The sequence below is a fragment of the Meleagris gallopavo genome, chromosome 2 (assembly GCF_905368555.1).
Source record: "Meleagris gallopavo chromosome 2, MGAL_WU_HG_1.1, whole genome shotgun sequence".
NCBI lineage: Eukaryota > Metazoa > Chordata > Aves > Galliformes > Phasianidae > Meleagris > Meleagris gallopavo.
This window is the reverse complement of record NC_139405.1, coordinates 40,645,916-40,718,004: the sequence shown is the minus strand read 5'-3', so window position 1 is coordinate 40,718,004 and position 72,089 is coordinate 40,645,916. Positions and strand designations below refer to the sequence as shown.

Below are 72,089 nucleotides of genomic sequence, written 5' to 3'. Positions count from 1 at the left end.
GTAAATTTGGAAAAGGATAAGCTGAAAGCACAGAGCATTGATGGAAAGTGAAATGATTTAACTTCATTTAATGTGAAAAACAGAGAAAGCACTTCGGTTTCTTAAAAAAAAAAAAAAAAAATTGAAACACTGATCACATTCAAAAAAATCTGCAAACAGTAGGTAAAGGACAAAGCCCACATGATTTTAGTTTTGTAAGTTATACAATACCTTGGTCAAATAGTGTTCATTAGTCTTATAACAGCTTCTGTTCCTCTTATGCTATCCCTTTGTGTTCTAGCCTTCCAAGAGCAAGTTGAGGTATTTTAAGCTATCCAAAACCATGAGCTCTTTAGAAAAATGAAAGCTATTGGCTTTCTTTATCCTCTATTTTTCAGAGCACTTATATTATTGTTTCAGGTTTTATATTTCAGACTCCTCTATCTGAAGCAGATACTTTTCGTGGTCTAAGTTAAATTGATGAAATGACCTGTTTTCTTCATGCTTTTTCCAGCTCTCATTTTTCATATGACATTACTTCCCAAAGCAAAGTCCCTTCTCTACTTGCTAAGTATATCTCAAATGGTAGTATGGCAGAGTACTGCTAACAAACAGAAGCATCACTTTCTTACCTTCAATTTCTAACCTCATTAACAGGAAAATGCATAGCCATGTTCCATTATGCATATTTCTGTGAGATCAACTGCTTGATCACTTTATTTCTGAGAGATGGAAAGGGAAATGAGATGTGATATTGTAATGAAACAATTCAAGAATGTAGATAATTGTTTAAGGTATTACTTGAAGGATATAGGATTTATTAAACTAGACCAGATATGCTTCCATTATGAACGGAACTAGGTCTCTGGCAGTAGCTGATGTTTGTTGCTTTGGGGGAAGTGAAAAATCCTCAAAGCCTCTATTTCCTTCTGACTCATTGATAGTTTCTATATTACACATAGCTAGAGACTTTAGGATTTTCGAAGCATCTTTACCAACAAAGTGTTGAACTTTCAATAACCAGGCAGAACTATTCAACTATTTTTGCAAAAAATAATTAATAGTTCTGCATTAGATTTGCAGTTTTCAATATCAGTCATCTCTCAAATATTTATCTCTGTTAGAAATTCCTAGCACACTTTCAACAATTACTCCAATAAACAGAGGAGATCAGCAGTTCATCTAACACCTGGATTTGAAAACAAATAGCCTGGTTTTTCCTCACAAAGAAACTTTCACCCTTTGTGTGCCCATTGCTCATTTTGCTAAGAAATCCTACAGAAAAGTTGTGGTTATGATGATTGTGACTATACTCATGAACTAAAGACATCTAGGGAGTAATTCTGGACAGTGAAACAGGCTTTTGATTTGTTAATCTTTTAACAACCCTCCGAATTCAGCCAGTTTGACCTGGGTGCATTCATATTCTCCTCCATTCTTACTCATAAAATGGGCATTAGCAGGAGCCAGTTTCCAGTTTGGATTCAGACACACAGTCTCAGATTTCAAGAGTTTTTCTGTAAGGATGCGAACAGAGTATATCACTAGCCACAAGACCAGGGAACATTTCCTGGTATCATTCAGCTTACTAGTATATACTTAACCAATGAGACAAAGTTCCAGAGATATAAGGGTTAGTAATGCAATTAGCTCAGCATTCCAAAGTTGTAGTGGTACTAATCTTCCCCTGAAAACAAAAGGTAAATGGCTAATTTGCTCAGTCACATCACATGTACAGCTTTAAGTACTTGCTCAAATCTCAGGACTGCAGATTAAACATGTCCATAGATGCATTTTTATTAGTAGAACAGAGATGCATAAAATATTTGACTACAGTTTTTACACCTATAGCTAACAGAATAAGAAACCAAACTATCGTCAGCTGGGTTTTGTTTTGCAGAAAAAAACCTAATCTCATAGAGAATGCTGTCTCACTGACATGCTGCATTCATGAAAATATTAGGAACTCTATTTACTTTGTTCTCAGTAAGACATAAGCAAGTTAATTCCAAAAGCGATGCAGGTGATCTAACTATCTCCTGTCAACAGGGTAAAGAAATATTTTGCTCACATGTCATACTTAGCTAGACATGTAATTATTCTTGTTTCTTGTCCATTTTCTTACAAGCCAGAAGATTTCTTTATTATCATTTTTTTCCCCCCTCAGGTCCTGCCTTAATGAAAGAGCGTACAGCTCATATAGTCAGTCAAGAATAACTCTTGACTAGAAGGGCTTCTCCCCCGCCCCCCCATTTGTTTTTATGATTCTTGAGTTTATAGACATGGGAAGAGGAAGAACTTTCAGAAGACAAAAAGATCTAGAGATTACTGAGACATTTTACACATAGAAAGCATTGCAATAAACCCACAAAAGTTAGTGTATTGTCACTATCTTATATTGGTTTACACTATGTACTTACTTTTCCAGCAGTGTGATTTAGACTTTCTTTAAAGAGCTCCAGTGAAACTGTTTATGTTTATGTGTACGGATTTAAGAAAAAAATAGTTTAGTTATGACCTTATGTTGCAGAAGGTCATTGTTTACTAGAATAACGAACAACAAAACATTTCTGTTGTGCAATTAAGATACTTTTTACTGGGTATGAATTATTCACTTGCATGCTTATTTATTTAATTAGTGTCATCAGCAAACTGACAATGAACTTTTTTCTGTTGAAAGAATTCTTGATCTGGAGACAAGGAGGCATTTAGTGAAACATCTTTAGAAAGAATCTTCTGGCCAAGAGTCTGATTGTGGATAATTTCTAAAATGTGTGTAGTACAGCTCTGCTGTGGAAGATATTACATGGAAATTTCAGTTCATCATATGCTTTTTTTTATTTTAAACTGACAACCTAATAAAAGAGACAATCCTGCTAGTAGTTAATGAAAAAGATATCCTTCTTCCAGTTCATGAGATGAAAATTTACAGTTTGAAAACTTACCTTTAAGATTAGAATTTTTGTAGTTGTCCAGAAGCAGGCACTACTTTTGATTAGAAAGATAGGCTTTTCATCTAAAGAAAACTACTGACATATCAAGACATTGGAGAGAGAGTTCCCATCTAAATTAGGACACAAAGTCTGCTGTGGATGAAAGCCATTAAACACAACCCCTCAGACTGCAAAACAAGGGGAGGGAGATATTGAGAGTAGTACACAGGCAGAAGATGACATAATATGAAAATTTATATGAACCAATTGTCTGAATTAAGTGAGCTATTTTATTTTCCTTGTCTAATTTTGAAAAATTTATACCTAAATCTCAACCCAAGTGTTTTCAGTGTACATTACTAAAACATTTTGAGCTGGAAATTTGGAACACTTTCCTCACAAAAGGTCAAAATACAGCATCTACAGTCATTACTTGGTTATAAAGCTGGCTTTCCCCATGCTGCACAGTATGCCTTTAGGAACAGCCAGCCCTGTGGACATAGGAACAGATAAGCATGCATGCTTTGAGTCACACAGCAGGGAAGTTTTTCCCTGCACTGTGTATCATATGCATCTATATAACGTACATAATTATATAGTTTCATACATATATAAAATACATAAAAATACCTAAGCTAGAAAAGAATGAAACTCCAGCAAAAACACTAGGGGTCCTTCTTAGCAGCAAAGCTTAGCAGCAGTGCTGAAAAGAATTGAGCCAATTTTTGAGACAAATTTAGCTTTTACTGGAAATGCCTTCTCTTGAGAAGGGGGAAGGAGTGGAAAAAAAGGGAAGAAAAGGATGATTTATGGCTTGCTGTTTAAAACCTTCCTGGACCAACTTCACTTTTGCACTTTTTGTCACCTTTCAGCTCTGAAATGGAGGCTGATCTAAACAGTGTTAAGGCTCATCTATCCTCTCTTGAACTTCCCTGCTAGATTGCAAACATCACCACAAAAGAACCCAAATATGGCTTAAACCTAGGCTTTGGAAGGGGGTGGGGACCTGCCAAGCCTGAACTCAGTGCTCAGGCTTCAAGAGCCCTGCAAGAATGTGGTCAAGAAAAGGAAAGGAGATTCATTCCTGGTGAACGCAGCTTGAAATATATACTTGAAAACTTAAATGAATAGGTTTTTAGTTACAGTGCGGTACAGAGAAGAGTAGATGTGGAACAACTGCTTACACAGACATAAAACAGTCTCTCATTCTCTCACTCCCTGGGTCCCTTAGGATGTGGTTGGACAGATGGATACACATATGTGCAGAAGAATCCTCGATAAAAAAAAAAATAAGACGACAGAAAAAGATCTTATGTAACACAAATGTAATGGGGTTCATTATTAATGAGGCTGAGACTATAACTGAACATTTGCTGGGCATGTCATTTACAACAATTAGACGTTTACTACTTAAGTATTTTTCAGGCACATCTTTCTGTCTATTTTCATATAGAGATTACTTGGCTCATCATTTTTATACATAACTAGCTGAGAGGAAAACACTAAAGACTTGAAATAAATTTTAAAGGCAGTAAGTCTCATTAAGCTTGCAGTAGATTGTTTTCAAAGAAAGCATTTGGCAGCAGCTACTGTGACAATTTTTTCCAGTACCCTTACCATTACACTGTGTATGCTTTATCTTATGTTTCCCATAAACACTTGTGACAAAGACAGCAAACAGCTCAGTAATACAATACTGGATAGAGGTTTACAATCTTTACATAATACCTATATCTATGCAGTGAAATAATACTGCATTTACGCCACAAAACATTGCCTACAAAGCTATAAAGATTGAAAATAACATTTTTAAGAGTTCTTGAGATAAGTTAAATGATTCTCAGTTTTTCACAGGTTTTAATGGGAATTGAGGACTTACTCCTTTCAGAATTTTAGGAAATCCCATCCAAGAAAATTTATGAATTCTGTTCCAGTTACTCTGCACCTGATTTCACTTCCTATTGAGCACAAGGTCTGAGCGCTACCATATTTTTTGCTGAAGGTTTCTGAAAGCTCAGTAGATCTCCAATAACAGCCCCAGAATTCCGAATTCTCTTACTTCTGTAGCTTTGACATAGGCATAGAGTAGGAGGGAAGCAAAGACACTTATTGTGTCAATAGCTTGCATTTATCACAGGTCTCTGTTTTGACCTAGAAATGTTGTTGACAGGGTAAAAGAAACCTGAAACTGATAAATTTGGACTTTTGCCTCAGGATAGAAGACATTTGGCTGCCTGGGACGCAGTACACATGCACATAATCTATGCTTACAGGATATCTCACACCAATCATACATGTGCTAGAGGCAGATATAACTTATTCTATCTATTCACTTTGTGTAACAGATCTGTATATGTGCATCTGCTCAGCAAATACACATGGCCCCTGAGCATCCTAGATAAATCAGATGCATACACACTAATGTTATATATAAATGCTGTGTAAGACTGTCATACCACTCTGCTCAGGTCACTCTGCTGCTCCAGCAGATGTGTTATATATCCACTGCACTGGACTGAGGCTACATCTATGATAATTCATTAAACAAACGATCCTCTACCACTGAAACAACTGCTGTAACTCACATCCATGTCACTAAATTATTTTTATCCTCCCAGATAGATCAGTAGTGTCCAAAGTACTCAGTGGGAACAGTCCATGGCCAAGTCATCACTAGTGGGAGACCATTAATTGCATTGAATTAACACCATTAAAAAATGGTTATAATAATTCACCAATACAAATTAATGAGTTCCCATGCCCACGTGCCCTGATCTTTTTAACTTATGGTACAGCATAAAGTTACTAAGTTGTGCATGTGCATAGATTTCTATACCGAAAATCCCCAGGATTAATCTGACAGTTAAAGATCAATTAACATAGAGATTATTGGGATTTGCTATTGCTAAGATCACATGGTGGGCAATTAAGCTAAGAACTAGCAGCTGCAGAAGTAATACCCAAGTCTCAGACCACACAACTCTTCAGCTTTCTCCATGTTCTTAGATTAATGTGGAAGTCACATTCTTTTCTACTTCATGTTGTCCAGTGGTACATGAATTAAGAGAGAGGCGAACCAATCCTAGACAACACCATGTCCAAACATAAAAGAACTTTCTGGGTAAAAAAAAACCAACAGCAACTCAGAAAAATAACCCTACATATCCTTGCACATGGTCTCAAAAAAGTTATAGTACATTAACTGCCTGTAATTCCCTTTGTTGTGATCACCTTAGTTTGGTAATAGAATAAGAAATCCAGAACTATAGGTGAATTAGTGTCATTGGGTCAGATTAAGGATAGATTTCAACTACATGTGGAAAATGTTGGAAGTATCTTGCAAGTGGATTTTGCCAACTTACATGTATGCAGACTGCTAGCAAATAGAGCAAACATTGTTAAGTACAAGGATATTTATAAACCCAATGTTATCTGTGGCCCAGCAGAATTGCTTACAAAGAGCCTTTAAAAAAAAATAAAAAATCAGTAACAGCTACACCAAAAACCTATTTGATTATTATTTTTAATCTGCTAATCGCTTGCAGGCTTGCCTGTGCACCTACCTGCAGAGTTTGAGTTTGTTGACCATCACCGAACATACTCGAAGGGATTTCAAAGGTAACTAAGTATTTCAAGTACTCGATGCTGGGAAATGGAAAGTACAATAGGCAGTTACTCATACCACAGTTGTTTAGCAGCAGTTGACAAGAAAATGGGCATGTACGTTTATGGCCAAAATGAAGGACCTGACCCCACAGCAGCAACATCATGTTCTACTACTCTCCTCTTGATGATTCTGCCCTAGGTAGCATGCTAGACAACACTGACCACCAGAGGCAGACACCTATACTGGGAACTCACGCAGTACAAGCCTGTAGATATGAAAAAGCCACTGTCTTAGTGAATGGATCGTAGCCTGGCAGAAAATAGCCACCATCTGCCTCATACAGGCAAAAAGCAGCACTTTTGCAGAGCAGCTCTGACCTCAGAGACTGTACACAGGCTTTTTAATTGGAGAATAGCATCAGGTCCAGATGGGAGGCACATGCACTTGTCCTTGTAACTGTACCGTTCTTGAAAGAGATACTGTAAAACATCCTTTACCTTGCCTGAGCAGAACCTTCTTAGATTTTCCTTTTGTCTATGCAGCACAAAGGAAGACGTAGCGAGACGGGATGTAACTTCAGGTGTTACTGAGGCTGCAGTCACTACCATGAGATATCATTCATCAAATGAGTCAACATCCAAAAGTTACCACTTAAGCCCTAAGGAGACTTCAGCATCAAGAAGATCTATGACAAGAAACTTATGATTTGGTTTACAGTACAGTGTCATCTGATAAAAATAAGTGCAAAGCAGTTGCCAAGAAAAAGGACAAGGAGTAAAAACAACGCAGTAACTTGGTTTCATTTAGTTCACCTTTCAGTCTGCTAGATATCTGGGAACAATTCCCACATAAGTTTATCCCAGATATGCAAAATCCTTTGTCACCATTACAGTTCTTTGACAGGGTTTCTCTCAAATTCCTTAGAATGCTTTTCCCTTCATGACGTGTCGAGAATTCAAGTACTTCTAAACAATTTCAAATTCCAACTAATTACCTGAATAACAAATCATTTTCTAATCTCATTTGTGAGTGTTGCAATTCAGCCAGAAAAAGTAGAATATAGTGAGATTTCTAAGACAAGGCTTTTGTAAGATATCACAAAGCAAAAGTATCAGAAGATTTGGGAACAAGGAGTTTAAAAACACTTTAACATTTACCTCATCTTTTAAGACAGGGCTTTCTAGACAAATATTACAACAAATAGAGAAGGGATTGCAACCTTCAAGCAATGAAAGGAAATAAGTTTTCTGCATGGATTTTGGCAAAATAAAAAAGAAAGCTATAGGAACTAATTTTTTCTCAGGAGCTGAGCAAATTGAGAAGATACTCTGGTTTCTGCAGGGGATTTTCCAGATCAGAACAGCTTAAGTGAGACTAGCTACTTGAACCACAAATACAATAATTAGTGATTAGTGCTAACTGTCAACAGCTAGCAGTAATAATGCTGTTTGAAGGCCTTTATTTCTTTATACTTGCAGCATCTGATATTGTCCAAGAGAAGTTTTGTATAGAGACACACCATAGATTACTGTTCTAGTTCAATGCATTGTTTTTCTTGCTTTCCTTCACTTCTAATCAATTTTCTACAGCATTATTTCACTTTCTCTTACAACATACAAGAAAATGCTACAGAATGAGAGAAATCTCACTCACTTGCCATTAATGACCTGCTTACAACTCATATAGACTAACATTAAAAATTAGTTTGACTTATACAGTCAAAGACTTAATGCATTTGCAAACGTGTGATCTGTCTGCTATCTCTAGACTGCCCTGCTCAATGTACACTATTTTTTTTTCACATTTGCATATCACACGGCATGCAAGACCAAAGCATAAGTTTGCTGCAGTCATAAGAAACTATAGTTCTGTAGAGCAAGAACTAAGCAGAATATGAACTATACTCACAAATAGATGTTGATTTGTAGTAGAATGTAGTAGAATTCCTGAGTATAAAACCTTATGATAGAATTGAGGACAAACATCTTACATTATAAAATGGGAAAACGCAAAGGGTCAGCTCTGATTTATCACACTATAAAGAGCCAACATATTTCAGACACACTCCGGGTCTGAACTACAGTAATTATTAAGTCTCCAAACCTAGATACCCACTTGAGGATCTGCATCATGATGGAAGGCACAACAACAGCAGAGCAGTAAAACATAGGCTACAGCAAGTGAGGATTTACTTAAACACAACAGCAGTAGCCAAAGAAATAAAGAAAAGAAGCTGCTTACCTTTAGAAGACCCCAAGTAGACAAGAATCTCCACCAAGATACCCTCACCTCCACTGCCAACACTTAAATGCGGTCTAGGATTCACCTGAGCTCCCCTGGGTTGACTCTGCCTTCCCACCAGGTGCTCAATCACTGGTTCAAGCCATGAGTTAGCACTTCCACTATACTGTCTCAATTTGGAATGTTATAAATTACTATCAGGTATGTTTACAGAGAACATTTATGTTATATTTTCTATGGGATTGGAACCCATAGGTAGTCATTAGGATGGATTGTTGCCATGAAAATTCATTTAGCTGTGTAACCAAATTACCTGTGTTCAAATGCAGGTAAAAGCAATATCAGAGAATGTCAGATAAGTATACAAGAAAATACTGTAATATGCATGTAAATTGAGACCAGAGATACATGAATGTATCTGCTAGAAAAATAAACAAAGCAGTAAGATTAAGCTAATATAGTCCAAAACTCCACAGAGAACCAATTCATGGGACCACTTTAATAAAAAAGTGCATTTGGGTGAAAACAGTACAGAACTTACTATAAATTTTGGAAAAGAGGACAGATGATAAAATTGTACACAATAGAAACCAGTACAGAAAATCTAACGTTTATGTAAAAGTTTGCTACATGAATGAGAAAATATGTTTTTATTTAGGTTTGCTTTGGTTTTGAGCTCATCACATACCATTTAAGTAGTAATGTTATCCTACCATCATGACAATCAGAAAAGGAATAGTTGAAGAAACTCCATTCCGCATAATTACATTTTCTTCGAAATAATATTAATAAGACTCCCCTCCAGTTTTTTGCTCCCTTTCCCAATTACTGTTGACCTTTTTCTCTGGGGTTAGCTGATTCATTCAGACATGCAATACATCATAAATGAGCATGTTAGCCTAGTGTGCATACTCCTCTCCACCGCTGGGGATCATGAACAATGTACACAGACTTTTGAAAACAATGTTCCTTTAATAACATTGTTCACACTCCTCCTATGACTCTGGCTGTTGTTTCTCTTCCCAAATTATATTGTCACTGAGCATTTTTTATCTCAACCCATGAGTTTCCTTGTTCTTCTTATTCCCATCCCAATCCCACTGGGGGAAGGAAGAGTATGAGCGGTCAGCTGAGTCTGCTGCCTAACAAAGATGCAGCAGATCTCTAAGAAGTTCATCACCTATCTAATTTCAGCTCTCAGTAAATACAGTTCAGATAGTGAGGCCAATCTAAGACTTTTTTCTCATCTCCCTCTAGAATAAATTGAAATGCAGAGATAACAGCTAAGCTCATCTTCTTCAGACTGCCCTAAGGGCTGACTAGCTGCCTTTGCCAATCCCTCCCCTTTCACTGTCTGCAAAGGAAACCTAGAAAATAGGAGAGGTGATAATGGTAGTTAAACCAACTGAAGAATTGGCATGAGAAAACTTTTCAGTATTTTCCTCACTACTTGAGTAGGATTTGGAGTCTTAGATTTGAATTGTGAAAACGAAAATAATATGCATGCACTGACACATAAGTATGTCAATAAAGGTGCGCTGTGCTTTCCAGATAATTGTTCAAGGCCCATCTCCCTGTAAGGTTAGCATACTAGTGCCACAAAAAGGGCTTTTAGTCTCTAGAACAAAAAAGGAAATCTTAAAAATAAAGCACTTAAATCTGCTGAGTGAAACAGATTAAAATCAAATGTTTGAAAACAAAGCCCTTCTCTAACCAGCATATTTTCACAGCATGAGTCCTTTCCTCCAGCTTTGCTCTCCAGTCCAGCAACTTTCCATAGCTTCTTCCATTGCCATGACTTTTGCAGAAGCTCCCCTGGAGCTCTGGGTGGGCTGCCTGATGCAAGCTGGCATGCAGCTGCCCTGAGGAGCCCTCTGGGCTTTGGCAGTGTTGCAGACTCGCTGCCTTTCTTGCCCTTGCTCTGGCAGCTTGGACTCTGGAAGTCTCCCTCAGCATTATGTTCATTGTCAGAAAAGAGGCAATTATCCCTTTTCCCAGTGAATTATGCATGAACCTCTGCAATATAAGAAGATAGTCTACTATGTCAGTCCAAAGTCATGTTATTTTATCAAAGTGTTACATGCTGTTCAAACTAAACTGTGAGCAGGCAAGTAAGACAACCCATCCATGACAATCAGACCTACTATGCACTTTTTCTGAGCTTGATGTGCGCAGGAGGCATTTAACTTCCATTGCAAGTGCAGGTGACATGAGCAGAGGATGTTCAAGGGATTCATCCATTGATTTCTGGAACCTGTACAGTTGTACAGTGCTGGGCTACCTGCGTTTGGCCTCCATTGTGCGTGCAGCTGCCTAGAATCTCAGACATGTGACTGAGAGCACATCTAGAGTCTCCAAATGAACAGCAGTCTGATAAAATCATCTGCCCTATGGAGGCTGCCAGTCAGCCCAAGCATGTATTACTTTTCCTCAGAGTCCACCTGCGAATAAATTCAAATGAAAAACATATGTGCCTGGGAAAACCTGGACGTAATCTGAATTCTCAGGTTGATTACAGCTGTCTTGTTAGCAGCATCCAGCTTAGCTCACTGAAGTCCTAGAACCATATCTACATGAAGTTCAAACACAGAAGTGACAGCAATATAGACAGACATTTTATATATATACCACTGGAAGGAAAAATAGAGAGTTGCATTCCTCAAACCAGTTCTCAGTTGCAAAAGGAAGCGTTGGAAACATGAGGTAAAATATTATTTATGGATACTGGTAATATACAATATGGATTTTTTTGTGCATTCGTTTGTATTTGATTGGCCACTTGTTTAAATAGAACAGATAGCATTTGGCTTTTGTTTTGTATATTTTCTACTTATCATATTATTTTAGCTTTTAAACACAAAGCAACAAGAAAATAAAATTAGTAGGGAAAGATCATTTTTGTATTCTGAGTACTGTTTTTTACCTCTTATGTCTCTACCTTTCATCCTAGGATATTGCGGCACACTAGTATTAAAAACCCAGCTCTATTTGTGGAAAACAGTCTACCTTCACAGGAGTACCTCTTGGGTATTATTGCTGCCTCTTTTTTGGAGAGAAATTTAACACATCGGGAGAAAATTATGTGCGTGCTGAACTACAAAAGAATATCTTGGACAAAAATGACTGAACAGAAGAAAAAGGAAAAAAAATATCAGTTTCTCTGCAGGTTGCTGCTGTGAGTCTGGTGCTCGTCAATAACCTTCCAGAGTGATAATCTGAGATTCAACCCCAAAAAGGCTCGATCAGGCTGGAAAATTGAGTGCTAAAAATTCACTGTGATAGCAGAATAAGGGATGCTAAACTTCAAATCCTGAAATGGATCATTGTGGCGTATATGTTCAAAGATCCCTTCTGCTGCAAAAACAGAAGTGAAGCTGTATCGGTAGCTGACATTATTTGAAAAAGTCGTGCTTTTTCTCTTCAATTTTCTGACTCACTTCCTCAAGAAAATGCTGCCATGAGCCGGTCTCTGCTTTGTATATGCTGTTGTTGAGCTTTACATACATTTTCTTGCTAAAAATAATGCTGACAAAACATGTGAAGGGAGAGTAAACTTTGTGCACTCAAAATTACTATGTCTGGTACTAGGGAAGAAGTAATTTGTTTTTCTCTTAGAATATAGATTGTGACCATATGCCATGCAGCTCTTCTAATTGTTCCTGTTTTTATTTCTGTTCTTTAGACAGTTCTCACACTGAAGAGCTCCTGGAAATCATTTTGGAATCAGAAATTCTTTCTGTGTAAAAAATTTGAGACTTCCTGCAGCTGTGGGATATAAGCCAGCAGACAGGAGATTTGGCCTTTCTTGCCAACTCCTGCACAGTGCGTGGTAGTAGAAAGAACCATAACATTGTCCAATCTTGATGTGGATCTTTTCCACTTAAGAAACATGGCAGCAATGAGTGTTAGCCACCAGAACAGAAAAAGTGCACCGCTGACTATAGTATTTAAATTCCAGGAAGGAGTGGAAGATATTGAGTAAATGTAGCAATCACTAGACAGTTATTAATTGTCTAGTATCTTTGTTCTGTGTCTTTGGATGCCGAATGGATTGGCTAGCACAAACTTGATTTCAGAAAGCAGTGCACTGTACAGCATACATTAGAAAAGTGTTCAGGTAACAGATAAATGTTGAGCACTACGACTCACAGTACTCCTGATGATCAGCAAGCCCAGTAGCTTGGCTTCTGTTATAAGGGAAAGAACTGTATTATTTCAGTGTATTATTTTTTTCTTCTGTGATGAAATGTGACATTTGTCCCTTATGAGTTACCTTAGACCACTGTATCTCCTCCCCTTCTGTAAATCAATCCAGACCAGCTACTGAAGGTCATCCAGCATACCTTAGAACAGGAAATGCTTGTGTATAACCAGCTGTATGGGTATTAATGGAGTCTACAGATATTAAGCTGACCACTGGTATTGGCTGAAGTAGTGGAGCCATGTAGGCTCCAATGACTCCTTTAACTAAAGTGTCAGTGAGTCCTCAGACACTAATTCATGTACAAAACCTGAATAAAGATGGAGCTGAGTCTCACACTCACGGAATGTAGTCCAGAATGATTTACTTGGATCTTTATTGATTTTTAGCCACACTATCATGCCAGGGGGGGAAATGTGTCCTCTCTTCTAATTAGAAAACAAAAACAATATTTCAGTTTTGCAGTCTTACGTTTTTGGTCACTTCAGTATTAAATATATGAGTTTACGCCTTAGAATGACTAGAACAGCGCTAGCCTTGATAACAAATTCCAGAACAAAACTCTTTCATTTAGCAGAAATAAAGTTTCCAAGTAGAACAGCAGCTCTGAGCACATGTCCACAGACTCCGTGTCCCCATGCCACAGGCTGGATTCCTTCAGCCAGAACATTTGCCCAGGCTCTGCCTGCAAGCTCAGCACATTGTAGTTGAGGGAATGCTGACTGCCACGACCAAACCTCTGGCCCCTTCTCCCTTTCTCTCTGAGACATATCCTGAAATCTCCTTGTATATAATTAACTTCCTCAGCTATAGTGTCAGACAGCTGCAGAATTTTTACCCAATGACATGTTTGCTCCCTGCCAAGAAAGGCATGCTTTTTCCTTTGTTTTGTTTTGTTTATGTGTAACAAAGACAGCCAAACTTGTTAGCTTTTCTTTAGGGATTCCCATACTATGGGCAACTCTACTGTGGGAATCAAATGTTGTTTCTGCATTAGAATTGGATAATATATATATTTTTATTTCATGATCTCCACTGTCATAGTTCTTTCTGGGAGTCTTTCTGCTTAACTTGGGGAAGATCTCTGATAGTTTACGTCACTTATCGTCTAGATAACCCTAGATATCGTCTAGATAACCCTTCTCAGGGACACACGCTCTGTATATAGGTGTATATAGGTGTATATATGTATATTTTGTCATACACACTGCAAGAATATCCTGCACCAGATCAAAACCATAGAACAAGTCATGGCATGCCCGAGGAAGCGCCTGAAGAGACATCGGAAGGCCTGGCATCATCCCCCGCCCCGCTGATCCTTGTTTAACGAAGACTTGGAAGCAAATCACCATATCAATACGACAAGAAGAGCACTGAGACATCTTGGAAACGACAGGATGGCGACTGACTGACACCAGATAACAAAACAAATTAACAAGTAAATAACAAATGTAAATCCTCTGATAAGATTGTGAACCTGGAATACCCAGCCAGTGGGGAAACAGGGGAGAAGGGGGAGGCAAGGGGGAGAAAACAGGGTATAAAGGCTGTCATGTTGTGTCCATAGGTGCGCTCCTGCTTGCGGGACGCCCACCATTGCAATCGCGAATAAAATCTGCTTTTATCAGAGATACCGTCCTGGCAAAATTATTTGGATATTTCCAACATCTACCATCTGCAGATCTTTCTCAGAAAGAATTCTCAAGACCAAGCAATCTCAGTTATACAAGTTTTTTACTTTCTAGCTGTGCAAGACAAGCTTCCCGGCTTTTGGCATTCCTGGCCCATGGCCATGGTCCATTTTTCCTCTTCTAAACTGTGGGTCACATAGCTAGCTTAGATGGGCTCACACTTTCCCTGCCACAGGCAATTTCCTCAGTATTGTTTAAAAATCTCCCTAGCATAGACATTGATAATGAAAACAGTTGGGAATCAAATGCATAGTTTTACAGAGAAACATCAAGTCATGCAATTCCATTGGCAGAGCTGTGCAGCACTGTAAGATATTATTCTGCTAACATCAGTGTCTCAAAGCTTGCTGGGGACACAGATGGATTTATAGAAGTCCAGGCAAGTCCTGGGCAAAGGTTGTGAAATCCTTTGTCTGAAGGACATAGATGTACAAGTCCAGGCAAGACCTGGGCAAAGATTGTGAAATCCTTTGTCTGGAGAACTTTGATGGACAAGGCCAGGGGCAAAGAGAGGAAGATAAGCTGCAGCTAAATAGCTGTGAAGCGGTCTTTTGTGTGGACTTATCTCAGGATGATGGCCATCTAGGGGGATACCACATGACTCTTGCTCAAGCGCCCAGGGATGTCATGTAGGCAGGAGAAAAAGGAGGATAAAAGGAGGAACCGAAAACCATGAGGGTAGGTGTCTGCCATCAGATCCCTCACCACGGAATTCCTGCGTGCTGGCGGACTCCCCTGGGCCTGCTACCCGAGTCCTGCCGCTTCCTCCTGGATCGGCTCCGCGACTTCCTTCTGCCACCTGCTTGCTACCCAAGGCCGGCCACACTGCTTCTCTCTCCCCCCCTGCTGCTTCTACCTCGGACCATCGAAATGTCGTGCAACGGGATCGCTGCTGGATCCTGGTGGTGACTATCCCCGCTTTACGCAATTCTTGCTTCTTTCCTCTCTTTTCTATCGCCCTCCTTCCCTTCCCCGTCTCCCTGATTAGGATTATAATAAACTGGTTGGACCAACATTTGAACCGTTGTTTCTTAATCTCACGCCGGGTATATAATATTAAAAGAACCTCATCTCCCTCCTATAAATCGGAGCGAGACAAGCACTCTCTTTTTATTTATATTTCGGGCTCCAGTTGCCTCAGATGAACTGATACTAAATTCCCCAAAGTGACATAAATATATGTATGAATAAAGCAGTCTAAGTTGCTTCAGTGTATTACAGTTCTTTGAGAGATGTTGATGAACACACAGGTAGGCAGGCAGAGAGACTGGGAACTGTGACAAAACCAGATCTGAAGTACCAGGGGCTGTACTCATTATCCCCCATGGCATCTTTCATGTGGAACAAAACCGACAGATAAAATTTGTTGAAAGGCTCCGACTCCAAACGTGGAAAGTACTTGATTACAAATTCTTGGTATAAATACCATTTTCTAAAGATTTTAAAAATAAAGATTAGAGATTATATATATCCACTTGTATTCTTGTTCTTGCTTCTTGCAAGATGAACCTATACAATATGAGCAGCGTTTAAAATTATCAGTTGTACTTGAGCCATTTCTGGTAGCTTGCATATATATTGCCATCCAAGACAACTTGGAAGCTCAGAGAAAAAGATACAGTGAATGTGACAGAAGTTTCGCGGTGTTGGGAGGACCAAACTTCCATGACGAAGCAATTAGTTTAACTCATAACAACAAACATTTCAAAAGAAACATGTTGTGTCCTTGAATGTTACTTGCACAGGAATTAGAAACAGCAAAAGAAGATGCACAGCAGAAATGTGGTACAGATTTGAATGTAGAAAATCTTTCAGTGTATCAGAAGGGTGGTAGATCCAGATCTTTTTATATTGAAAGGTCTCTGTGGGGGAAAGCATCAAAAGTTTTTAGCAGTTCTAAGCATTTCACACATACTAGAACAGAACATTTTCAAGACAGGTAGGTTTTTTAAATAGTTTTCAAGGGCTGGTGCTGAGATTCTGAAATGACAGCTACATTTCACAGGATTAAGCCTAATTCATTCCTCAAGGTCAGATCATTTTTCCCTACAACACAGAAACTAACATCACGGCCTGGGCAGCCCATAGAGTTGGTATTCTTTAATGATGTCCCCTAGATAATTTAGCACAACACATAGTTGACTATACTGCTGGGCACTATAACACCCTTTCTGTTCTATCAGACTTGGCAGGAAAAATCCATTAGATCTGTCTCTGCATTCATCTATTACTCTGAAGTTCTGCTACGTAATGATAACAGAATGATATGTAATGCTCTGTATGTTCTCCTGGCTTGTATCAGAAACAGTGTTGCCAGCAGGAACAGGGAAGTGATTGTCCCCCTGTACTCAGCTCTGGTGAGAACACACCTTGAGTACTGTGGGCCCTTCACTGCAAGAAAGACATGGAGGCCCTGGAGCGGGTTCAAAGAAGGGCAACAAAGCTGGTGAGGGGCCTGGAGTACAGGTCTTATGAGGAGCTGGGGAAGAGGAGGGTCAGGGGAGACCATATTGTTCTCTATAACTACCTGAAGGGAGGTTGTAGTGAGCTGGGAGTTGGCCTCTTCTCTTGTGTAACTGGTGATAGTACTAGAGGGAATGGCTTCAAGATGTGCCAGGGGAGATTCAGGCTGGACGTTAGGAAATACTACTTCTCTGAAAGAGTGGTCAGGCATTGGAATGGGCTGCCTAGGGTATTGGTGGACCTCCACTTTCCCTGGAGGCGTTCAACAAACGTTGGGATGTTGTTTTGAGGGACATGGCTTAGCGAGAACTATTGGTGATAGGTGGATGGTTGGACTGGATGATCTTGTAGATCTTTTCCAACCTTGGTGATTCTGTGATTTAAAAAAAATATATATAGATATTTTTTTTATGTACACAAGAGACCTACTCTTTCTCTCTAAGCAGCATCTGATATCCTAACCATAGTCTTTAAAAAATTGTTTCTCTTCCCTATTCCTGTCCATGCTATACAATCTCTTACCTAAATTTTGACTCCACAGTTCTTATTGCAAAGCCTGGAACCAGAAAGATCATAGCCAGTATTTTAGATTTTGTGATGAGTTTTATAAGATTCTTAGTGAGTTATAAAAGGAAAACCTTTTACTTGTGATCTGAACAGATTTCACCTGGAACTTATCATAGACAATAAATACATTCCCAATTCAAAGAGACACTCCGACAGAATATTCTGAAGTCCTCCTGTCATGAAATTCTTAGCCTTTCTAAAAGGACACTTCTGGTCATTTATCTTTAATGTCAATGCAGAACTTTTGTCAGGACTTAACAGTATCTTTTGCCAGTTGAAGACAAATAGGCCAAAATCTGTAATTCAATTATCCTTTTCCTTTAGGTTAGAGGAGGCTTATAATATTCATGTAATTAGCTCCATGATGTTAGCAACAGTCTGGGACAAAACACAGAAGACATAAATTTTCTCTTCTTTAGAATATCTATGTAGTGTCTGTGTAAGTCTGATCCCCCAGTTTATAGTCCAATGGAGTTGATACAATTTATTCAAATTATACCAAAGTTCCTATTAAGTCTTTATTAAGATCTCCCCTGGTTTGTCTCTCTTCCAGCCTTTTAGTCCCAACTTTCAAGCCCAAGCTATTTTTAGAAGACTCAATAAAATGTGGTTTTCTCTTCGTTATTTGGAAGGCTTCACTTATATGGCTTCTTTGAGACAGAATTGATAATTCTGCATCTTAATGAAGTGCGGAAGTACTTCTTATTGAAAAGATAATATTCTGAAGACAAATTTACAGTAATTGAAGAAAACTTTATGTTGTACACTGCAAAGCCACCCACTCTACTCCAGACTTAACCCTTTCTTTAGAATAACAAAGGAAAGCCAGGTGACCTGATATTTTTCTTGAACAGTTCATCTACTTAATTTCTCTAAAGGGAAAGTCACCCTGGTAGAATGGCTTATGTACCTGTACACAACTAGGTCCTTTCTAAGTCTTACTAATGGATGGAAACATAAGTAAATCTTAGTTGTTGTCCTTGTGCAGCTCATGTGCACACAGAGTATAATTCATTCTCAGTGGATAAATTCCTTTTAAACCACTCTCCTTTTTCACAAACATGACTCAGTCCATAAGACCAAGTAGGAGAATTCTGACTATTATAGACATTGCCCAAAGCCAAGTCATAGAATCATGGAATCATACAAACACAGAATGGCTTTCATTGGAAGGTATCTCACAGCCCACCCAGTCCCAACCCCCTGTCATGGGCAGGCTGTCACCCACCAGCTCAGGCTGCCGAGGGCCCCATCCAATCTGGCCTTGAATGCCTCCACATTATTTCAGGCTTCAGCCAAGCTCTTCCCTCATCACTTTCATCTAGTTTCAAGGTTGGGTCTGTCCTATATAAATATAGGGGTCCAATCACTCTTAGTAAAATCACCTTGGGCCCTAATAATCACTGCATTTGAAAGAATATTTCAATTCCATCAACAAGCAAAACAATGAATGGAAATGGAAGGACAAGTCTATCAGACAGAAGAAACTAGCTTTTTATCTCTATCACATAATCAGACATGAACTTTTTTTTTCATTTGAATTTTCATTGCCAAGAAAACTTTGGTAGATCATTTTGACCCAGACAAAACAATTCCAGAATTATCTGAGCTATAAATATTCCTGTTTCTTTCTTCAATCTTGGCTTGCATTTCTTTTTCTTTTACTTAAGCAATACTATTTCATTCTTAAAGGTTCAAAGGGATTGAATTAAAAAAATGGTAAATAAAACAAATACAAGATAGATCAATAACAGAGCTCCACTATGGTTTATCTAACCCTCACTAATCATGAGAAAGGAGTTCTCAAGTCTTACAAAGGTTATAGGCCCTTGGTAGATTTCCAAAGATGATGTAAACTGGGACTATGACCTTGACATGAATTAATGGATAGGGTTGTGCAGTCCTCTTGCAGCATAATATGTTTGTATGCTTTTGAAGCATCTTGGGTGGTAAAAGTGATTCTCTACATAATTTTAATCCCTTTGAGACAATTCAAAGACGATTCAAAAAAGCTCTCACCGTGCTCTGATAATGATAGCTGAGAATTTTAATAGAGGATAACGTAATGTTTCAGAACTCCCCCAGAAATCCAGACATGCCATTCTTGTCTACCCAGTGCTGAAATCTGGTTTAGTAACAAGAAGTATCTGCAGAGATAAGCCATTTTCCCCCATTTCCAGAAAGTACTTCTGCATTGCTTGCTCTTGCTGACAGATCCTCAAGGGCATCTTTTTATAAAAACTCTCAATCTAAATGGATACTTAAATCTTACCATTCTTAGAAGCAAGCCTGGTTTCATGGTCAAGATAAGAGCCACTTTCTACTCTAGTATAGAAGAGAATACCTCAGGATAAACACTGTGAAATAAGCAAGGTAATCTTCTCTTTGGTAAGATAATGAGACCTAGGCTAATCAGTATATCAGATCATGGAACTCTGGAAAACAGCCATTTTCCTGTCTGCATAGCAGAGAATACAGCTGAAACTGGATCTGTAAACTCAAAAGCATATTCTGTTAATACTATGTCTGTTGCTGATGTGTTTTCATATGCCTTCTCAGAAACTTCATTAACTTGTGGAGAATGTTGAGCAAACTATGCGCACTGATTCCAGTAATATCTCAGATACAGACTAAACTGAAAAAAAAAAAAAAAAAAAAAAAAAAACTAAATAAAATTCATCAGGACAAGCTACAGGCAAATTCTTAAATAAGTAATTAGTCCAACATTGATGAAGAGCAACAAGGATATGATATACAACTAATAGTTGTTAACCAGCTAAATCACAGAATCATAGAATCATCTAGGTTGAAAAAGATGTTCAGAATGTCTTCCAAGTTCAACCATCAATCTGACCTATCAAGTCCCATCTCTAAATTATGTCCCTCTGTTCAACAAAACCCTGTCCTTAGTGCAATTATGATTGCTTCCCATATGCAAAATTTACTGAAAGAAATCATCTATCTTAAAGAGCTAAATGAAATCTTCAGCATTTTTTGTTCCAGCACTTTCATTCTGTTTAAAACAACCAATCAACCAAAGGAAAAAAACATGATTGCATAATTCAAACAATAACAGTTCTATCTTCAAGATAAATAGTTTTGATTTCTCCTGCACTGTTTAGGCATTGCTCAATAGCATGCCATATAATATAGCTAGGTTAGATTTCAAGAAAGATTTGAACTAACTGGAGATAGTCAAATGATCAATTGCCTAGGAAATCAATGTTAGAAGAAAAGATTAAAAGAAGAACTGAGATTGGCAAAAAACAAAAAACAAAAAACAAAAAAAAAAAAACAGGGAAAGAAATAACAATTCTATGTGATTTTTACAAAGACTTAATAAAAATCTTTTCCCAGTACCCACAATAAATTAAAGAAACAAAAAAGTTGGTATTTTGTGTAGCAAATTATTAGGTTCAGTAGTTTGAAGGGAGAGATTAGAGAATCAACATCGTCGAACATTTATAAGAAGACATAAACAAACATTGACAAGAAATGTTTGTTGAATTCTTCTCCATTCAGTTGATCATGATTAATGTGCCTGTACAATAACTAACACATCTGTATAGCGTTTTTTTCTTTTTAATTGCAAATTCTTCTATGCCTTTTTTCTTTTACAATATTCTAAATTTAATCCAAATTCTCGTCATCCAAATTATACAAAATCGCATTAATTGTTTATGCTATAGAATAACGAGTGCATCTATATGTACAACATGTACAGTTCATGATTGTGTGAAATACCTGAAAATTCATCTCTTGCTGTAAAAATGAAAAGCATGTGTGGCTGTGCATCTACAATTTTACAAGCATGTGTAGCAGGCTCCACTCTCCATTTACACCTAAATTTATTTGAAAAAATAAAAATCAGTGTATTTTTTCCACAATTGTGACTGGGCATCTAGTAAAAGATTTTAAATGTTTCCTGATTATTTTTTTACTTCCATCCTCGGAGGAGGACCATGAGAATGACAAAAAAGATGGTGCATCACACCTATGAAAACAAGCTGATAGAGTTGGAGTTGTTCAGCCTGGAGAAGAGAAGGCTCTGAGGAGACGTGATAGCAGCCTTCCAATACCTAAACAGTAAATAAAGTTGGAGAGGAAGTGTAGTGATAGAACAAGCTGTAATGGATTTAAACTAAATGAGGGTAAATTCAGATTAGATAGAAGTAAGAATTCCTTCAGTATGAGAGTAGTGAGGTGCTGGAGCAGGCTGATCAGAGAAGCTGTGGATGTCCCTTCCTTAGAAGTATTTAAGGTCAGATTGACAGGGACTTTGATCACCTTCTCTATGGAAGGTATTCCTGCTCACGGCAGAGGGGTTGGTACTAGATAATCTTTACGGTTCCTTTCAACTCAAACCATTCTATGCTCCTATGATTTTTAAATGCTATCAGAAAAATACACATAGCAGTTAACTGATGACCTTTGCTCCTATAAAGCTTCTCCTGTTACCCTGTCAGGCTTATTCCCTGACTTTTCTGTCTCTACAACCTCATCACTACCCCAGCCTACAAAACTCTTTGGTTACGAGCTTATCATCTGGGGATATACTATTTACCTGCTAGCATTCATGCTTAACATGTATCTTGTCATATCAAAAGTAAACTATATATGCTGTATTTTAAAAACTTTGTTAAGCCACAAATATGGTCACTGACTAACAGAGATTATACAACAAACTCACCCATGCCACATGTTAGAAGATCATTTGTTTTATGTATTAACAATGTAAACATATATCACTTCAAAATTAACCATATTTTGCACTCAGACACTTATTACACTCAAGACACAGTGGGACCACTGTTCTAAAATGATGCCCATTTGCTGGGCAGTCCTTGTTTCACACTCAAGCCTCTGACAGAGTAGGCAGGGATGCATACTGGTTCTTCCATACATGCAAACATAGCAGAAAGACTGAGGTTTTGTTTCCAAGCACACGTGAGTAAGCACAGAAATTATTAACATGAAAATGAAAACATACAAGTGACTTACCAAACAAAAAAAAACAATGTTTCTTCTTGACAGAACTGATTAAAAAGAAAGGATAAGTCTCTACAGGAGCAGCCTGAAAAAACTAATAAAGTTCATTTATAGCGGGATGCTAGCAAAACTGAAGCTTCATTTATACACAGCCTGTCCCATCTAACTCTCCATAAAAGAAGTAGCTGAAACTCATGCAGTGGGACAACTGCTGTCCTGATCACAGGCAAAGTGTGGTATTGGATCAGCACAGGGAAAAAGATAGTTTAAGTGAACAGATACAGCTTCTGGCTCTAATTCATGTGTGAGATTACGCATCTGATTCTGGTTTCTGATAAAACAAGTATGAATAGATTTGTTAATACATCACTATGGTTTACAGCATTCACAAAGGCCTTCCACATAGCCTTTGCAGCTCTGAACAAACTGGACTGGCACACAGTATTTTTATGTGTTACACTGGAAGACCACCAAACTTCATGACCTGGTATGAACCACAGAGAATCTAAAATCTTACGAGGGATTGAGTTCTGTCAAGACATCTAGATCAGAGAAGCTCAGGCCAGCTCAGCGGAAGCAGGAGTTACTTCCAGGAAAGAGAAGGAAAGCTCCTGACCAGGGGTGGATAGTCCTTGGGGCTTCTGCAGCCACAGCTCTTGCCTTCTACCTTAACGAGCCTTCACTGAGGCCATGCCTGACTCCATACCCCCTCACCAGGACTTATCCTGAGCCCCACTGGAAGGTCTCATTCCCAGACCAACCTCATCCCAGCCTGGTTCTCAGGGATTTGCTTGGTGCTGGGGCTGCCCAGTGCGCCCAGTGCCCCCAGTGCCCTGCTCCTGTTTGTAGGTCCTGCCCGAAGGTGAATCCCTGCTGCTCCCAGCACCTGGGAGCCCCCCATCTGTTAACGCAGTACCCATTCTGCAGCTCTCTAGCATGGTGGATACTGGTAAAAGACCAGTAGGTGTTACCTAGAAGATTTTATTACCAGGAGTAAAGACACAATAAATACCAGTGATCACAGAGCAACTGGAAGCTGAACATCTAAATCCACTTATGCTAAAATACAGTGCTTCTCCTGTCTAAATGCAGAGTTTTTTTCAGTTCAGCATATACATACACAAACCACCACCACCAAAACAACATCTTTCTCCCTGACACACTGATTTTAATAAAGACACTGGACAATGGCAGATAATTAGATAATCTGTAGGACTGCTGTGATTAAAGGGAGAACCATGCAGTACTTTTCTGCTCCTTTCTGCTAATGTGTCTTCCAATCATCTTCAAACATTCTTTAGCATAGGTAAATTTGCCTCATAATTTGTTTTTCAGATTTCTGGGCCAGGATTTCTGGAGCTTTTTTTTTTCCTGCATTTTAAAGTGAGGTTTAAGAATATTGCCCACACTTCCTGCTGGGATTCCCTGCTCACCTTACATTTGTACATAGTGCAGCTGTTTAACTGTGGCAGTAGGTGGCCTAGTGAAATATTACCACATTATTTCTTCAAGGACTTCTTCAGCTTCTAGTGTCATTTACCCCTCTCAGAATCACGGTGCTTACTTTGGACTGTTTTGCTGGAATTGCTCCTCGGCGTCTGACTGATTTGATGAGAAGGACAGACCGCCAGTGCCCCTTGGCCCTCTTCAACAAGATAAATACTTCTCAGATTGCTGGCAGCCTCCACGAACTCCAGGCGCTGCTCCAGGTTTCCTCCAAGGAGCAGCTCTTTGATGACACGTAGTCTGCTTAAAGGAGCCCTGCTGACATCACCAGATCTGGCTTCCCCTGTGTGTTTGCAGTAGCAGATTCAATTCAAGGAGACATGAAAGGTGTGGGAGTATGGGGAAAGGAGTGGTCTTCCACAAGTCAAGATCAAATGCCTTGTTTCTTCTCCAGAGTCAGAAACAGATTTCATTGATGCCAAGCTTGGAAATTGAAGCTGTCAGCCCAAACACAGCTGGAACTCCAGATGAACTGCTATTGTTTGTTTAATGACAACTGTTGGTTGCAATGAGGACCTCCAAAAAACAGTATGGGTCTGGAAAGGAAGGATGTTGCTGTTGCTGCAAAGTACCGAGTATCAGCATCTCTTTGATCTGGCTGCAGCGGTTTCTGAGAGCTTTCAGCACTTTGTAGGCAGTGATCATCACCTCATGGTTAAGCCAGTAGACAATTAAGGCTTTCAAATATTCCTACACAGAAGTGATGAAGAGTTACAAACACAAGGTTCTGATTCTCACTACTCCTATGATGTGTGACTGCTGAAATATTTATTTCCATCTTATTTGTTCATGCATACTCCACTGTTGGTATGCGTGCACAGTATGGGGTTAAAATCTAAACATTTTGGCCAGTAGTATCCATGGGAGACATTCCTGCTTCCTTTCACTTTCACCTGCTCTGATGCTAGGACTGTAAAGGGAAATTCAGGTGTAATAGTAGTTTCTTCTCAACATTTTATCAGTGCCATCATTTGTCATATAGTCAGTATATGCAGTAGTGTCAGCTCAGCAATGTTGATTAGGTAACTGTTTCCTTGTATATCTTTAAACAGTTTTATTCTGAAGTTAAACTGTGAGTTCTTGTGCTAAACGGTCCCACAATGGATTGAAAATGGATTACTGGATTGAAACGATGCCCATCTTTTAAGACAGCATTATTACTTCCTTAAAGAAAGTATTTATTTAGAAGACCTCAGAGACTAGAACAACTATCTTAAGATGCTATTTTCCATTTATTTTTCCTAGACTCTATTCGGTACTATTTTAAACATCATTTGAAAATTCAGAAATAAAGTTCTTCTGAGTTCTGGATTCCCAGGCTTCAGCCCCAGTACTCATCCTTCAGTAAGCTCTGGTCATCGTTTTTATCCTGAAAGAATTGTTGCTCTTGAAGAGTGTGTTTTTACAACAGCAGTAACTACACATGCAATTTAGATTAATCATCTCTTCTGGCAATTTTTGTTAAAAAGATCTAATTTTTTAATTCACTCTTGTAGCAAAAGAACTCTGTAAACAGAAGCGTGGACTTCAGAAGTAAGAGAGACCCAGTTGGCATCTGTAGCCATGTCCTAATTGTTCCCATGGAGACTAGAATAACTTCTATTATTGTTTAGAGAGCCCAGTGGCTTTGTTTAGTTCTGTAATACAGAGGGTGTCAAAACTGTGCACGCTTCCATCATTAACTAAACTCCATCCTAGTCCAAAATGGAATTTACAGCACTGAGTAAATGGAAAGGATGTAGAAAGAGTTAGACCAGGTGTAATCTATATCTCAGATGGGTAAATCCCATTTCTGCTCCCCCCCTTCACTCCCTGCATATATTTACCAGAGTATCATCTGTCCCATACATCTGGAAACGCAGGACTTCTTACAGCCACAGCTGCAAGTGTGACATCGTGATGTACAGACCAAATGGTCAATGCTTTATGAGTAGTATTCCTTTGGAAAATATGATTTAACCATTGTCCTCAGCTCCACATTAACAATATCAAATCATTTCTGTTTCCATCTTTAAGATGGAAGATCTTTAACGGGCCTTGATATTTCTTAGGTAAGAACATAGATCAATTGCCTTGTTTTGTTCTGATAGGATGAAGAAAACAGAAAAAAGAAAAATCCTTCAAAATAAAAAGTAAACAACTGAAAAATGCCACCTCTGTAAGCTCATTTTAAGGAGCATTCTAACTTTTGTATTTTATTAATACATCTAATTCTTTAGACTGCCTTGCACAACTGAAGCAGAAATTTGGCTCTCTGCTTTTATAATCTATTTTAGAACAAATATACTGCAAAATAGAAAATCAAGCAGCTGGCTTCTGATGCACACTGCACTGCAACCCCCAGGGTAGGTTCAGATACTGATGATCTCTACAGACCAAACCCTACAGTTCTGCAAGTGCTGATTGTAACTGAGCAGAGTATTTTCTCCTGTTGCCCACCTCTTTTGTGTGGTTTGACAGTCCCTATAAAATTCTGTACAATTTTATTGCTGTTGTACTCCCCCTATTCATTCCTCTAGGCCACATCTGGTATGTAACATGTCTCTGTCTGTGAGATTTCTGCTGGCTTTCCAATAGCTTCATCAAAGTGATATTGGCATTGGCTGTTTAAAGAAGTGGAGGCCCCTTTGGAACACAAATCACCATAATATTTTTCCATCTGCCACTGAGCTGTAAGTTTGGCAATTATATTTTTTTCTATGACTGTTTTGAATCAACATGTTTTTATTAACAAGAATTGTGTGTTTTTCTTTGTGTGTGGATTCTTTTTCTCCATTTTGATTTGCATGCAAACACCTGTGAGTAGGAGCACTTGCCTTGAAACTATCTATATATGGTCTTTTGTATATGCAAGTGTATCTGAAATAGGTAGTTGGTCACAAATACTTTTTATCTGACCCAGAGTGAGAAAAGTCAATATCCTTGACTAAGTAATCAGAGAAAGCCTACATTAATAGACTTTATTAATAAAGTTCTCCATGGCTTCATGACTCACAGTTGAGCAACAAACTGAGGCACATCCCCACCTCTACAATATCCCATCAGAAACATCTAATCTCTCCTTTCTCCCACCTGATACCTCCACACCTGTGGGGCTCCCAGCTGCTCCAGGGAAGCTGACAAGGCGGCAGTACATGGAGCAGCTGGGCCAGGGGCACACATGGCCACCAGCCCATTGGTAGCGGCTGAGTGCTGCCAGCTGCTCCAGAGCTGCCTGCTGAGACAGAAGAGAAGGTAAACAAATAAGCCTTAGATAGATTAGCTGGCAAATACTTCTGTTGTTTCTTATTAGATGAGTTTTTTTTTTTTTAAATCCCTTTGGCTTAATGCACTTCAGAAAGATAATGTCTAGTTTAAGGAAAATTTAGACAACCTTAAGAGCCCCCTTCAATGGCTGCCATTTGGGGTTGTGAAATCCAGCAAATAGTTGTACAGATTCCTCTGGTTTGCTTTTTTTGTTCTACTCCAGTTTCCTTCTCAGTGTGTGCTTTTCTGTGATGCTGGAAGACTCTGTCTCACCTCGCTTGCAGCTCAGAGCTGTGAGAGGTAAAAATGGGAGGATTTTCTACCCTCCCTATAGGTGATACCTGGAAGAAATTGAACAACTTTTCACATAATATGGACATCAGAGCACAGAGCATAAACAAGTCAAAGCCCCAGCTGATGAGAAACAAAATTATGGGTATAGGAGGAAATTAAAATGTTTTGACATTGTTTCCTATTGAATAAATTACTCTTTCCACAGCTTCGGTTTTGTTTTACATTCCTAATGCAAAACACTTGCAGTATAACAAGTATCAGGTTTTTTGCTAAAAGAATGTATATCCCTCAAAATTATGAACATGTGCATGAAAAATTGGTAGTCCTAATAAGGCAAGCTGACTACATTAGCTCATCTCACATGGACACGTCTATACAGAGTAATAATTGAGCAATAGAAGAGGAAGAGATATCCCAGATACTTGCCATTTCTTATTCTACTTATTAATCACTTTGCAGTGAAAGGTTTATAGTTTCTTACAAAATAATCTTTCTTCTTGAAAAACACCAGTTCTGTCTTACACATCACAGCTCAAAGGTTTCCTAAGCTGCATTTCACTGCTAAAACTTACACAGAATGTTGCAGGAAAGGGCACAAAAAAGTATACTGATTAAATCCTTTCCATTGCCTCTGGAAGTGTTAATATTTTAAAATTAATATTGAAACTCGGGTCAAAACTAGGCAGAAAAGCAAACCATGTTTATAAGAAATCTGTATGTGTAAATGGAACATTAATTTCTTTTGAAGGTAAAAAAATTTATGTAGTAGTTTTACAAGCAATCCTTTAGTTTTGAAAATAAAGTTCTGCAAAAACCACGTTGTCTCAACTCTGTTTTGGGAATCGGGCAGAACGAAAATAGATGGTATGAAGTAAAAGCTGATAGCTGTGCTGGCATGGGAGTAGGCTGCAATTTATCAGTGCTATTGGTAAATCACAATATCTCATGCTTTATTGGGAGAAACAATACAGAGAAGAAAAAATGCACATAGTACATCGAGGTAAAATGTTCATCATATTTGAAAAATAGTCGCCACCACCACACTGTGAACATGTTCTGAATAGGAATAAAGAGGTAGAAACAACAAAAAAAATGGACATGGAAATAGAAGAAAACAGACAAACAAAAATCCAAACAAAAAGTTTGAAAGTTAAAAACTTTTTCCAAAGAAGACCTTTAAAACAGTGTACAAAAAGTGGAAATTTTCTACCTATTTTAAGTGTAATGTAGTAAATATTTTCCCTCTTTTGAAAATATTCAGAAATATTTTTTCAACTCCAATAATATGTCAAATATGTGAGTCCTTCATAAAATAACCATTAGTTTTGAAATATTTTTCTGTACTCAAAACTGGAGGTATGTTTAAAAGTCTGGACCTTTCAGTGGTCAAATCTAAAGAGTTAGTGAAAGTGCTCTTTTCAGTGGCCTCTCCAGTGTGAGGCCCTTTGAATAAACAGATTTCTCAGATGAAAATAAGGGAACTCAGAAGCATTCAAATAAGGTCAGCTTTTTGATTGTCTGTCATCGATTCGCTTAAAGGGAATTCATTCACTGTTACAAGAAATCCTGAATTGGAAATAAGAGGAGCAGAAGTCCTAATGTTGCTGTCATGACTTGTGCCTGATTATTTTGAACTTGATGTCTTTGTGATACAGACACTGATGTAGAACTCAGAAGCCCTCTGCTCAATTTCTTTTCAGCTACAGGTTCTTACCTTCTCTCCTCACAAAGAGGGCTTATACTAAGCATGAAGAACCAAGTCTCTGCAGTGATGGAAGAAGTTCCTACTCAGGTAGATTACCTTCCTACTATAACCATAAATGACTTAATTTCTTTCCATTTAATGATCAATACTGATTTGAGATCTATTTCAAGCTGTGGACAACACACTTCCATGGAAACATCATGTAAGATGATCAGAGTGATGAATGTATTGTTTAACTCTATCAATATTGTTGAATAAACCAACTATAAGGACTTCTGTTGAAAACAAAGATATAGCTTCTAAGGAAAGACTTGGTAATATATAAGTAATAGTCCCCTCAGTCTCCTCAAATAAGTGGAAACTTTTTATTGAAATATTAATTAAAAAAATATTAATGCATAGTCACCTTTCCCTTTATTACTATCTTTTTTCTGCACTTCATTGAAACCACGATTTTTCCTTTTATTTTTATGTGGTCTCAGCCACTTTGCTGCCTCTGGATGTCCTATTTCTTTGAAAATTATGCAAATCTTAATTAACTTAAACAATTAACGAAGTTCTGCTTTCTTCTCAGCTTCTTGTCTCCTTTACAAGCATAAGAACTTCTGTCTTAAATGGGTAAGTGGTTTTGTCTCAAAGAGAAATTGCCAGTCTCTTTGCAACTGAATTGCAGTTGAGAAAACATGATTTGCTGCACAACAGTGGGGTCAACTCTAGACATTGTCTTCACTTCTTCAGTATCAAAGTTGAACTGTTGAGTATAGTTAAAGCCTCTGAATTAGCTCCACAGTCATCTGGGTGGTCCTTTATTTCTGACTGCAAACTCCCGGAGCAGACAGCGCAGCTGAGTCTTCAGTACTCAGGAAAGATTAATTTATTTGGGGTCCATGCTTCACCTCCCAGTATATAAGACTTACCAGTAAGGAATGTCTTCACAATTGGTTTCCACTGCTCCTGAATGTCGTTCTTCTGAATACTGTGATAGTTCTCTATAACTTGAATCACTGTTTATCATAGGTTGATCCTGTTCTAATTTTTTTCTGTTGGTTGTTGTTGCTACTTTCAAGTGAGTAGCAGCAGAAATTCCAGAAAGAGAACTGGAATGAATGATTAGAGGACATTATCTGAGGAAATTCTACCTGGAATAAAACTGATAATTCTGTATTTCATTTTTTTTCACATACATAAAAGGATGTTGGTCAAAATATCCAGTGAAGCAGTTGACAGTGCTTGTGGCTTTCCACCTTCTCCCTTTGTGTAAACATTATATAAGGAAAGGAAATCAGTTGACAAATGAAATGTCAAGTCTGTATCTCCTAAAAGTTACTGAATGACTATGTAATCTTGATGTCTAAAACCCATTTCCAAGTTACAAGTTACCTTACTACAGATGTTGCTGAGATTTTAAGTGTGATTTGCAATGCATGCCTCCAGCATCTAGAGGCTGGTGCATTCTGCGGTGCTGAAAGGAGTCCAGAAATGCTCAGCAGATGTCTGAAAAGGAATTCACTTCCTTCTAAAAGAAGAGCACTAAACATGTTCCTGTCTAGCTCTACAAATATCAGGGTATTGATCAACAGTCATTGACAGGATAAAAGACTGTAAAACATCCAGTGTCCAACTCACTTGCCAGATTCCAACAATGGCCAATAGCAGGTGGGGAGGAAAAACACTAAAAATAAGACAAGCATAGAATGAAAATTACTTTTTGCAAAACGTATATATTATATATGTGTATGTACATGTTATAATGAGACTCCACAAAGATGGACAGAGAGACATGGAAAAAAGTGACATGAAGAGAACTACAACACTGGAGCTTATGGCAGCAAGCAGTGGACATTCTTCTACTTTTGATGTATTCCATGATCCCATTACCAAGGTAAATACACAGAGAAAAAGAGCAGAGTAAAATATCATAGGTTTTTTGGTTGTTTTTTTTTTTTTTTTTGACACAAAGTTTTATGATGAAATGTATGCATTTCTCTCCTTCCCAAAGCTTGTGAGAAACAGACTGAAAAAAAAACAACAACAAAAAAAACAACAGTAACATCTGAAATTAGTAAAAGGAAAATTATACTGTATATCATGTATAATCAACTTCAGGAACTCAAAAGTAGATTTTACTAAAGTCAAGAAGTGGGATTAAAAAAAAAAAATTATATGAATAGTAAGAACATTTGCAGTTATATTGCTGTAATATAAGCCATAGAGGCAAGAAGGCATAAAACACCTCATATTACCTGCCTGGGGGTAAGAACATTGTTTTCCCTCTAGGCATATGGATGTATAATTTTTTAATGATAAGAATTTTACACTCTCCTTTGGCACATTTGTGACTGGCAGCTTTCAAGAAGTAGGGTAATGGATTAGATGGACCTTTGGCTTAATCAGTCCCAGGTTTCTTTTGCTTCAAAGTCCCCCTTCCTGATCTACAAGGGTGGTCTTCTCCACACTGGGAACAAGACTGTGCCAAATTATTACATATTATTTTTTAAATCACTTTAGAGAGCAGATGTTCCCATATGAGTATTAGAGCTCTTCCTCTATGGAGGTTTGCAGCACAAGCAGAACCCTGAATCTCATCCAGATAACATTCACGTCGGTAGGAAAACATCCATATCCCAAGCTGAGGATTTGGCTCGTTGACTCTGATAGTCTACTCTGCTTCTGACTCCACTGCACATCTAGCAAGTAGTAGACACAGATGTAAGCATTCATTATGCTAATATTTCAGCTGCCTGACATGAGAAATAACAGGTACAGTGGTTAGGTGTACTTTTTCCTTCCTTTCTGGGAAAAGTCAATGTAAACATATTATTGAGATTGACAAATTCTGAAGTGAGCTTATCATTATTTTTCAGAATTCAGAGTTTTATCCAAAGCTTATCTGAAAAACACTTGTTTTAAAAATGGGCAAGAGTTTCTCTCAGGAGTTTCAGGATTTCAGTGTTTCCTACTCTTTTATCTGACTCAGAAACAGTAAAATACATAAAACTTACCAGAAAGATCTTAAAAAGGGAGGAAATTTGATCACTGATTGTTAGGAGATGGGAGCCTGAAGCTCACAGAAATGAAAAGAAAAAAAATATATCTGTATAGTGTCATACAAGTCAGTAGCAGAATTGGCGCCCATGTCACAGAATCACAGAATGGCCAGGGTTGGAAGGGATCTCAAGGATCATGAATCTCCAGCCCCCCTGCCACATGCAGGGCCACCAACCTCCCCAATTAATACTAGGCCAGGCTGACCAAGGCCCCATCCAATCTGGCCTTGAACACCTCCAGGGATGGGGCATCCACCACCTCTCTGGGCAGCCTATTCCAGCACCTCACCACTCTCTCTGTAAACAATTTCCCCCCTGACATCCAAAGGATTCCAGGTCCCACACCATCTCCCCTTAATAAAAAAATCAGCTTCTCTCCAGGGATTTCAGACCTTTCTTTCATAACCCTATGTCTCAGTAAACAAGAATTGCAGAGGCTGCCAAAATTTAAAATTCGTTTTTCCAAAATTATCCAAATATTCATGAACATTTTCAAAAATCTGTATGGAGATCTAAGTAGAGAGTTCAGGTGGTGTTACTGCTTTTTTTGGTCCTCTATTCGCTGCTTCTTTCTCAGAGACACTGTTAGTAGTGCAGTGTTGCTATGGTTTCAGTTGTTTATTGGTTTTATTTCCCTGGGTCTGATTTTGGTTTGGTTGCCATGAAGAGTTTTTTTCCTCTTCATTCTTTTCAAGTCATTATAAAGAATTCATTCCCAAAACTAGCAACAACCTTGTTCTCATAGATGCCTGTAAGAGACTCTTGAGAACATAGGTAACAAAGATCTTGATCACTATATTCCCGAACAATGCCAATCACTTTAATCTTTGCAACATAAACAGGAAAGAGCCACTCTCAACAGGCCTGGATATTTGTATTAGCTTAAAGGCTTCATCACAAGATGGTACTGGAGAGTATACAGTTTTTTTGTGTAATGGTCTGAATACTCCAGCTCTGGAAGCACAAGCAAAGGAAAGCAAACAGTGACACACTATTGGTCAGGTTGAGGAAAATTAATAACTAGTATTATTTGTAAGAGGAGATGACTACAGTTCACACCTAAAAACTGGCATTTTGGCATGCTGGACATTCTGACTTTTCCTAATCCAATTCAAATACCCCTCCCTGGGTGGGGTTCATAGTGATGGTGAAGACCTCTCATGCTAAGAATTTCTTGTATCTTACTCTGAATTATCACTAAGCACTCATTCCTGGAAGTCTCCAGCAGGAAGGCAATCCTTGCTCATGCAAACATATCCCAGTGACTTAAATGGGACATGCAGCAGAAGCAGTTGCAGACCAGGATCACATATTTGTTGAAATGCATCAGCCAAGATCCAAAACCAAAAATGTGTATACAAATGTAACAAACAAACAAACAAATAAATAAGTAGGACCAAAATTTCTCACTCACAATAAGTAAAACTTGAGATAGTTTGCCAGACAAAGTATTATGTGGAACTGTCTCTTGTCAATGAGAGAAGGAAACCTGTCATTTATAATCTGAGAAGACAATTGTCAAGCTGTAGCCAAGCAGCAGATTTATTGGTCAGTTTAAAATGAGCTGGTTTATAGCAAGGCAAGAAGTTATCTAACAAAGGGCCTTGTGGAATGGAATATTCCTTTAAAGAAACATTTAAACTATAAAAAAGGTAAAGAGAATTTTTTTTTTTATAAAACCTTTTTACAGTTTATTTCCTATCATTAATTTCTTAAAAAATATATAGATAGATAGATATAGATGAGGATCTGACTAAATGAATCAGGACGTTAAATGATAAATTTCCGTCCATGTAAACAAATAAATAATTATTTACAATCTTCGGCAAAACAAAATGAAATTTCATTAATCTCTTTCTCTCTCACTCCCCCCCCACACACACACACACTTGCAAAGAAAAAAATGAAAAAGAAATAAAAGAAAAACATCATAAATAATTTACATAGAATAGGAAACATGATACAATCCAAATATTAACATCTTCATCCCTATACTGATGTCTCTCTTCAACAAAACAAAAAACCCTACACAGCCATTACAATCATTACATTTAATGAAGTCACCCTCCCTTCTGCTTGGGACTCAGGGATACAATTTGAAACACCAAAAAAAAGCTGAAACACACTTCAAAACCTCATGAAGAGGATTTGGAAAAAAACAACAACAACAAACAAAAACAAAACCAGCCAACCAAAGTAGATTTGATAATATGACCACTATAAAATGTGCAACAAAGTCAGCAACTGTGGATTTCTTTCTAATTGAACATAGTAATAAAATCTATTTCAAGGGAGAAAAAGTTGATTCGGTATTTAGCTCATTGTACCCAATAAGAAGGCAGAGGTAACATCTTATTCCATTAGTAAATTCATCAATGAATAAAATTACACCAGCAAGTGTTCTTTTTGTGAATAAAGCTCATACAACTTAAAACAAAATGTTAAACATGTTTATACTATTGTATATCTGAGTAACTGTTGTATCTGTTTAGAATAAACACTGGTAGCCCTTCAGCATTATTTTAAGAAGTTCTATATACAGCAGACAGGTAACAATGTAAGATAATAAACTTAAGGTAACAGGATATATATTAAGGTTCCATTTATAAATTCCTCATTATTATTCATTTAACTTTAAAGAATACTTGAATATAACCCACGAAACTATACTTAGGTGTATATCATGCTTCGACCATATCTACATGTTGTGATACACTTTTAGAAACAGCTTTAGAATATCATTATTCATAAATGTATTACTGATGCATCATATGACATGCTTTAAAATAAATTATCAGAGAAGGTAGCTCAGTGTGATAATCATAATAAATATTAACAAAATACTTATAAGTGGAACCTTAATCTCTTATACTACCAAATTAAGTAACAGATGGAAAAGGTGTTGCCACCTTTTCAAAATCCCAGATCTGGATACTGGATGTCAAAGTGCTTTTTGTAACAGTGGTGGGAAAGTTGTTTGGGCTTGTTTCACTCCACATGGCCATGTGATTATTATTATTATTATTTTTAACTATTATGAAAGAACACAAGACATAATGGAAATGAAAAAACTGGAAATCATTTCATAAAAGTCAGGCAATGGTGACAGCTTTGGACTCTTAAATGAATCACTCTTCCCTTTCACATGGGAGTTTCCAGTTCAGTTCTCTTTGGCCTGAATGTACTCTCCGATACTAGGCAATGCTTTCGGTTGGCAATTTGACGTTTCTAACAACTATAATTTTAATGGGAGTTATTAAGAGCATCCTCATCAACTAAAGGACATCTCAGATCAAGAAATCTTCATAATTAACCTTCACTTTATACTCCAAAAGCTTTTTCATTGTTAATACAGACACTATTGGCGTGGTCATCTGTTACTTTACTACCCAGTATTAGTGAAGTCCAGCCCCAAACAAAAGAAGAAAGCATCAACCATACACCTATAAAGTTATTCAAACACTGCTTTTCCTCATTTAAAGAGGATGACTGATAATCATCATCTCCCCTTTTTCTTTTCCATATATATATCCATATACACATTTTCATATCTTACTCCCTTAGATAATACAAGCAAACATGTTCTGCTAAGTTGTCACTCTAGAAAAGCGTTCTGAAGTATCAATTTGCTTTTGCTTCTGTGCTGGGTCAGACGCTCACATTTAGATTTAATTAGTCCTGGCTGTGAGAAGGCACTTGGGTGGAGGGATGGCTGAGGCATTCCTGGCAGCAGGGAGCATTCCTGGTCACTAGAGCATGTGGACAGAGGACGAGGAAGGAGGTACACAAAAATAAAAAAAAATGGGAATACCAGGATGTACTGAGGTGTCTAGGTTGCATAGCATTTACAGTACTTTGCTGGTAATGCAGCAACCATTGCTCAAGCATCTGAAAGAAACAGAGAAAAAGGTATTAATTGTTGTTGTATTACTGGTTTAGAATTCAGTCAGAAAGGAGGAGAGACGCATCATGGTACAGTATAAGGATGCAGCACAAAGTTTCCCATTTTGCATTATCCTACAAACATAAGATTTACATAAAAATAGGTACTCATCTACATACGTAGATAGAGATGCACTTGTTTGTGTACATGCATCTACCTATCTATGTGAATTAAAAAAAAAAAAAAAAAAAATCACATAAGAAAGCCTGGGAAAGCATTTTTCATATTTCAAAACATTTTTGAACTGGCAAGATACAGAGGCATGCTCATTAATGTCTACTCTCTCTTCCAGGCCTCTTGCAAAGAGGGGTGATCCAGAAGCAGCACTCTGCCCGCAGGACACACTGAAATAGCCTACAAAGGAAAGTGGATATGCAAAGAAAATTCTAAGCGCATATCCCACTCAGAGATTTCTCTTATTTTTTTCCAGGTGGGCAATATTAAACATCTGGGTTTTATTATTCAAATTGAGATTACTACAGAGGCAAAGGGCATCCATGGTATTTCAACAAACTAAGGTTCATGACAGGCTATAAGATTACAGATTGTTTTCAGTTAAAGGAGGATATTCTTCATTTCCATATTATGTGCTTGTTCCATAGGATATCAACAGCATCAGCATTTTCCAGACATTTTCTATAACTAACCTCTGCATTCATATTTGAGGTCAGAGAAATAGACCATTTCTTGAGAGAAGACAAAAAGACCTAATCGTCCACCAGCAAAGGTTGTATCATAGATTGGTCCAGAATCCACCATGACTTGCTTCCCTTCATACACTAGAACTCTGTAAAAAAAGGTAATAAATTTAACTAAGAAAATGGAGTGTACATTGCTAAAAGATGGAAATAGCTTCCAAGAATTAAATCAGAATTAATTTTAGCTAGTCACCAGATAACTGCTTCACTGTAAGGATCACTTCTCATCTCTATCTCATGACCACATGGCTGGCAGCCACAATACATTAATCAGAAGTATTGGAGCTGTTCTGTAAGTAATTTTATACACACCATCTGCAAGAGATTTCCCAGTTCATACTAGGAGACATGAGTATGTCATGTATTCATTGATAAGCCTCTATCCCTGTGAACTCAGAGGTTAAAACAAAGTTGTCTTTACAGCTATGTGAATGACTGATTTATTTATCTCTTGGTGCAAAGGCCAAAGTCCCAATATGGAAGAACCATCCCTTTAGAGTCAAAGAAACATTAACTGGAGCCATGCTTAATTTTTATTTCAGACATCTTAAGCCCTTAATGAAAGCTGGAAGGATTTGGACAGAAACAGCTGAATTCATGAACTGTAAAAGGAGGATTTATTTTTTTCTTGAGCGTCTCAGACACCCACCCAGGAGCTAAAAGAACTCTTCATTATCTTTTTCTACCATATAGGTTGTAGTTCCTCAATCTTAGATTCTCCACTTCTCACCTTGAGACAGTCAAGGTTGTTAGGTTTTCAGTATCTTAAAATAGCCAAACGTGAAGTGAGCTTATGGTCTATTGATTACAGCAGAGCCAGAAATACTACACAGATCTAAATATGTTAATATTAAATTGCTATGTCTGTACAAACAATATAGTTCCATAATGAGGTGGGATAAAGAAGGTTGTTGTATTGCTAATGAGTGGTAAAGCTCAACAATAACTTGAGCCAGACATACACATCTACAAGGTGCCTAACCCTTACATATAACCAGTTTTGGTTGCATGGGAAAACTGTTGAGTTGCATGGGTATAAAAGGTGGTAAGCACCTAGAATAAATGCCTTTTGTTCTGCACCCGCAAACGAGTCTGGACCTCATTTGCCTCTTCAGCAAGAGAACCCGGGGAAGCCCTGCAGCAGAATGATACCACTGAACCACTTTTATATATTTCCTATTAAAAAATGCCCTAAATAATGAAGGAATCTAATGCTCCAGATCACAGAATTTGTCATGCTAGACTAATCTAGTGGGATACCATTTGAAATATGTTTTCTCTGACTCTAAGTAGATTCTACAAAAAAAGGACACAGGCAACAGCAACATGAATGGAAAAAAAAATATATCAAATTTCTTTTTTTTTTTTTTTTACCTGTATCAGTATATATGCTACAGCATGAAGATTTAGATGAAGAAACATTTTTCCTGAAAACTGGATAAAATACACTAACTAAATTTGTCTACATTTCAATATCCCTACTCATATTAAACACAAAGTAACAAGATCAAGAGATCTGACTACCTCAATGAAAAACACACTTTATAGTTACAGTACTTAGTTCAAGATAAAATTGACACACAATGTTCATTCCTTGAATGTTCATAATATCAAATATTAGTAAACTAATATGCCATAGCTCCTTGTTATGTGCATTGCAGATGTGCTTATGGCTACTTCTGCACTACTGGAGACAGGATGCTGAAATAGACAGAAGGTTGGCCTACTTCCCTGTGGCAATTCTGATGTTTCTAATTAATTTCATTCTTTCAAATTCCAGAAGCTGGGAAGGAATCTTATATTCTAACCTTGCTTTGAGTTTTTCTTAGGAAGTTTTCATTCTTTTGCAAGAGAGCCATTGAGAGAGATTTTTATTTTTTATTTTTTTTTTTAATTTAAGAATATTTAGCTGCTGTAAATACATACTAATTGAACATATCTGAAAGGGAAAATAAGTTAACAAAATGGTCCCCTAAATATTGAAACAAACTGTCATGCAAGCATCAGAACTAGCACAGAACTTGAAAAAACAGCTGTTACATCAGAGACTAAAGTTATGCTATTAAAAAAATATAGAGGCACAGAAATATTTCTTACTTTATTAGTCCTGTTTTAGGCCTATGAATCAAATGCCACCTGTATGCAGTATAATCTTTCCAGCCAATGTTCTTAGGATCGTGCCATAAAGTGCGCACCTACAGTAGGAACACAAATGCTGTATTAGAAACACTGTGCTTCAGCAACTACGCACCCACTACAGTGACAATATACAGCCACAGATTATTTGCTGCAGAGCACGAAACCAAAAACAATGTTTAACATCTGAAGGTATGACCAGCAAGAGTAATGAAAATTCACTTCTGTAACTATGTAGTCTTGTCAATGTTTGCATATAGACATCCACACTGTAAGATCTGATGTTGCTTTTCCTATCCGAATGACTCCTCTGATTAAAAGGGGCCACAACTTCGCAGTTACTGCCTTTGGATTATTCCTTGAAAACTTTCACACTTGGCCAAGGCCTCATTCCTCCAAGAACTCCAAACTGTGAAATTTCTATTTATGTGCAAAGCTCCATTAGCTTCATTTCCAAAAGGCATAAGATTCTTCTGAGGCTAGGCCCTCCTTGGAACAGCAGTAATTTTTCTCTCGTTTTTTTTTTGTTTTGTTTTGTTTTTTTGTTTTTTTGTTTTTTTTTGTTCTCACTGGTTGCTGAAGCATAAACCCAACTTAATTTAAACAAGCTGGAATGCTGAAGGATCAAGTGCCAATACCAAGGTCACAAAGGATTTGTGGAGAACTGAGATCTTTTACTCACTTTAGGATCACACCACACCCTCCCTTTTACACATGTAATTTTTTCCATTCATAATTTTTATATGTGTAATGTTCTCTTTGTAACAAGGCAAATGCTATTACGTGTGAACTGAAAAAAAAAATCTGTTTTTTTTTGTTTTGTTTTGGTTTTTTTGCAACAACTGAGGTGTTAAATGATTCATCATGCACCACAGTGCTGAAGTTTTAAATCTCTCACCTGTCCGGGGGTGTTTCCTGTATGCCAAAGAGCATTTCTCAAGTGTTCACCAGTACCAGTTGTTGAATTCACTACCTTGAGCGACACACCAGAATAGCCATAAGCCCTGGTGGGTTTGTCCTCCCAGTACGTCTGAGTGACCTGCTTCCACATTAGAACATAAAACCGACTGCTGGACTGGTAGCCAAAAACAAAGCCAGCATAGTCATCATCACGGTCTGTGTTAACATAGAATGTGCCACTGAAGTCAACAGAGCTGAACTCATCGTAACCTGGGAGAAGACACAAGACAAGAACCATTGAGTTTCAACGCTGGGTCTGGTCATCAACTCAGGAGTCCTAGCTTTGATTCTGACTTTTGCTTTTTCTGTTTCTAGTCTCTAAGAAAGGAGGTAATTTCTCTTGCTTATCTACCCTATGGAGACTTCTAGAGAAAAATAAGTAATTTACAAGAAGTGTTAAAGGCAGCAGGTACTAAGCTTATGTCAAGTTCTTCAACTGGATATTACATCTATGTTACAGTCAGTGACAAGCTGAATGGTCAACAAAAGCAAACAGCACTGAGCTGTTTTTAATTTGGATGTACAAACCTCAAGTTTCAGTCCCAACCTTGGAACACTAAAACATATGATCATTATTATGATTTTTTTTTTCTTCTTGATCAATAGATCACTGCTTTCTTCTCCAAAGATGCTGGCTTACAATCTGATACTCACCTACAGCTATTCCAGGATCAGAGTTGGCAGTCTGTACCAGTTCCTTGCCTTGGTGGCGAATAACCCAGTTGGGATCAATCTGAGCTGTTCCCTTGGGGTCCAGAGGGACCATCTGGAACTTTCTGAAATCAGTTTCACTGATGGCATTATTTTCAGGACATACATCAAAAATATCCGGAACATTGTCATTGTCAAAGTCATCTTTGCAAATATCACCTCTGCCATCCCCTGTAAGTAAAAGCAATAAGTAAATGCAATTGTTAGCAATTTAACCACACTACTTAACTGCCCTGGTACTAATGGAAGAAATTTATGATGCATATCAGTGTATCATTTTCTCATTCTTCAAAGAATGCTTTACGTAGAGCTTCATTCTCTAGAAGTTCATTTCAAATGAACATTTGATAATGATATTTTGGTAATGACTGGAATAAGTTATCAGCCTGGATCCAGGCCAAAATTCCTCCAAATAAACACATCCTATCAGTGTTTTATGACAGTGATCAGTCTGGACGCTAGTCTATACACAGTGCTTCAGAATCAGCAATGGGGAACTTGGAAGTTTCTTATGCTGATATAATTCACTAATACTTGTATTATATTTTCAGAATGATTCAGTCCCAGATCATGCCCCATCTCTGGAGGCATTCAAGGACAGGTTGGATGGGGGCCAAGGCAGCCTAATCTGATGGGTGATGTCCTTGCCCATGGTAGGGAGGTTGCATAGGTTTTAAATCCCTTCCAACCCAAGCCATTCTGATTTTATGATTTGATGCAAGACCGCATTTTAATATTGTTTGAATTCACTTTTGCTGCACATGCTAAAACATTTGTCCTCCTGCAAATTACTGAATCCCTATATAGTATTGAAGACTTTTTAAGACTTTTTAAATCGTCTAAAGATTTGCACAGCAACAATCCACCCAGTGCATTTACAGTAATCTATGTAAACATGCTTGGTTACTCTTTCACTTCGGAGTAGAACAATCTGTTTTAGATAAAAGATAGCACTTCAGGAAAATGCAAGAAAACAAGGAATTACTATGTACAGCAAGACTAGCCTTGGAGAAATAGAGATATTAAATTGTCATATGAAATAGAAGAAGCTTTTTAGACAATCTATAAATGCACCCATGTAACTCAGCTACAGTTACTACACTCAATACTAAAATAAATAAATACCTTCTTCCTTAAATTACACATACTATTGGTAGAAAAATCAGTAGATGCATTTTGCCAGAAATAGCAAGTGATGAAGGAAGGCATAAAAAAAAAAATTCTCAGTGACAAAGCCACTGTCAACAAATGACAAACATATTACTTAAATAAAACAAGCACTTAAAGAATGACTTATCTAGGAAAGTACAAAAACAAATTCAAAAATATCTGACTCTTACAGGAGAAAAAACTGGATTTATACTGGATACTATTCTAAGCTGGAACTGCCAGCTAATTTATTTCTATCTTCACAAGTCTGTGCATCTGCTTTTTGAAAGGTATTTGTCACTCCTTTAAGAAATTGGGAATTAACACAATGGAAAATAGCAATGATCCAACCAATTCATTGTGGAGATATTAATAGATGCTACACAGTCAAATGAGAAGCTGCATTACTATGCCTAATGAGCACAGCATTTTTCAAGTACAAAGCTTTCAAAAAAAAAAAAAAAAAAAAAAAAGTAGAACAAGAGTTAGGCTACAGCCAAAAAGGGTAGTTAGGCAAAGCTAGAAGTTTAATAATTCAAAGATTTTCAGTAGTTCAGCTACATTGTAAAATAGTCCCATTTTTCACTCTGGCAATTGGCCCTGGAGAACACAGAATCCTGACCAGCTGTGTGTCCCTGCACCTGTTTATCTTAGCACTTAAAGAGAAAAAAAGTGAATTTCCAATTGTATTCCCCTTGCCAGTATCAAAGAGGTAATTCTTGAGTCATAGGATTACTTAATTATTCGCTGAATGTCCTGCTGACAGCAATTTGGTACTGAGCTGTTGATGACAACATTCACTATGTCAAGAAAAGTTAGAAAGCATTTGTTTACCCAGCCACATCCAACAGTTCTCTCAGAGGCCTCATCTTTAAATGATGTAGTTCAAATAATCAAGAGCGTGGGAGCATATTTTGGCTTTATTTATCATTTTTCCAATATTTCTCTTGGGATTACCACTGATGACAGTGCCACTGGCTAAACTGTTTAAAATTTACTCTTTTTGTAAATACTTATGCAAAACATAATGCGCACTCACTCAAAAGACCCAGGTGACAGCTAAAACAAATTACACAAATTTGGAGGTACCCTTATTTTGGAATATTTCTATAATTAAGAGGCTTTTCCAGAAATTAGCAAGCACAAAGATGTTTCTGTTACCTGATTTGACTACAGGGTAAAGTGCTACTACTGGTACCAAACAAACTGGTTGTTTCAGAGAACAGCAGTTGTCTTACCAGAGAATCACTCAGGGCACAGGATTTTGTCTTTGTAAATGTACATAGAACCGTACTGTGTTGGTACCAAATTCTGTTTCATTTTCACCAACATAAGTACAAGTGACTCCAGTAAATTGTGTAATTCAGAACAGAAATTGCTCAAGTATTTATTTAAAGGCCAATTATTGGAGACCTATAACATTCAAGGTTCTCAAAGGATCAGATGTTTCATAAATGACATTTGTGACTGTAAAATGTCACTATTTCATTACTGAAATATCACCAAACACCAAAGGAGGATTGTTGGAAAGTGCCGAGCAACATTTTAAGGCAAGACCTGGAGAAGGGAAGAATTATGTATCTATTTCTTACATAGTGACACATGTATTACCAAAAACATTTTTAAAGCTACTTACCTATAAACTGACTTTGAGAAAAGCACCTAAGAAATACTTACTAGAAAAATAACTTAAAATCAATATTAATTTTTCACTTAAGCTGCAGTAATAGACAGCTTTTGAGAAAAAAACAACAACAAAACAAAACAGCATTAGGCTCTATTTTTTATATTAATTTTCAGAAAACAGCTTGTTTTGAAAACAAAGGATATCATTCTTTCATTTCAGTTTTAATTTCAAATGTCTTAAATTTCCGGGTTTTCCTCTTATATCTCATTTCGAGACTAAAATAAATATGAAAACGCTCAAAAAAATTCTGACAGGTATTTACCTATAAATACACAAGTGTGTTTAAGACCCTTTCAAAGAGAGGTTGTCTATTGCTCTAGCTCTGGGCCAAATTAGCTAAAGCAGTTCCATTCAAGTCTCAACTGAACTGCAGTAAGACAGTTTGATCTCAAGAGACTTAATTTTCATCAAAAATTACTACCCCAAAAACAGAACTGGATACTTAGGACTAAATTAAATTGATGTAACATTGTTTTTACCATCAGAGTCCTCCTGCTCAGGGTTATATCTGAGGCGACAATTGTCCCTGTCATCCGGAATCCCATCATTGTCATCATCAGGATCACAGGCATCCCCTTTACCATCTTTATCATGGTCAGCCTGGTTAGCATTGGGGATGTAAGGGCAGTTATCTTGGTTGTTCTGGTGGCCATCTTCATCAATGTCCTCATTGTTGTCACACTGGTCACCAACAAGGTCATTATCTGCATCAGTCTACCAAAAGAAGTAAGCAAGTTTGTGACTTTTATTAAGCACATAGAATACCAATACCAGTAGCCTGGTACTTAATTTTTCAAAATTTCTCTTCAAGCCTTCTCTGCAGACAAATGATATTGTGATGATAACCATGCTTAAAGTAGAAATGTTATTTTGAAAGAGTATAGCTACTTATGCTACTGTCAAAGCATCAGACCTGGTCTCTAATCTATTTCCAGGGCAGGTCTTTGGCCATGACTGTCATTGTTTTCATTCTAGAGATCATGTGGGAGTTGCAGTCCAGGCAGGGCATTTATCTGTCTGCTTCTGAAACATTTGATGCTACTTTCCTGCATGTGGACCAACAAATCTGAGCATACCAAATATAGCCCTGAAGCCGTTCTGACTTGTCATGGAGGAATGTGCACGATAGTATGCAGGTCAAAAAGCTAAATATTCCCTCATGTCAATTTGTTATTCCAAGATAATTCAGTTCTGTGTAATCTGTGCATCTCACACATAATCCAGATTGATACATTTGTTTTTTTTTTAAGTTTGAAAGATTGCAGTTGACCTCAGTTACATTATAAATCCTACAATCAAGCAAATTCCATTATCTCTGCATTGTTCTAAATTCCAGAACATTAGCTTTTTTTTTTTTTTTTAAAAAAAAAAAAGGAATAAATTGAAGTAGTGGAAACTATTAAAGAAATAGTTTACTTCCCTTGCTCTTACCTTTCACCCTTCTGAACTGTTCTGTATCCTTAGACAAACAGCTGGGGTTTCTGCCAATTTCCTTTCCTGGCCCTTTTGTTTTGGGCAGAGAATCCACAGGAATAAGAACCATTTTATATCACTCTATTTTCAAATTTCCGAATTTCCAAATCTATAGCCACGCACTAATGACTTAAAATTGTACCATACAAGAGCCCTGTGGTTTATAGGTGTGAGTAAAACAAGGCGTGTTTTATCCCAGAGCCCCTCCAGCCCCAATAGCTTTGTCTTGGATTTCTATATCTGAAAGTGCATCTTTAAACACTTTAAATTGATGTTTACTGTGGTAAGAGCAGACGTGAAGATATTGGGTGCATGTATGCAGCACACTTCCTTCAGTCTATCTGTACTATGGAATAGCAAGAGAAATAGCTTCAGCTATTTCCTCAGATATTTTTCTTCTTTTCTTTGTCCTTATTCTGATCTTATCATTAATTAAGCAATACCTAACATTTACCTGGTCTGGATTATGCATTAGCGGACAGTTATCACACTGATCACCAACTCCATCACCATCTGTATCACTCTGGTCTGTATTATAAACGTAAGGACAATTATCTCTTTCATTAAAGATGTCTGTGGGGAAAAAAAAAAAGAAAAGAATAAAGAAAACAAAATGGTATGACATCCAGCACAAATAAGCCATAGACTCTACAGTCACCAGTAAAAAATATGCTCTTACAGAATTCATAGACTCTCTCATTCTACAATGTAATTCCTGCATCATGAAATGGTGAAGAGACTAATATTAAAAAGCAAAGATAGCATCAATATAACTTTTCTTTTTATGGCATTTTTCCAGCATATTTCGCTAAAGGAAGGGCTAAAACTTATGACTCTCGCCCTTTCTCATAGATCCTACATTCGTTGAAAAAATAGCTGAAGAGGTGGGGTACTTTTTAATTAATTTGATTTGTATTTCCTTTGCGAACACTATAAGGAATGGCAAAGAATGCATAGTTATATCATGGTGGAATGTCTGAATAGTTTTGTACAGAAACAACTGCACTAACATTCAGCTGCCTCAGCACTAAATTATTTTGTTTTACCAGAACACATGCATCATTTATTGTACTGCACGCCAAATTTTCAATAGAAAATGTTCCCTCAGGAGACCGAATTAGGACAAAATCAAGATATGTAGGCCTATCTGTCCAGAAAGGACACAATGACATTCTCTTACACTAATATTCCCTGGATATTTTTGTAGTCTTTAAGCCAATAGCATACAATTGCATTCTTTTTACCAAACAGATATGCAGAAGTCCCATGAGCAGTACTACTAAGAACCTGATGATATGAAGGATGAAAGGAGTCATAACATTTAGAAGATCAGTTCAGCCAAGCAGCCAAACGTTTTTATGTTTGCTGAAGGAAATCCAAAACCATATTTCTTCAACTTATAATATATGTGGTATTTTTTAATTTATGAAAATCCATAAGGATACTGATTTTAAAAGAATATTTAAATGATTTTCCTGTCCTTATTCTGATGGAATCTGGTTCACATAGGCATGTACTTGTACATGAATTAAACACCTTTAATAAAATTACAAGTAAAAAAGAAATGCATATTTGGATTCCTATGGGTTTTGCAATGTTTCCATAAAGAAAAGCAGATTAATTTTCTACAGATATTGTCTTAACTGGGTGGATATTCAAGTTTTTTCTCCCTCCCTAAAATGTCAAAAGGAGAAAAGTCAACAAAACTGTTGTTATATTAGACCCAGATTACTTTGGATTACAGATGAAGAAAAGATTTTCTTTTTAAGATTATGTTGACAAAAGACTTGCTGTGATTTCTTCTTCAATAGTATCCACTGTATTCACTTAGGGACATTATACTAACATATGGCAAAGGAACCTTAGTTTTCTCTGGCATTTTTGAGCAGTTAAACTTGATTTTATTTCACATAGTAAAGCAGGCAGCTTGACTCAATGACCACAAATCAAAATGTGCTCATAGCACATAACTTAATTCTCAAAACCGAAAACATACCATCTCCATCAATATCCACAGCACATGAGTCACCCTCCCCATTATTATCCGTGTCAATCTGTGCAGGGTTGTGCACATAAGGGCAATTATCACAGCGGTCACCAACTTCATCTTTGTCGTAATCAAACTGACGAGGATTGAACAGAAGAGGGCAATTGTCCTAGTGAGAAGAAATAAAACATTTAAGAACATAAATCACAATTTGAATTGAGGTCACATGAGCATTTGGTGGTAAATCTTTCTATTCATCTTTGACAGATGAATGAAGACACAAATACGTGATTTTTCCATTGGACAAACTGTAACTAAGCTGAAAATCATAGTGCCAATGGGATGGTTTCTAGACAGCCAGGCTTACTGTGTGTTTTGTGTTTTTGTACAAGGCATGCTAAATGCATACTGTATCTCACTAGAAGAGAAACACACATTTTAAATTGGATCTGTACTCTGTAATTTTAATGAAAATATCTCACTGGTACATGCAATTTTTTCAAAAGCAGTATGTGCTGAAGAATCAGTCCAACAGCAGCAGCATTTTTCTTTGGAAAAACAAGAATTAATACTCTGACTTTTTTGGAGCAACCTAGTATCAGTATTCTCAGTTTTAAATCAAATGTTTTTATCTTTAATTTTAAACAAGAATTGATTTTTGTGGGTATATTGCATATGATAATAAAGCATAAAAGACGCTAAAAAGCAAAATTTAAATGAAATACTCTTTGATCCAAAATATTTTTCCTTAGAGCTACTCCTTTTAGTGGAACTTTTAAAATTACATCTCAGTTCAACCCCTAAGCTGAAAGTCTTGCAGAATAGGATTTCTTATGCTTCACTTCAAACTAGACATGGTCGTCTGCACAGCCATGAGGAAGTACTCTGCGTAAAAGTAAAGGATCACCAAACCAAATCAAAGCAGTGGAATTGAGAAGATCAGAATTGTGGAATCTGAAGGGAGTAATTTGAAAATATCTTTAAACTACTTTTCCTCTGTGAAAGCAAAAAACAACATTCTGTACCAGAAAACTATTTTTTAGATCAACATTTCAGATTCCTCAGACACATATTTTATACGTTGAAGGAGATGATAGAGGGAAAATAAAAATTTTATACTGCGCATAAAACTGAACAAGTAGTTACAGTCTAGCTCAGAGCATCTAGGCTTCTTGTGAAGGTAACCAAGAACAACTGTAAATTTTTAATATCAGTTCATGCATCCTAACCTAAACATATTCAGAAAAAGCACAATGAAAGATACTTCTGCCCATTCGCTTAACGTAAAGGAGTAAGAGGTTAGACTAACCACCTATCTTTCAGGTAACACAGCTATCCAATTTTCAATCTTGTGGGCATACTTAAAAGATGAAAGCATGAACCAGGCTTATTACTTTCCCCTTGTCACTTCTCTTTGATGCTCCCTATGTTTATAGTTACATTACTTATTATAACTTGTTTCCACCATATATCAGATATAATGTCTATCAGCTTTTAAAATACAATGGAGGTATCATTCCTCATCACAAAATAAAGAGCTTAATGAAGTTGTTTTCATGCACACAACTGAACTCAGAGCCAATACAGAGAACTCAACTCAGCCTCAGGTTCCCTAGGCTGTTTTGCTCTTCCCAGTGTTACATCTCATTTGATACAATAACTTTACTCTGCAGTAGACATCATTCAAAGAAAGTAGTGCAGAGTAACTTGTTTATTGTTCAGAGCTTCAACTAAGTCATCACTTGTAAATAGAAACAGATGTTTATATCAAAGGCACAGACAACACAGAAACGCATCTTACTTTGTCATCTTCAACACCATCATTGTCATCATCCTCATCACAGGCATCTCCTTTGCCATCTTTATCAAAGTCTTCCTGGCCAGAGTTAGGCAGGAGGGGGCAGTTATCCTGATCAAAAGAAATAACTGATCTTTACATTATGTCAGAATGACTTGCCTGGACAGACATGCAGATATGGTACCACCACCACAGGCTAGAAAACAAACAGTCATTCACAAATACTTTTTAAAGGATCTCTGTTTGTTGCCAAAGATAGTAGTAAATTTGCTGCTTTAATATTGTACAGTAAGTGAAATGCATCTGCAAATCATTCTATTTCCCAGCTCTCCTTCTGTAAAAGGGATGTTCCCAGTAAATTTTAGATGAAAATCTCTAGTAAAGAACAAACACACCACACGCACACACGATCGCTTACATCAACTTTTTATAGACAGCTGGTGATGTATGTTTGAAGAATACATATAAAATGAACAGGTTTTTTTGCCAGAAAAATACACAAGCCAGGAGATGATCTTCAGAAACAGCTGTTCATATGGAAAGTTACAGGAATGAAGAAGTACAGAGCAATAAGAACACTGTAAGCAAGGATTTTAGAAAATGGGCCTTTCAACTGTCCTAAGGAAGAGCATCTTTGCTCTCTCGTACAGCTAGAGCTTTGAAAACAGGAAGTAAATATATTTATTTTGTAATGGAGCTTTGCAAAGAATTATTATTTTAAATGAATAAAGCTGTATTTTTAAAGTGTAACCTAAGATGTAAAACCTTAACAAGCATTTCCACGAAGTTTTAGTACTTTCATTGAAAGAGAAAAGTAAATTGCAACTGTATCATTTGCTAATAGCAAATATAGCTATTAAAGAGTTATTCTCACTTTCTCACATTCCACATCTACCTCAGACCAAAACAGAATTTGCCAACAGACTGCAGAAATATTTTTTGTAATACATGAATATTCCAGTAATATTCCCAGTCCCTTTTTTTTTTTTTTCCTTTCTTTTTTTTTTCTTTTTTAAATCTCAGTAGTTCAAATAGTGGAGACAATTCAAGGAAGAAAACTAGAAAGTTCATCATAAGTATGAAAACCATAATGTAACTCCAAACTTTTCATGGCACGTTTTTACCAAATAGTTGTGGATGGCCTTGACTGTCCGACTCAGTACTGATTACTAGCAATCCAGTAATCTACAAAATCATTTTATATTTCTTTATGTATTTTTGGGAGCAGTGAAAATAAATAAATAAATAAATAAATAAATAAATAAGTCAAAAGAAGTCAAAGCTTCTTCAATCACTTTCCATGTTTGCATCTACACGTTTGTTCGTCTGTACTCTCTGTAAAATTGAGCCTAATTTCATACAAATATAGTAGTAATGCAAAGACCTCAAGGGTAGCCAGTTCCCATAGGCTTTAGGAAAAACTAACTATGTAGAGGAGAGAGATCAAACCAGTGCACTCAAAAAGCCTCTTACTAGCTATTAAAAAGAAGACTTAGACACATCATGCTTCACTCCTGGGAACTCAACCTACCAGAAACTAGGCTTCTTTGTTTCATCTGTTAATCAAAGTTCTATGTTGGTACAGTAACAATGGAAAAAAGATTAACTATCATGTGAATGAGAAATAGATTTACATTAACCAATATTGCTAAGATTTTATTATTATTATTTACAACTATACGCTTTATGCATATAGATTTGCTTAGACAGTATGTAAATTTTCATAAAACAACAGCTCAAAGAAAGAAGTTTTGGGTTGCTTTAAAAAAAAAAAAAGAGAAGTAGAATATTTGTAATGAATACAACAATCTGAAAGTACTAGAATGTTCAATGTACTTCACCCCTTAAATGTTTCTACTAGATCAACACACAAATTGTAGAAAATGTGAATTAATCTTTGGAACAGGATTTTCTGAATGGGTTTGGTATGTTGGGCACTTAGTAAAAATTAATCATTTGTGTTACATCTGGAGTCAACATGCTGCAAATCTTGATGACAGGAACTAAGAATGACTATGTGAACTGCAATTGCTGAACTGGCTGGAAACACGATGAGCAGACATCAGTGAGGATGAGGACATTCAGTGTTTGAGTTTCATTTTTCCTACAAAATCTCAAATTCCCTTGTGCTGAAAAAGGCCAAATTCACAACTTCAGCTGGATTAATAGAGTAACTTCTGACTCTCTTAAACCACCTGATTTCAAACTCTCTTGATTTGTATTCCTATTGTTAACAACTAAAAAAAACAAACAAAAAAAAAAAAAAAAACCACTCATTTTTGCACTTCTTTTTCCACTTTTTTTTTTTTTTTTAATTGAACGTTACTGCACTAATACTTCACAACAGTTTAGAGGTAGACTATTTTAACTTAGAGGGAGAAACCAAAATGCTTCCATTCTGGGTGAGAAAAGGAAAAAACAAACAAAAAACCACAGCAAATTTGAAATGCTAAGTACAGAAAGTATCACCCTTGAAGCCACAAATGATTCAGTGAAATACTTGAGAACGTGCCTGAGTGAAAACATATAGGTAATACACTGATGCAAGTGTTTAATTCATAGGTATCTAAATCTAACCATCACCTTCAGGTATAGCTTATTTTGTCCCAATTACCTGATTTGCTACTTTTGAGAATGCATGCCCCTCTGTGCTGTGCCTGCCTTTCAACCAACAATAAGGTGACCACTCAGAACTGAGTTGAGGATATTACTTATTGGAAGGGCTTTCCCATTTCAGATATTTGGACTGTGTTTAAACCAGTGGACCTGGAATAATTTCCAGCCCAGTTTTGTTCAGCAGAGTAACTTCAGCACAATGAGGCCTAGAAATATATTCACCTTTTTTCAGGAATTTCTGCTAGAAGAAAAACCAAGCTAGGAAACCAAGAATTACAGCATTTCAGATGAACACAGAACCCAGTCCCAGGGGATATACCATGATAAGCAACATCTGCAAAACTTACATACAGCCATTTTTAGGCTCCCTGATGCTTTCCTTATTTGTTTGCTTAGCAATCTTTCCTTTTTCACTACTATGACTCAGACAGAAAGGGCAGAGAACAGTCTAGAAAGGTCTAGAGCCAGATAGGTCATTTCCCATAGAAGGGCTGAGAGCTGTAACTCCATCTCTCTGAAAGGAGGGTGGCTGAACCTCCTGTTCTCTTCCACTGAGCTTTTGCAATTAAGAAAACTGTCTAGTTACTTTGTTCACCTCTGTTTCCTATTTCCAAAATTTATCTCAGGCTCTGAATTTGTTTTCACAATGTAACTCCTTAAAAAGAAGGGTTAGTTCAAAGAAGCATTCAAAAGCATAGATCTTACTTGACTCAGGGTCTCGTAACAAGCCTTGCAGATAGGATTTCCTACTCACCTGCACCAAAGATTGTTTAGTTCTAGCTAGCTATGGCAACTCCTATTCAGTACATTAACTCTACTCAGCCCTTCTATGTATACTAAACAGGAAAAAACCCGACTCTGGATTTCAATCAGATAATCCCTTTTTGGATACAGTGTTAAGTGAATACACATTTCACAGAATCTCCCAGAAAATAAGTATGCTATAACAGCCAAAACTGAAATGTAATCACCACCAGCTTCATGCCAATAACTATTATTCACAACTATTTAGAAAAAAAAAAAAAAAAAAAGAGAGAGAAACTTCAGTTATGGTTTAACTTCATCACCTACCTTCACACAATGATATGTAGCATTAGCAGCACAGACCAAGTTATTATTCGGCCATCCATCCAAATCTGAATCCTCACCACAGATGTGTCCATCACCAGCATAACCTGTCCTACATTCACATTTGTACATAGGATCACTGAAATGGCCTAGATAGATGCACTCTGCAGATTTATGGCAGCTGTGTGTCTTGTCTTTGCACGGATTCTCAGGTTCACAGACCTGTAGCAAATAAAGCATACTCACTGACACATAACAATTGCAGCCTGCTGTCTGCCTCAGTTTTGTCAAAAGCAGATCAGTCATTTGTTGCTCAAAACAGCAACTTTGTTTTAAGTGTGGTTACTAAGTCACATTGCTGTCAGTTCACATCTTCAGGCAATAAGTACAGTGAAAATAAGTAAAAGAAAACATAGGAAAAATATGGCTATTATTCAAAAGAAACTGAAGCAGCTGGCATTTTCAGAACTCCATCCGCTTTTTTTCATGGGTCATTGATGTCCACAAACTAAACTATACTCACCTGTTTACTTTAGTAGTCTAGCTGTCAGTATGTAAGGACAACATTTTTTTTTTTTTCTAGCATCAAACGACAGTTTAATGAGTTTTTAACATCCTCCTCAAGTAAGATTAGTTACCTTGCTTATTTTCTTTGGCAGGATCTGAGAATCTTATGCAGATGTTCTATGTTTAATCTTCATATGTTGAACTAACCACAGACTTACTCAGCAGCAGAGAGGGGGCATCCCGTGGCATTTGTTTTAATGTTTTTGTCCTATCTACCAAACCATAATTTTCAATATCACTTCTAATTTATTCTATCCTTCCCCATTAATAGGTGTTGGCTGAATTTGGAATTCAGACTTATGTCTGATGACATCCACATTAACAGCAATACTTTTCTCATGAAAATAACTTGATTCTTCAGTTTCTGATATCCTTGGTAGGTACACAACCCCAAGACAAAGCAGTGCAAAACAGACAAATGCCCACTGTCAACATTTTATCAACAGCAGCCCTAGGCAAATGTCCACAGAAAAATAAATAAATAAATAAATCATAAAATAATCAGTTTTTTGCCACACAAACAAAAACTAACCAGGAACAGGAGTTCAGGAGTTGTCTACTTCATGTTATCTTTGTTTTGCACACAAGTTTATCACTTTTTCATTCAGATATTTTTGGTGAGAATTACTCAGCTTCCGGGCCAAAAGATTCTCTTCAACATCACTTACTTGCTTCTCTGTCTTGGCAACTTCTAGCCCTACTCCATAGGGCTGACTTCCTTTATAACGCGGAGGACATGGCAAGCAGTGGAAACCCGGATTCGTGTTCACACAGCGATGGACCTGATTCACCTTAAAGCAAACATCTGACACAGCTATACACTGGAGGAAAGGGAAGAAAGAAGAAACCAATTCGATGCTCATGTAATTCCCAGATAATTAAATCTTCACAGCAGTTTCCATGTGTTAATGAAAACAAAGTCAGTACCTCATCAAGATCCTCACAGACTGTGCCATTGCCAAGAAAACCTGCTGGACACGGCCCACATGACCAAGATCCATCCGGGTAACTGTTGCATTCTGCTCCAGGAAAGCAAGGATTTGACAAACAGCCGTCTGGAAAAGACACACAAAAAAAGCACAAATTGAGTTAGGAGCACAAAAAGGCACATAAGACCACCTAAGAAACAGCTATTCTCTATTCATTAGCTTAGATCACATCTGTTACAGCCAATTCACAAGAAAAAAACCCTACAAATTAAGGTCATTAAATGTATTTGATATATTATTGATTTACTATAAAAATACTGCAGATTGCTAAATCCATTTGAACGTGCAACTAACTTTCAGGATCTGACTGAAAAGTGCATCCTTTCTCAAGAGAAGCCGGCATAGAATATATAAATACACAAGAGAACTTAAAGGTGTTCTCCTGTAACAAAGATTTAATTAGCAAATTTCCGTAGTGTTAATTCAAGATTTTTCCACTGCAGAAACAAAAGCAATGATAAGTAGACAAACTAAATAAGAAATGATTAAATACCAACCAATTGGGCAATCCCTCTTATTGCACATATCATGTTGCTTAGTATCTCCCACACACGGCTTTCCTCCATACTGTGGCTCTGGACTGTTACAGAGGCGAGACCTCTCACGGAGTCCTCCTCCACAGGTAACAGTGCAAGCAGACCATGGAGACCAAGGACCCCATTGGCCATTCACTAGAATATGTGGAGACAGAATAAAGGAGAAGAGCATCACAGCCAATATACAGGGAACAACAACTGGTGCCAACAACAACATTCCTTTCTTCAGATCCCTGACTGAAGACAGTTTCTGACTACACACAGAGGAAGAAAGATGCTGACAAAGCCTTATACTGAGATAACTATATTTTAGAAACAAACAAGCAAATAAAAAATACCCAACTGCTTTGTAGGCATTTTTTGGCCAATAATACAAAACAGCATGTAGCATCCACTGGCATGGTGCATTTCCACTTAAGCTGATCAGAGCAAGTACAGTGGCTTCAGAGCTCCATTCTAAGCTTTCATTTTGTACAGACAGCAGCATGTACCTACAGTACACAAACTTCTGCTGAGCCATACTTGACCTCCAGACTTAACTATGCTCAATGAAGCATTTATATTTTTATTCTTATTTGTTAACTCATTCATCAGTTTATCTTCAGTGGTACTGCTTAACTCACTATAAGTAATTAACTGTATAATTCTTCTGCACAATTTATACTGGTACAATCCCACTGATTGTTATCATCATTTCAGGAAAATTCAAGAGTACAAACATCTCCCAACCAAAACGTCTTTGTTCTTAGTACTGTAAAAAAAAAAAAAAAGTGCCAAGGGCAATGGTTTGTGTCCTTGAATAATCTTTGTCATGGTTGCTAACTTTGCAGGCACAAGTGGATTTAAAAAAAAAAAAAAAAAAAAAAAAAAAAAGCTATTCAATTGACACTGTGTAAAAGCTTGACATCAATTTCAAACTTATACCCCTAGAGTAGAAATATAAACAAAGTGAGGAAAAAATATATATATTTAAACTCCTAGGAAAGAGAAAGAGTGGAATGAAAACTAATCTCTTTACAGATTGCTACATGTAAGTGACGAACAAAAGTATGACAGTATGAAAAAAAGTGTGTTGCATATGTATAAACTATATCTATGCATACATTCAAAGTCTGGCTACTGGGGGATTATGTCTTTTCCTAATGTGTAGTGCCAGCTTCATTGTAGATGGAAAGTATTTCTGCTATGCAACAATAAAAGTGCTGAACTATAAAAAGTTAATTTCTCACTCTGTTAATGCTTAATGCCTAATCATAACTTGGGAAGTTCATAGAACCTCAGACTGCATTGTTACGTTCATTCTAAAAACATCATTAGACAGATTAGCAACAGTAACTACATGCAAACTAAGACATGGAGATCAGCTGTGAATATTAGGAGATTACACAGCAACTGGTCTGCAACAGGATCTCCAGTTCTTGACTCCTGATTCCTCCACAACTTCTGTGGCCGATAACTGCAGAACCTGATACTAAATCTCAAAACTTAGACAAATAAATGTCGTTTCAATCCCTAAGCTTTTATTTTTCTGTCACAGAAATTCATTGTAATTTAGAGTTGTATAAAACGAAGTTCAAATGGAACACTATTTTGTCACCTTGGATTTAAGGCCACAGACTTACCCGGGCATGGGGCCTTCTCACATTTCTCTGTTTCACGTCCATTTCCAACACAGTTTTTCCCACCCATCTGGGGAATAGGGGAATTGCAGAGGCGGATGCGGGTGATATTTCCTACTCCACAAGTAACTGAACATGAGGACCAGGGAGACCAGTGACTCCAACCACCATCCTGACGTACTGCCAGAGAAAAGAGAAAAATTCAAGGAAATACCCCACCTGCTGTGGTAATACAAATCCACCTGTAAGCTTACATCTTCCAAACAGTCTTTTGCCACATGTGATACACATTTACTTTTCTACTACTATCTCTTACAAATCTCAGCATTTCATCTTGGTCATTCAAGTGCAGCTTTCTTAAGAATCTCAATGATCAGTAGAGCACTAGAATGTTAGACATTTTACATAAAAATAAACTTGTTCCAACTGAGCAAATATTTATTTAAAATGCACATTTGGACAACTAGCAGCTTCAGCAACAACCTTAGGCAATCATATAGCTTGCATATAGCAGTTACCGGCAACAGTATGAGATACAGTTCTGGGTAAAGATCGTGATTTTTCTATGTGCCTTAAATATAAAAGCAGTTTCATACATTCCAAAAGTCCTCTATGATTACTGAATTCCTAAATTCTACTCAGCTACTGAAACAGGCCAGTAATCGTGAATGAACAGCAGAAGATATCTATTTTCCCCACATATCATAAATATGAACCAGTTTCTTTATGCTGACCTCAAACAAGAAAGTCCAGTTTGTAATGTGAAAGAAAAGATAACCTACTATCTTTCTATTCAAAAGAGTGCCCAGAATTCACACAGATACTAAACTGACAGTAAATAGAAAAATATCGAAAGGGGAGACACAACAAACAACGTAATGAGAGTTATGCATATACTTAGTGACTAGCAAGTGTTCACAGAAAACTCATTAAGTTTATTTTTGCTTTGAGAAATGAAAAGAAACTTTTAAGAAAGGGAGAAACTTATTACTTACTCCGATGGTCACATTTCTTGAAGCTACACATTCTTGTCTGAATGTGTGGGCCTGTACAAGCACTCCTGGTGACATCACAAGACCTTCCTCTCATCTGAGTCCCAGAGCCACAGGTAACTGAGCACTTTGTCCAGTCTGACCAGGGTGACCAGCCTTCCTCACTATCATCAGCTTCAAAGTAGAAGGTATAAAAAGAGTTTAGCATTGAAAATTGCTTCTACTACCTTACTTGGAAATTTTTTACTTCTCCTTTTCTGTATTATATATGCTTTGTCCTTTAGGTCTCTTCCTAATTTTGCTTTCCTGGGTTGTCACTGAAGTTGGGAAAATATGGTTAAGAGGTTAGCCCAGATTAAGTTCTATATATTTCTGAAATTCCCATTCATGAAATGTAACTGCAAAAGGCACTGACCTCTGGAGGAAGAAGGATATTTTATCCTAGAATGCATTGAGACAAACACTCAATTCTCACCTGCCTTTAACTTTAGCATATAGATCAGTACGAGATGTGGCATCAGGTCTAAACAAAATATTAGCACGAACATGATCATAAGCACATTGTAAGAACATGCTCTCTCCTCTAACCAAGTAAAAATCTGAGTATATTGCCTTCACCTCATTTTGACCTTTGTGATCTACTAGTAGTGGTTTTAGAAATCAACAGAGTCTATCTTTTTCTTTAGATAAATACTTACAGTGAGAGCAGACTGGACAGCATTCACCTTCAATAAAGGATGGATCAGCACAAGAAACTGGTGGACAAGTGATTTGATGGCACACAATTTTAGAGTCCTATAAGCAAAGGAAAGAACATACTGACATGCTCACATAGAAAAACAAATCAAGCTGAGCCTATGGGGAAGGTTTCACACATAGAATTTGTATTTATTCTAAATGGCATGGACTTTGTGTGTGTGTGTGTGTGTGTGTGTGTGTGTGTGTGTGTGTGTGTGTGAGGATAAAAGTTTCTGAAAGTTTGGGCCAAGCCTTCAGTAAATGTGACCAGATCTGGACAGTCAAACTGGATTAAACCTATTGTTTGTTGGTGCAGAAAAGAATATTTCCCAGATCTTACCTGGCAGGTGCACTTTGTGCAGCTATCTACAATCCAGCTTTCACTATCTGCAAAGACTCTGCCATCCTGCCAGCAAACTGATTGGTTCTTGAGTGTTTTGTTAGGCCCAATCAATTCCCACATAATTTGGTTCTCTTCAGACTAGAAGATGAAGCAAATGAAAAAAGTTACTGTACTTTGTAAGCAAATAGTTTTAAACAAAGCAAAACTGAGAAACACCACCAGATTTAATTTTTCTGTTAAGAACTCTATACGTTTACTCATACATAAATACAGTGATCTCAGGTACAGCAATATTGTGAAGCTAACGGTACAAATAAGTTCAAATAGTACCAAGGGAAATCCATTCTGAGGAGGCTTTCTTCCTTTAGATGGGAAGATTTTACTCTTGAGACATAATGGTGTAATAGTAAACTCCCTTCAGAAGATACTAAGTTATCCAAAATAAGAAGAGTGGCAAATTTCAGTAAAATGTCACCACCTTACTTCAACTATCAAAATTCCACATGCATACTTATAGTTTGGTACTCCATGTAGCCACTTGCTGATATAAATAGTATAATAATGGTAACAGTGTTCTAACAGTTTACAGCTACAGTTTACAGCTTGCTAACTTTCAATTTCCATCCTTGGAGTATGTTTTAGAGACTAGATTTCTTACTCTGTGTAAGAGTGCATGTGCTTGTGTTCCTTTAAACCCAATCAGTTAAAACCAAGCCTTCATTAACAACTCACACTCAAGAACTACTTTACTGGTCACTTGGAAAATGTGTCTAATCTCTACAGTGCGTAGGTATCCAAACACACATACCTCTGTTAACCACCCCAACTCTACCAGTATGAAGCAAAGCATTACAGCAAAGGTTAAGTTTTTCAGACTTGAAGGTACTTACCACTTTTTGGAGGTTATCAGCTAAATTGTTCACCACAATGCGCAGGCCAGTGAGCTCAGTGAACATTGTTCCCAGCTCTTCACAGGACCGGTCGCAGAACTCAGCCTTCTTCTCTGTTTTTTCACCTACATATTCAGTCGTGACAGCAGGGCTCAAGTGAAGGATTTCAGTGCTCTCATTGATGGTGTTCACTTCAGCTAATTGCAAGAGAATGAAAAAGAAGAGATGAATATACAGAGTTCTCCCACAGTTTACAATTCCTGCTAAAGTCACAAATTGGTACCCATGGAATAGCTTCATGCCATTTTATACCCTGAATAAAACAGGGGTTAGATGTCAGATGGTTCCAGTTATAGTCTTTCCCTTTTCAAAACTAAGATCCAAGCTTTGCTTTATACACTCCTCACTCTAAAACACCATTGGTACTGAATCATATTCATTTCTGAAGTAAGTGCAAGTAAAGGACACAGTATATTAAAAAAATAAAATCAAAATCAAAGCCATCTATTCAAAGCCATGAAAGATTCCTTTTTTTTTTCTTCTCCTTCCATAAATCTTATTATATTTCCTCAGTGCAGAGAAAAAAAAGCAGTTGAAAGTCTACCAGAAAGTTGCTGATATGGTTCTGCCCATATATCCCATGTCTAGTTGTCCAAATTTGAACAAATAAGCAATTTATGTAAGACTCTGGACTGTTCTGTTTTGCATTGCTTGATGTCAGACTCAGAGTAGTATTGATAGCTTAATTCTGAACTTAAGTGGAAATTAAGCTGAGATCAGTCTGGATATTTGATTTGACTCTAGCCAGTCCTTCAGGCAGGCCTTAATTAAAATGAACTTCAGGTGCATGACACAGAGAGAACTGAACATGTTCAAATACCAGAATTTAAAAGATCTGTCTATTGCAAACCCTTAAAAAAGAAGGTAAAAGAAAGCATCAGCAAGAATTTTTAAAAAGTAAAGAAAGAGTACTCGTAACTAAATAAAACCTAATAATAAATACAACCTGAAAACTAATAAAATTTGTCTTCTGTTAAGCATTTAAATCCTCATCAGGTAAATATCCTACACCTTTCATGGAAGCTTTATTTAAGGACTCAATGAGATGTTCAAATTTGTATCAGCTATAGAAAATCCATACTGTTCCATCTCTCAGAAAAGATTGTTTACTTCGATTTAGCAACTCAGCTATAACTCAAGATTACCAAGCAAAAGAGAAGCAAAGCATACAGCAACTTAAATCAGTAGAGCAATGTGAGCCTTAAAACATATACTAAATATCCAACACTATTCACTGTTGATAAATCATTAAAGGTGGCAATGCCACAAAAAAAAAAAAAAAACAAAACTAACCAATAAGATGACATTCAAAAATTACTCCACAACTGTATTTAAGACGCTTGGTTTGATGTGCTTTTCTATTAGCCATGGAGAATCTACTGCTAGCCAGGGACTACAACTGCAGTGTTCCAGCATTTATGTAATTGCCTATTTTCACTTATAGGATGGAAGAAAACTGATATACCACATAATGATTCAGAAGTCTCAGTGTTGTAATCATTTAACTGCTTTTTGATTCCCTGGAAAGAATGCAGTTTTCCTACCCCACTGAAACACTAAGGTCCTCAGATTCCCTCTTAGTACTTCTCAGGTCATTCATTTCATATTTCTCAAGCCAACATGGAGTATGCCTTGACCGGAACATTCTAAGAACATTAATAAAGATGCAATCTCAGCAGGAAACATAAACCAAAACTATGTCAGAAGAGCTAAATCCACACTTCCTACTGTTACTTGGCAGCAACTTAAAGAAGATGCCTGGGGATCACTGCAAAATCAGTTCTCTGCTGCTGGCTTCCTGCTAATTTCCTAACGACCACGTGATTATCCTTAAAATGAGAAACCAGAAAAGCAGAATGTACATCCTCTCACATATGCAAATATCATGCTGTTGATTTAGCTGGAGAAGAGATTCTAGTTGGAGAAGGAATTTTACTGATGTATACACTCAGGTACACTTTTATCATCTGTCCTACTCACCACTGTGCAAAACCTGCTTAGAGTATTTGCAACTGCCACTACAGAGACACTTTTCTACACACAATTCAACAGCAGTCCCCAGCTACCATTTCATCATACCTCACCTTCTCATACTAGAATAAGATGCATTAGAGAAACACAATTGCATTTCTGAAAAAGCAGTAGCATTTCACTGATAACGTCTGCCACATAACTTAGGTAAGTTTCACACTTCAGCACCTGTACCTCAGTTCAGTGGATGGGCAATACAAATGGGAAAATACTTATTTATTCTGTGGTCAGTAGCATGCCACTCATGGCTTTGTAACTATGATAAGGTGAATGGGTAAGGCTATAAAACCACAGTCAAGTATGTGAGATGCTTCTCAGGTCTTTCTGATGGCCTCAAACCACATCATACTATTAGCCCTCTTCTACCATTAGATAAGCAATTTCCATATCGAAGTGTTGTCTCAATGGTGTAAAGTAAAAATATTGTGTATAGAACTATTCCGTAAATATTTCCCAGGAAGGATAAAATCAAGATCTGCATAGGTTACTGGAACTGAAATTTGGTAGTTGACAGACATGATAAAATATGCATTATAGCAGATACAGTATGTACTAGCATGTAGAACTCAATTATCTTTAGGCACCCATTGGCTTCCCCTTTATAGTAGAAATACTGTACTCAAATATTCCATTTTTGCTTGGTAATATTTCAAAACATTTGAACAAACAATCTTCCCTTGTATTAATCAACAAATAAAAACACAAAAGATTTAAAGATACCCTATCTAATTCCCGAAACCATCCCTTTTATTCAGATTACAATTAGCTCTAAATATATGTTCTATTTTTCTATTTTTTCTGCAGCAGTTCTCAAGCACTTTCTTCCACTAACAGTTTAGTTTTTTTAACATATACATACACACTTATACAATACATAAAAGTGTATATTTATATACCTTTCAGAAATTTTTAATTACAAAAACTCAAATCTCTGTCTCTCTGAAGAAGTTTATACTGCTGGTGCTTAATTTCTGGAGTTTGTACAAGCAAGGAAAAAGGCTGAGTACAGCCCACTTAAAAGGCTCAATGTCTTATTTCTATCACTTCACCAAGAAATAATTGCATTTCAGATGAAAGAAGTTTCATATAAAACCCTAAAGTCCTGACTGCCTTGTACAGCCACCATATTCCTCTAATGGAATCAGTTATCTTTGAGCCTTTACTGAACTGCTGCCAGTTACAAACCCTGGAAAGCAGAATAGCACCTCCCATTAGATCTACTACAAAACCTTAGTGAACACTTGACAAATTTTCATTACTGTCATGATGAATCCAAAAAACTCCCACGCACAGAGTGCTCACCTCCTGGAGAGATCAACATGAACAGGACTAAATAGAATATACTGTAGCCTGTCATACGCATGCCTTCCATAACTACATTTTTTTTTCTTATTTTGCCTTGGTTGGTTTGATGAAAACCCTTCTGGGATTCAAACCCAAAGCCTCTTTCACTCAATAAACTCACTGTTGAGGAATTAGTTGTCTTTAAGACTTGCCAACCTGCTCATGAACCCACTGAGGCTCAGGAGCATTAGTCAGAAACAATATTCTTAGTCCTGTGCTCAAAGCATCAGAGATTTTTCCTCATGGTAAAATACAGATATCTAGATATGCAATTCTAATTAGTTTTTTTGCTTGATAGATTTTTATCTCAACTTAAAAGCAGATAACTCAGATAGGTTATAAACCTAATCATCCTGAACCAGAGAAGTAGGTTGGACTGTAGGAGTGGTATCTCAAGGTAGCAAACAAGCACGTTCCTTTAACCACCAAAAAGCAGCTTGCTTTCTTCATTATCAAGTAAGAATCCTCTACAATTTCAAATACATCTGTTTCATGGCATTAATACAATATGTCATCATTGGCATTCTCATTTTAAAGTTTACTGAAAAACATTAATGAGGTAAAAAAAAAAAAAAAAAGAAAGAAAGCCTTACTTGACTGGCTCCTCTGGCATCCTTTTTTACGTAGAACATCCTCTATGGAAGTATCAAAGATTAAATGAATATTTTGCAAAAGACCCTGTAATAATAAAAAAATATAAATAAAAACCAGCTTGATCAATTTGGGATTATACTACCTCAAGCCCACACTATGAGCATTTAGCCATGATTAATACCAAGATAAATCAATCTCCATGGCATGAAAAAAATATATATTGATAGTTTTATTATATAAAATTTCAGTACTTTAAGCAACAAGTTATGTATTTTCTGAAATAGGTCATAATAAATCAGTAATTCATCAACTATGAGCTCAAATCTCTATTTCCATAGGGTGCATTTTACATTGTAGTTCCATAATACATTGGCCATGATGTCAAAGCCAACTTCTAAAGTTCCTACCCCACTGTACCTCCATTATTTTCCAGTTTTCCATGCATCATACCTTGCTCTCTCCTCAACTGTACTGACACTACCCTGATACAATACTATACAGACTAATACGTTTCACTTAAAAAAAAAATCTCAAAAAAGAAAGGAATTATTTAAATAGCAGATTTCAGTGGTCCATTGAACTGTACAGCTCCAAAACTAGTTTCATCAGCACAAATGACTGTCAAATGTAGTCATGGAGGCAGAGAGAGAGGGTGTGAGCAAGAACTTCCCGCTTTCCTGCCAAAACTAGTCAACCCATAGGACCACCCTCCAGCATGTCACACTCTGACTGACAACTAGATGGCACAACAGGATTAGAAAATGAAGGACTTCTCAAATTTTTGAAGCCATAAATTAATTTGATTTCAACTTTAAGTGCAAAGAAGCCATCCTTAGAGCACCAGAACCAGATCACATCATTCTGTGGACAAGACGTAATTCTCATTTGATAGGAGAACTAGAGAGTTTGAATGTGCTTAATTTTAAAGCAGAAGAGAAGCAAGATGTTTTTCCATAAAAAGAAAAACTTTCTACCAGACTGATCAAAACACTTTGTTCTGGTTTTGTCTGCTTTTCAAATGTCTCTCTTTTTAGCTTTGAAATTGAAATGAAAGGTTATTCAGAATGGTAAACCAAGATATTCCATTAAGGGAACAACACCACATCTTTCAACTCTATTAAAAATTCTTCTCTTCCTTCACCTGATTTTTTTTTTCAAAAAAAATTTAACAAACATTGACAGGTTCTGTGAACAAAATTGACATAGTGCAAATAAACAAGTTTTCAAGATATTTCCAAGAATCACTCCTAAAAATGTGACATGTTCAGAAGTTCCTGCATCTGGAAAAGAAAGAGGGTGGTTGTATAGAAACACCCATAAACAGACTGTGCATTTTTCCTGGTCTTAGACTTTTCTTTATCAGTCCTTTGAATTTTCAGGAACTCCCAAATACATGCAATAGGTATCCAGTAATGAATAAAAACATATCCTGGAAAAATTTGCTTGGCAATACCTCTGACCTCATCAAATCCAAGGGTCTTTGTGAGAACAAAACTGCACCAATTGCATCTTCAGTGACTACTTGCAGCTACATTCTTACCTCACCAGAGACTTACAGGTTACCTACCCTGAAATGATTCTCCCGAATGGATCCTTTCGCCACATACATTCTGCTGTTCTCTGCTTTCAGTTGCTCATAGAAAGGCTCCTCCAGGATGAAACTGTCGATAAGGTCACAGCCAACATAGAGGTTGTAGTTCTCTCCTGCTACTTGCACGGTGAGATTCTTCCACTGCGAGTCAGCAAGGTCCACGTCTTCCAGGGAAATCACATTCTGGAAGCCATCCACCCAATAAATGAGGTCCAGGGTGTTGGCTCGGCCATTGGAAATTATCTCAAACTGCCTCTCACTGATGCCAGGACCTTCTAAAGCAAGGATAGTGCCTCTAGATTGCCTGTCCTGTCTCAGGATGGCTGAAAGAATAAAGCCCTCATTTTGCCGTATGAGTTTAACAATCTTTTTTAACTTCTCTGGTTTAAATGGAGGTATATGGTCAAACCGAATGAAACGATATGCTGGGATAGCGGGATCTGGACCCCGAAACAATTTTGCTCCAATTGTCTTTCGGTTTATGTTACTGATCTGAAGTAAATCAAAGGTATTCTCCTCTTCTTTGGCATCATCTAAAAAAGTAAACAGCACGGGACAACGTGACTACAAGAAGTGTCTTCAGAAACACAACTCTGCACACAATACTTAGTAACTGCAACACACGTGAAGATTAGTAAACTCAATACTTTCTTATAATAGTTCTACTAACATGCAAGTTAATTGTATTTTTCACCTGTAATTTTTATTTATGATAACTCTCTTCTTCTATGCACGTAGGCATAATTATATAACTCTACATACAACCACACATTTTAAGAGCACTATATAATACAAACTTGCACACAATACATGCTGTATGTTCATGCCTACACACAGATGCATGTAACAAAGTAATCATTAGATATATATATTATATATGGATAAGGAATGAGGCAATTTCTGTATTTTTACTGTCACCTAATAAAAATCAAATTCTGAGAAGCCATCTGGCCACAGGAAAACAGGAAGCATGAGAAGCGCTTTTTAAAAGTTCAGGACAAAGAGTCAGATGTAAATGAGGGCTTGGCATTATGCCAATTTACATTCTACTACATTTGGTCAGCAGAGAGTTATTGCTCTACCTCCATCTTTTCAAGAAATTCAGCCAACTCAGCCATTCTGTTGCTGCCATACATTTACACCGCAGAAGTAAGCATAACAGCAATTAGTTCTGATCAACATAGGGCGTTGATCAATGATTTCTATAGAAAACTGCTTTTAGTTATTAGTTATGGAATCTCCATTTTGCAGCAGCTAGACGCAGCTATCAAAATAAGACCCAGCAACTACAATTCCAAGATTTTTTAAAAGTCTTACAGAAATACTGTGTCGTCTATAAGCCTGGCAACTCTATTTAAACCAGATTTCAGGTTTGTAACTTAATCTAAGAAGCATTAAAACTTACCCTGAGCATCTGAGGAAACCCACAGGGTTATCAAGACAGCAAGCCACAACAGCCTGCTCCTCTGCAGCATAACTCCTATGAATAAACAAAGAAGTAGTATTAGAAAAATAATTATCAACTACAAATATTTTAATTAACCACAGTATACACCATAAACAGAATTTTCATTATATACTACACATATGAAATCAAAATTTTTATATTCTCTAACAATTGTCATAGATATTCTGGGATTAGTTTTATTTTATTATATATTTTATTCCATTATGGCATCAAGCAAAAGGATGACGAATAAGGCCCTTTGCAATTGATACAATGTGGCATAGATACCACCACACAGTACTGCATAAGACAACACATAAGTAGCTGCATCTTTACATTGGATCAAAACGCTGAAATTTCTTGTTCATCTAAAATTCCTTGTCGGATACAGGATCTTATAAAGGCCAGTTCTGACTACTGGAAATAGCTTCCAGGATCTTTCCCAGTATCATCATACAAACTCCTCTTTCTCATACACATACCATTATCCATTCCTACAACGCACTGTACCCAATTACAGCTGGAGAAAGTGCCTTTCAACACGATGCTATTCCTGCTCTGCAGCGCTGTACAACCGCAAGACACATAATTGCATCTCCATATGCGTGCGCTCCCACAATGAATGGAGCAGGCGGCGGTCGCTTGAACGTGCAGACGTTCGCTTTTCTGCATGCACCCATCAGCACTCCCAACACTCTACACACGTTCGGAAGCGCTCAGGGATATCACCTATTTCCCTTCTCATACAGATCTTTTTATCTCCAGGAGCTCTTATCATTCAGCGCCTCGATGTACTACGGCTACAGCTGCACACCGACGAACGCCGGGCAGCGGCTCAATCCCAGCTCTCGCTCCCCGTGGGCTCCCCCAGGACAGCTCCCACCCCGGGGCAGGAGGTTCCTCTTTCCACCCCCCCTAGAATCCGAGGGGCGCACAGCCCGCTGCCTCGGGAGAGCTGTCCGGAGCCGGATCAGCCTGCAGAGACGCGGCGCCTTACGCCTCACCTGGCATGAGGAGAGCCGACGGGGCGAGAGGGCTCTGCCTGCTCCCGGGGCGCTGCCGGCGTTGCGGAGCGGATCGCGGTACCCTACCGCCGTCGCACGTCCCTCCGCGGCCCCGCGCCCCGCGCCGCCGCCTTTATGGGCTGCGGGCCGGGCCCCGCTGTCAATCAGCGGCGGCGGGGCGCGCCCCCGGCTCGCTCCTCGGCGGCAGTGACACAGCCCCCCGCCGCCCCCTCCCCGCCGGGCCGCCCGCTCTCGCCTACCTGCGGGCGACGGCGGCCCGGCCCCCTAACATGTACCGCCCCGCGTGGGGGCGGTGCGGGAGGCGGGCCGGGTCCCCCGGAGGAGCGAAGGGGAGGATAGGAGAGAAGAGAGGAGAGGCGGTCGGGGCGGGATGTTGTGCTCCTCGATTACCAGCGGCTCTAGGGATGGTGGAGCGCGGCCGGGCCGTCGCGGCAGAGCACCCGGGAGGCGGCGCCAGGCACCGTGCGCGACCGGGATCCGCCGTTGGGCTTCCCGAGCCGCGGTCCCACCAGCCCTGCACGTCGGCAGCTCGTACAGCGGCAAAGCTCAGCCTTCCTCAGCACAGAACCCTCTCCTTCTCAACCCTTTTTTCTTTTCACTTTGCGGTGGCAACTCAGCTGGGCACCGTCACCCAGTTGGTAAAGTGTTTTTCGGGGGCCAGTCAGAAGTTCCTCAAGGGTGCACTCCATCCCTTTCTTCTCCTGGTTGATCCCCTTTGACCTGGCACTGGGCTGTCCTAGGCATGCTTCTCATGAACGGAGCCATGGCTCAGTTTAATATAACCAGCACAAAAACTTCTCTCTCACGTCTTGTTCCCAAACTGGAGAAGTCTGGAAAATGTCCTCCCAAAGCAACCCTCAGACTCATCATTTGTCCTATTGTGGAGCAGCAAGCCCGCTCCGTGTGGAACAGGAGAATGAATCCCTGTGGTGGGTCCTGCCCCGCAGCACAGAAAAGTTTCAGAATTCAAACGGGAAGACCAGGATCCCTGCTTTGCTGAGGCTGGAAGAACGTTTGCACAACATCTGTGGAAGGATTCTGCAGCTGATGAGAAGAGGCATGAGTTTGGGCTCTGAGAGGTGTGATGAATCCAGAGGGTAGAGCCCCATCAAATGTACAGATGGATAAACACCATCAATGTTTTGTTTGCTCTAAAAATAAAAAAATAAAAATGTACGGAGAATGAAGTATAGAAAATCACCGACTTTGTCATCACCACATGAAATTCCAGTAGGAAAACATGTTGCTCTTTCAAAACACAGAAGACTTCAAAAGGTCCATCTGTCACTAGAGAAGAAAATGCCAACGCAAGCATCACTGCTTTGCCGTTTGCCATGGAAGCTCCTTCCAATTTGGCTGGCCTTGGTCTTGCAGGATAGTGGGAGCCAAGGAACTTTCCCCTTTCTCGCAGGTCCAGGGGTCTGAGCCAAGCTAGGAGGGAGAGGGCTTTTTTGTCTTCCTAAGACATTTGGTTTTCAGTTTTGCGAAACCTCAAGAATTTTTAAAAAATAGCTAATGAAGTTCACAAAACCTCAAATTCTACTGCGTTTACTCATTCCTCCCACTACATTAAGTTAGTCTTTATATATGTGGCTGTGCAATGCATTTTCCACAGGATTTTGAACAGGACTGGCATAATTGTATTCAGCAATCTGCTTTGGGTTTACACTTGGAGAAGAAAAGGCAGCAAAGACTTTCAGAGGCCTAGGAGGTATCTGAGACAGTAGTTTACTCTTACTACATGCATATATAAAAAAAACACTTTTTACAGTGCAGATTTTCTAGTCAGTAAAAAGACAGTGCAAAGCAGAGATAAATTTTATTCTGATCGCTTTTAACCAGCTACCCTTCTTTCCATTTGTGTGTGTGTTGCAGGAATGAAAGATCGATAGCATATTGTTTTCAAGCTGAGTGATTTACATAGAAGATGATGAACCTTTGAGGAGACAGATTTGCTTCTCTTCTCTTGATGACTGTGAAAATGCTCAGTGCTTACTTTTCCCTGGCCCACTTTAAAGAAGTAAACATCGTCTTCATATTGACAGAAAGGCTCACAGTACTGAATACATGCTCTGCTTTCCCCTGCTAGCCATTGTATACACACAAATACTAGAACCACATTCACATCTCTTATCAGTCTACCTGCTTGTTTAGTAGAGTGTGAAAAAGAGCAAGTCAGATTTGCTAACATTTAGGAGCACTAATGACGTAACAGCAGTTCTCAGAGGAATTGTTTTCTTTGGTGTTTTACCTTTTATTGCATTTTGTTAGATGCTGGTTCATCTGACATGAGCACAGGTACATCTCATTTCTTTACACCATCTCCATTTGCGCTTTCTGTTTGCTAATTGGTGTTGTTTTTTTTTTTTCCTTTGCATCAGCCTTTGGGACTTCCATTTTGGATCATATGAGCTTCATGTCAAGTAGCATATATTACTGAAAACCACTAGGGAATGGCAGAATCCCAGTGAGTCTGGTTCCACACTGTCTTCAAAAGAATCAACCATTGAATTAGGCTGTATAGGATATTTTCCACCACTGTGTCATGTATGCATACCAGAAGTAGAAGATGGCAGTATGAGCAGTAAGGATTTTGTCCAAATCGGTTCTCCAGGAACTACCTTTTATGGTAAATATCTCTGGATTAAAAAATAATAATATTAACTGCAGCATAATTTGTTGATTTCCTTTGTAATTTCAGTAAAAGCTGACATAAAAAACAGATCTCATAAATGTAATAATTTTCACAAGCTTATAGGAGAAATATTGCCCCTGGAACAACAAGCCGCTTCTAAGCAGCTTGCTACCAATTAGACCAATACAAGAACAATGGGGAGGAATCCATGCCTCTACTATGTAGGTTAGATTGAATGTTTTAACAGTCCTTGAAAGCCCTGGAATCTGGAAATCTCTGGGCTTACTTTGCAAGTGCTGCTGGAACATCTGTGGTCTTAAGTTCTGTTTTTCTGTTAAGTTCCTCAAAATTCAGTGTTGAAATGGAGATATATATATATTTTTTTCCAATTTCCAAATGAATACATAAGGTACATCAGTGTATTTCGTGGTAAGGCTTAATTTTCATAACTAACTATAAGTGGGTTACAAAAATGAAACAGATGACTTAAGATTAGTATGTGACTCAGACGTTTAGATTTCTGCATGAGCAAGAAATTACTGATAGGGAGAAAGACCTGGGTGGTTCCAAAAATGACATGCTGGAAGTACTCCAGCTAAATGCAGTTTGAATACTACAATAAATTACACTGGGGACAATGAATTCATCTAGGATGAGGGAGAAAGTTATTTTTGACAAAGCTTTATGTATGGGTTAGTCTAAGTTCTGGTGCAAAAATGATCAAGATAAATTGATATTGATATCAGATACTTAGTTTCCCTTTTTTTAATTATTTATTTATTTATTTATTATTATTAATTTAAAAGGAGAAATGTTCCATTTCCAAACTTCCTTAAATAAGTTGCAGGTATAAAATACATCCAATTACATGTGCTAACATCTGTCAGACAAGATGGCTGTGGGCTTTACATGTGCTACATGGTGTACTTTTGCAATAATCTTGTCAGAGAGGGAAATCTTAGGATCATCCATTTACGAACTTAGTTCATACTCAACAGAGTGCTTATATATAAAAGCATATTTAGTGGTATTAGCTGGATTACTGAGTTTAAAACTCCACTAAATCAATTCCTATACAATTTAATTAATATCTTACAATAACTTACAGAACAAGCAGGAAGGGGAGCCCTATGCATCTAACTCATGGTCAGAAACTTAAAACAAGAAACATTTTTTTTATAAGAGGAAAAGCATACATCACTGCAGTACTGAATTTCATACAGCTAAGACTATCTTTATTATCTGGACTGTAATTGTTCTATCTGCTGTATTCTGTTTTCTGTTTGTCAAATGGAATTTGAACTGTTATATTTTCCTATGTTCAAAGATAGTCCAACTCTCAAAGCTTTAAGATTTTAATCCATATTGAGAAGTAAAGCACACTGAAGTTGCTAGTAGTGTTACCTGAGGTGCAAATGAATGTAATAAAAATGATACCTTCAGTGGTTCAGCTCAAAACATAAAAATTGTTCAGGTGATCAGCTGTCATTCATCATTTCAGTAGGAGGTGAAAAAGGAGATATGAGAAGGGAAGTGAGAGATATATCTTGGAAGACCTACTACCTTTTCACTATATAAATGAAATACTAAACACTTTCAGAGGTCTTTTGAAATTATAGTAAATATTGGAATAATCTCAGTCTGAAAACAATTTTTATGAGAGACCCATGTTGGTGTTTCATCATCATCTCCTTGCTTACCCATACATCTGTCCAATGAAGTTCAGGTTAATCCCACTGTTGGATGTGGTGAGTGTTGTGGGGAGCTGCCTCTACCATGCTCACTCCCTGCTATCTAAGCCCCCAAGTATCTGCACCCTTTTCCTTGCCTTCCATTCTTCTGTAGGAGCTTGAGGGTGGCCAAAATCAAAGTATGATTTCATCAGGTACATTGCATCCCTGAATCAAGGTGCTCACAGATTCTGGAGAGACCAAAAAAAGCATGGGAAACATACTCAAAGAACTGAAATTGATTGGGAAAAAAATAATAATAA

The 72,089-nt window shown here is 37.6% G+C and overlaps 1 protein-coding gene and 1 pseudogene across 2 annotated transcripts; both read right to left on the bottom strand.

The window, feature by feature from the left end:
- Positions 1 to 6,756: 6,756 nt before the first annotated feature.
- LOC146544948 (uncharacterized) lies at positions 6,757 to 10,819 on the bottom strand (annotated as a pseudogene).
- Positions 10,820 to 34,131: 23,312 nt separating this feature from the next.
- On the bottom strand, positions 34,132 to 67,722 carry THBS2 (thrombospondin 2). Of its 2 annotated transcripts, none has more exons than XM_085219812.1 (22): positions 67,701 to 67,722; positions 66,395 to 66,469; positions 64,966 to 65,522; positions 63,398 to 63,482; positions 59,370 to 59,566; positions 58,477 to 58,617; positions 58,097 to 58,193; positions 57,402 to 57,572; positions 56,410 to 56,586; positions 54,749 to 54,922; positions 54,190 to 54,317; positions 53,931 to 54,083; positions 52,699 to 52,917; positions 49,015 to 49,122; positions 47,223 to 47,382; positions 45,681 to 45,799; positions 44,233 to 44,467; positions 40,861 to 41,088; positions 40,145 to 40,416; positions 39,208 to 39,305; positions 37,060 to 37,199; positions 34,132 to 36,357 (listed from the first exon to the last, which is right to left on the bottom strand). In XM_085219812.1, the coding sequence occupies exons 2-22, from the start codon at positions 66,462 to 66,464 to the stop codon at positions 36,350 to 36,352; spliced, it is 3,537 nt and encodes a 1,178-aa protein (XP_085075938.1). In that variant the 5' UTR covers positions 66,465 to 66,469; positions 67,701 to 67,722; the 3' UTR covers positions 34,132 to 36,349. The 2 variants fall into 2 exon arrangements, with proteins under 2 accessions (XP_085075938.1, XP_003204105.2); XM_003204057.5 differs by lacking the exon at positions 67,701 to 67,722 and adding an exon at positions 67,441 to 67,693.
- Between the last annotated feature and the right edge of the window lie 4,367 nt (positions 67,723 to 72,089).

Bases quoted from the DNA above. Each gene is read 5' to 3' on its own strand.
- THBS2 (XM_003204057.5), bottom strand. The intron at 49,123-52,698 runs GTAGGTGATGAA...TCTTTTGATCAG, and splicing joins CTACATATCATTGTGTGAAG to GATAACTGCCCCCTCCTGCC. The intron at 40,417-40,860 runs GTGAGTATCAGA...GTCTTCTCCCAG, and splicing joins TGATCCTGGAATAGCTGTAG to GTTACGATGAGTTCAGCTCT.